Consider the following 71,863-nt stretch of genomic DNA (forward strand, 5'->3'; position numbering starts at 1 on the left):
AACTGTTATTTCTATCAGATTTAATTACATATATCAAAACTGAAAAGAAAAAAATGACTGGAATGTGTGTACTTTTATTATTGTGAAGGGTTTTGCAAAGTTATGCAGTTTGCAGGAGTAATTTGCCAACTGGTCTCCTTTCAGTTTTTGTTCCTACTCTTTTCAGTCAGTCTCAGGTTTTACATTAAGACAACTCATTTTAGAAACATAATTAATCACTTTTGAAGAATAAGAGGTATAAGAGGTATTTTTGCTACCTTTTCCTACATTTTGTTTCTGTTGATTCTCATTACAAATGTCCTAACTGTAGTTTCTGAACATCAGCTTTTATCAGCGCCATTGAATAATGTTGTGGGTCCCCCAGTCACAATTAAAACATGGTACAAATCTGGACCACCAGCTTAATCTTATGAAATAACAACTGCCTTTTTTTATTACATGTTTTGTTTTTATTTGAATTTCATAGAAAGTAGAACTTCCAAACATCCTGCAGCTTTTTTCTCCAAATAGTTTTGAATGAGCCTTTCACTAAACCTGGCTCTTAAACAAGCCTTTTTTGAAGAAAGACCTCCATACTGTTTTTGTTGGTGGTCTTAGCCTAAGCTTTTTTTTTTTATAGAGCAGCAAATAAAAGTCTTTAAAATAAGGCAAGCTTGAAATATTTCTTTTTATATAATTGAGATTTAAAATGATTTAATATTCCTTTTTCTGCTTATTACAATGTTGCATGTTTAATGTATGTTTGATCAGTTAAAAATGAAAAACTAGACAAATGTTTTGCATGTTAAGTGAGAAAGGAATAACATTTTTGTGACCCATGGGTACTTTCAACTGGGCAAATTTGCCTGTGTGACAAAACATTTGGATATTAAAGGCATTAACTAGGTTAAGAAAGCTACTTTAACTGTGACAATATGCCACCTGCAACATGCATAGCTTTATAATTTGTTATCCTAACCAATTAGGTCCTAACCACTGCTCATCCTGCAGTCATTGATGGTTCAACTGGTGACGTTTTATCCTCACAGGTATTTGTGGGGGAAAAATACCTGTGAGGGTATTTTGTGTGTGGGGGGGGAAAAAAGCCTGTTCCGTTGGTTGATAAACTGAGCTCTTTGCTTTCAATGTTGCAAAATGTAAAGGTTTGTGCTTTAGCTACACCCTCTGTAGCTCTGCTCCACAACAATAGCACAGAGAACAGAGTACCTACCATTACAAACAGAACCAATATAGTCTCTGTCACACAAGAAATTGCCTGGGAAAGGCTTTGTTCACTGGAAAAAGATACAACACATCCTGCAAACCAAATGTGCATGCTGTTCAGTTGGAAGCTGGCTAATTGTTGCTTTTGCTCATTGTGGCTTTGCAGCTGCATTCGTTGTGCAAAATCAACTGCACAGCAAAAATGCTAAATGGTTGCATATCAATTGTGGAACTACGAAAACCTCAGAAGACCTCAAGCCTCCAAAACTGAAAAAAAAGTAAACTAAGATATCTTTTTGCCAGTAATATAACCTTGCTAACCATACATTATAAATACCACTACATTTTTCTACATAGCTGCAAAACACCCTGACTGCAGTGATCTAGAATGTTTATGCTTTATTTCTGATTAACCTGTATTGTTCATGTTAGTGTCTAGAATTGGTTAAATTCATTCTGTTCTAGAAAATTAAATGCAATTAGTTTTATTAATTTTTTCCCTATGTCAGTCTTGGTTCAACGTAATGTAACAATGCTGGACTGACTGTAGGACTCTAAAAGGACAGCTGCAACTAAAATCAGAAAGCATTAAAAATCAACTTTTTGATTTTTTTCTTTCCCAGGTCTGGGTTTACCAAAAGGTCACATGGGAGCACCCATTCTTCCCATGGCAACCTGTCGCAGGGCTCCATCACTTCCTGTGACGTTTTGAGCGGAGACGACGTTGACCACTCTCTTCACCGGCCTTCAAAGATCAGTGAGCGGAGATCCAACAGCAGCACAGACATCCCAGGTATATGCATGTCAGCACATGTGAGTTTCAGGACGCTGATTTTCTTTTTTTTTTTTTTTTTCTTTATGAAATAGTTTTTGCTTCAGGAGGTTAAACAGCTCATGACACTCTATTGGTTCAGTTTGCTTCTGTCTTTATCAGCCCTAGAGGGGACTTACCCCGACTGCTGATTCATGGGAATGGTGTTTTTTTTTCCTTTTTTTTAAGTCTAAAGCAGTTGAGGTTGTGTGATGCTTACTCACTCATAAGTCTAAAATGTGAGTGTGACTGAAAAACCACCAAAACAAATGCTGTTTTGTTGAACCTTGCTGCTTTTCTTTTCTGCGTTTCTGAAGCGCTGAGGAGCCAGGCGCCGCTAAGAGCCTGGACCTCCAACAGCCAGGGCAGCCAGGGCGGGATGTGCAGCGACTCAGAGAGTGCTGGGGGCAGCAGCGAATCCAGATCCATGGACTCCCCCACCGCTAGCCCAGGCATGAAGATTTCACATTTATTCCCTTCTAAATTTATTTAAAAATGTATAGATATAGGTATATATATATCTATATATTTGTTTTCTTTTCATTAGAAGCTATTAAAAATGCATCGAGAATGACACATTATTTTGTAGATGTAATTGCATAAATTAAGATGAACACTTGACGGAGAGACAATTTGTGCAGGATTGTATCTGCAAACTATCAGAAGAATGATATAATTTCAATATTTTAGACAGTGCTTCTCTTTTTAGTAACGTGTTGACTTTATGCAGAGGATAAATAAACACACGTTCACTCCAAATTCACTTCCTTTATCTGCTAAAATTTTATGACACACTACTTAAGTTTTTCTTTTTTTTAAAGCTTAATGTACTCATGTGACCATCACAGTTTCTCTTTTGTTGTTGCTGATGGTAGCTTCTTTTAATCTTAGTCAGTGGTAGTACATCGTAACCTTGTTTTTAATGACTGAACAGGTGATTTCAAGCGGCGGCTGCCCAGAACTCCCTCCACTGGGACCATGTCTTCAGCTGACGATCTGGATGACAGGGAGCCTCTCTCTCCTTTTGACAACGGTAGGAAACATCTGTTTGTCCTCTTAAGTGTGTATTTCACTCGTTTGCTAATAACAGCCTGCATATTAGTTGACATAGGGAAATAAAAATGTCTTGAGGGGATTGCATAATCTTCTCTGGTGCATAGCAGATTGCCTCATTGCACTGATCGGATGTCAGTTTTGTTGCATGTAATATTTTCACTCCCTATGTTTTTTTTTTCTGTCTGCAGAGGATAATTGATTGGGGTTACATTAGTTTTTGTGCTAGGTTTGAACATCAGATAAAGGGAAGAATATCTGTACGGTTAGGTGACAGAAACAAAGCCCAGCAACTTCCCCAAAGTTAAGCTTCAGTTTTTTCCCCGGGAAGTTATGTTAGTTTTCTTATTGGGAAATGTTGAATAATATCACCTGTTTATGTGTTCGTTTTTTTTATTTTCACTTCTAGGTCTGGTAGAGATGGTGACAGAGACTTTAGGTTCTCCTGGTCCTTTCCGAAATACTCAGATGTCAAAAGCTGCTCAGACACATAAGCTAAGAAAACTACGAGCCCCATCCAAGTGCAGAGAGTGTGACAGCCTGGTTGTTTTTCATGGAGCCGAATGTGAAGAGGTACAAATCATATTACTTTCAACTAACTGTTAAAATGATGTGTCTTATTGTTGATACAGTTAAGCCGAAAATTATTCATAACACCAGTAGATTCAGGTGTAAAGTCATCTCATCATTTCTCCCAACATGTTTCTCCTGATTGGAAGTGTTGTTTTGATGGATTTGAATCAGTGGAAATAGCTAAGATTAAGGCAAACAGGCCTCTCAAACTCAAAGACACGGAGTTCAACAGCAAAGAGAAACAGACAAAATATCAGTGGAAACTATAGACACCAGTTAACTGGAGTGTCAGTCAGTTGTTTGATTGCTCCAAATCTATGTTTTAATAAACTGTAATCAAACAATTACATTGTTTCAGAATGTTTTGAGAAATATCTGTTTCATTTCCTTTCAAGAACAAACTTTATAGTTGAATAAACATGATTTAAAATCAAAAATTTGGAATATTGGAATATTTTGGGCGTAACTCCACAGACGGAGCAGGACACAAGTGCTAATAAATTAAAGTATTAATATTGTGTCACCTAATTGTAATTTATGCATCTTTTTGCCAGTGTTCCTTGGCATGCCATAAGAAATGCTTGGAGACACTCCCTATCCAGTGTGGTCACAAAAAGCTGCAGGGCAGGCTGCAGCTGTTCGGTATCGACTTTGCCCAAGCAGCGAAGAACTGTCCGGATGGAATCCCCTTTATAATCAAAAAATGCACCACTGAGATCGAAAGCAGAGCCCTCAACATCAAGGTACTTTCATGGCCTTTGTGCGTTTTATTGTTATCAGTTAACAATAATCTTTTAAACTGGTTTATGTATAACTATGAATCCCCCTGTTTGACCCCTGTAGGGCATTTATCGTGTGAATGGGGCCAAATCCAGAGTGGAGAAGCTCTGTCAGGCGTTTGAAAACGGGAAGGACTTGGTTGAACTGTCTGAACTGTCACCTCACGACATCAGCAACGTCCTCAAACTCTACCTAAGACAGGTTTTTATCAAATTCCTACTGAGTTTTTGAAATTAATGACTCATGTAGACGTCTGTAATTATGTTCAGTTAAATCTTCAGCTGCTGTACCAATCAGAAGTTCAGATACTGTCATGAGCATGAATGGCGTCATGATTTTGGGGTTTTATGATGCACGTGGGATGCATCATAAAACCATTTCTAGAGAGGAATGAATCTACAACTTTTATGGGGGGGGGGTTTAAGTCTGACTTTATTGTGAATTTCCTCTAATTCATGCTGGTCCCAAAATATACAGACATCCTCATTCGTACTTGGTAGGACGTACCACAGGAAGTTGCAGAGAAGCAGTTCCAACTGTGTAGATTTAGGGGGAATTTAAAGAAGTTTGACAGTCATTCTTTGCTCTGCATCAGTGGCACAACATCACACTCTCCCAGGTTTTTCGAAGGGCATTAAAAAGCATAAACCATGTCGCCACACATTTGTTTCGAGGTTGGTGTTAAACTTACTTCACCATGGATACTAGTCAGTTGATATTTAGTCATCTTTATAGATTTGGTTGAAGATGGACAGACTGTGATGTTCTAACGCGAAAGTTCTAAATATGCATTTGCATTTTAAATATGCTTTAACATTTCTCTCAACAAAAGTGGTACAATACCCTATCAGAGTTATGCAGTTTTAAATTAAAGTGGTTTTGAACAAACATTTCTGCCCTAAAATCAAATGCATCAACAGCCCCAAAATTAATGACATTCATCTCAATATTGATAGTTTCATTTGTTTTCATCGTTAAATCATTTTTTTTTTTTAAATCGGAAGCATAGAATTCATTGCAGTGTCATTTCCAACAGTTGCCAGAGCCACTGATCCAGTATCGGTTCTATAACAACCTTATTGGCTTGGCCAAAGAGTGTCAGCGAGCGATAGCAGAAGAAGCTGATAAACCTCCGAGTTCCCAGGCGGGGGAGAAAGGAGCACCAAGCGCCCAGATGAGCAGAGTCCTTTTGAAGATCAAAGATCTGCTGCGTCAGCTGCCCACAGCCAACTACAGGACTCTGCGTTACCTTGTCACGCATCTGAACAGGTACGATCTGGAACGAAGAGACAGTGCTTTGGTATGTCGCTCTGTTTGCAGTCACACTGACTCGCCAACTTCCTCATGACACACATGGGGAAACAGAGACTTCCCTAAAGCTTGGCAGGAACTGTTAGAAAATGACAGCATAAAACCTGTGGTTTATTCAGTATCACTGAACTGGTTTTCAAACATGCGCTGGCACCAGTGTGTCGTGTAGCACTATTGATAAGCATGGCGGATATTTTGTATTCTTTCTTAATCAACGTCATCATGCATTTCCAAGCTTTATTCTTGGCTCCATTGTGTATAATATCCATTTCACCACTGCACTGCTGACACTCTTAAAAAAAACTTTTCTTTCTTTATTTATTTTTTTTTCATTATTAAACAAAGTGTTTTTGAAGTCCCAAAGAAAATAAACTGACTAAAAGGAAATTACTTATCAATCTCATTGTTCCCCTTTGCATCCCCAGAGTGAGTAAACAGGCCGACGAGAACAAGATGAATGCAAGTAACCTGGGGATTATCTTCGGACCCACTCTGGTAAAACCAAGACAGATCGACGCAGAGGTGTCTCTCTCCTCTCTGGTGGATTATCCATGCCAGGCTCTGATGGTGGAGATGATGGTGAGACACTTTCACATGATCTTCGATGCACCTACTCCATCTGGCTCCGAAATCACCACCACCAGCAGCAGCAGTGCACAAGCGTCTCCCAGACTGACCCCACAGGAGAAGGTGCGCCAGCTAAGCAGACACTCTACCTCGCTAACGGACATCAAGGAGGTGAGGAGGAGTTAGACGGTCACCCTGTTGGTGCAGTGTGATTCACATCATTTAGATTTTTGACCTAACATTATTTTCAAAGTTGCACTGAAAGATGTAAACAGTTCATGGGATGTAAAACAACATTGTTAAAACTTACAAAAATTAGCTAAGAAAAATGTTAAAAAATAACTGATTTCATTTAAATCCCCCAATTGTAGAGGCCTCTTTAAATGGCTCTAAAATTGACATGTTTGACGTAAACATAAACTGTAGTATACTACTTTCATTAAAAGAGGGGAACTTACCTCCATTCTGTCACCTGGCTGATAGAATGGAGGTAGTGAAATGGAAAATTCCAGCGATGAACAAAGAAAACCAGTGAGTTTAAATATTGAGGCAGTTATGGAAAATGTCAACCAGGTGACCTAATAAGGGGAGATGAAAAACAACTGTGGTAGAATGCAAGCAGGGAAACTGAGGGAACACGACTGAATAACACAGAGAAGGTAAACTTAAAAACAACACTGATCTAAGAGATTATTCCTTTCAGTAGCAGGCCAACCCTCCGTCATAACAGTTTAGATTCTACCTACATGTCAACAGGTTGTTTGACAGCTATACCAGATGACTAAGCACTGTTGATTGGCAGGATAGACTCATACAGGTGCTAATGTCTTTGCCTGAAGTCATTTTATAATTTCTAAACTTGCAGGATTTTATTTTTTTAAGTCCAAGTTTGGACTTTTCTGATATGTTTAGTTTGAATTTATGCTGTTGCAATAAAATGTAAATGTTTTTTTTAAGGCTTTTTACTTACCTTAGCTAGCAGATAATAATAAATGTGACTGCTGCTTGTCCTTCCTTGTTCCTGTTCTTCCATCTGGCTGTTTTTGAGTTGTATGTTGTAAAATTTAGATGGGTAAATGTGATGACATTGTAATCCTCTTTGTCAAATTTGTGCCTTCAGAGTGCCAAAATATACAAGAGATACTCCTCGGTAATCCCAACATCCCACATCCTGGGTGAGGTGCAGGAGGTCCAGGCCGGGAAAGACCAATCGGATTCTTCAGCCACAGAGAAGCTCAACGGGTTGCACACGTCGAGCGGACGCGAGGTCCAGAGATCAACCTTGGCGCTTAACCGCCCCAGCTCCTCGCTCTCCTACCACACAAACACCTTGCCAACGAAGGTCCAGCTGCGTAACCAGGTCGGTCGGCCCGTTTCTCGACCGATCAGCATGCCGCTGGAACGCCTGCCGACACCGGCACAGATTCTGGAGAGGAATAACCGGAACAAAACGGATGTGGTCGATGGAAGCTCCGCTCAGAGGGACACAGAAACGATTCAGGAGATCCCGGAGCCCGAGAGGGCTCGACAGAGTGGCTCATCCAGAATAAGCACCTATTACATTACACCGTTTATCGACACTCAGACGATGCAGAGAAGGACATGGGATAAGAAGTACAAGCACTATGACATGACATCCAGAACTGCCATGATAGTCGCCAATCTGCCGCCCACCAGCTCCGGGTTGCAGCCGGTGAAGGCCACGCTGCCCATCACGGTTGGTGCTGGTGCAACCGCGGCCTCTGTGGTTACGGCCACTAGCACCGTGAGCACCGTGTTCTCCAGCAGCCCCAGCATGCTGTCAGTTAAGTCTGTGTGGAGCTCCAAAAGAGAAAAAGATGCAGAGTCCTCTGCCAGCAGCTCGCCAAACGTTTCACTAACACTCAGGGCTCCACGGACTCTACAGCCCCCACCGGGAACCTTCTACATCCCCCCGGTTTCCAGTAGCAGCAGATCCAGGACACTTTCCAGCTGGACTACAACCACAGCCACCAGCACGTCGCTCACTTCTACCAACACTTCCCCAGCAGCCTCCCCTTCCACAACCCCAGTAAAAACACTTCACCAGACTCAGGACTCCACAGACAGCGCCATTGACCCCGGGGTCTCGGCCTCCCCCACTCTTTCTCCCCCCCAGTCTCCCTCTCCAAGCAGCCCTGATGACCTCAGCCCCACCGGGACCAAACCCATCTACCAAAGACTCCGACTGCTGCAGGAGAACGAACACAGGGAGGCTCATTTTGTCTGAAAAAAGAAAAAAAAAAAAAAGAACCAAAATTTATATTTGTAAATATTAATATGTCTGTGGTGAATGGGAGAACATGTAGGCAAGTAAAAATAAACCATGAAAGTGTTCAAAGTACTAATATATTCCTCTTTACGTGTTAAAGACAGAACCAACAGCAGTTGGTCAAAGGAAGCAAAACAAATACTTAGACTTTGGTGCCAACAACGTTTACTGTCTGCTATATTTTTTAAACAGTATATTTGCCAAAAAGAAGTTATTTCCTGTTAGCTGTAAGTCAGTCGGTTTCCTTGTTCAGTGTTAATCTGTTACATAAATGACACTTTACATGTCGCACTTCCAGGCTTAAATGCTGATGTCTCTTTAATTTTTTAATTTAAATATGTACTGAATTTCACATTACAGGGAACAATTGGAATATTTTCAATGCAATTTTCTTAATATAATTGAAAATAATTCCCTTTTTTAACTGAATGTGTCCTGAGTGGCCTGTGATTGGTACATCTTCTCTCAGTATGTAAGCCTTACAGTACATATGTGTAAATGTTTATATATTCATGCAACAGTTCTTGCTGCAGATTAAAACAAAAGTTATTTTAAACTTATTTGTTTTTTTGTTTTTTTTGTTTTTTTTTGTTAAATGCATTTTTTTCAGTTAAATTTTTTTATTATATCTTGACTTAAATAATTTTTTTTTTTTGGAAAAATAGAAAAATAAAATAACTACTAAGCAGAAAAAAGTACAGGAATGAAGTTTATTTGTACCTATAGCACATCAGGATAGTTTCTCAAACATTTACAGTAGGTTTTTATTCAAAACTCAAAGTTGTCCTGCGTCTGGCCCTGCAGTTAACAAATAACTGCTGGAGATCGGCACCGGACCTGTCATGACTCAAATGGATGCATTTAAATTTTCAACCTTTATTTTTATGTATTTACTTAAAAAAACAAAACAAAGACATGGGCTTCAACCAACCATTTTTTGACATTGATAAATATGGTGAGATTTCAGATATTTAGACCCTGAATGAAATGTGGAAACTTACTCACAGCTTTAAATTTTTCATTTCAGCCATGCATCCAGTTGGATTGTTTTTCCTTTTTCCTTCTGCATTTGATGGATTTCAAATTTGCTCCAACTCAAATCGATTGTGGTTTCAGGATGTTTTGCGTCTGCTGGGGGCTCAGCTGGCTTTAATGTCCTACTTTGAAACCTTCACATTCTCCTCAGCTAATTACTCATGTCACCTGCGCCTTCTCCGCTCAGCCGCTCAGAGGAAACTCATTTCAGACACAAAAATTGAAACAAATGCTGCCGTCTCTTAGTCTCTCGCCTTTGCTCCTGTGTCCTATAAATCCAAACTCCTAATTTATTCTGTAGGTGTTTAGCTGTGGGATTACACGCTGGTGCGGTTTCATTTCTGCTCAGGTTATTTTCTTTGACAAATGTATTTGCTGCTGCTGTGATGAAGACCACCTCCCGCTTTTCTCTCCGCCAGGTTTCCCTGCTTTTCCTTCTCCTGCAGGTATCTGCCTAATTCTACCTCAAAATGGATGACTGTTGTCTCTTTTCTGCCTGCCCATGTTGAGCCGGGAGATTAGAGCAATCAGATTAGGAGTGCTGCTGACCTGCAGCACAGAGAGAGAGAGAGAGAAAGAGAGACAGGGTGGGCAGCTCGGAGTCATCTGAAGCACTTCTTCCACCCGGCTTATTGTTTTGCATTACTTCAGCTTATTTGTGAACCCGTTTTTCTTGATGTTGCTCGACTTTGTTGTGATCCGGTGAGAAGGTAAGCCTGAGAATCAAACTGATGAATCTGAAACGCCTTACAAGACCCGACAGGTGTGTGAATGTGTGTGTGAGTGTGCGCTTGTTATTGCTGACATAGTTGAAGTAATGTATCGCTTGTTGTTTAAGTTACTTTGATAGGTTGCGACATGCTTGTGGGGTAATTTCTCCCTGAATTCTGCAGAGCTGTGTGCAAAGCAATCCTGTTGTGTGTAATTTGTGTTTTGAGTAAGAAGATGCTTTCCGAGAACTCAGACATAATAACAGCTTTTAGCCTCCCCTGTTTTCTAGCTGCAATTCCCCTTTTGTTTTTCTCTTCACAAGTGTTGGTCTGCCCGTATTCTCCATCTGGTATGTCCAGTAATCTACTGGACATGTTCTTGCGCTATGTGACGCTCCATCTGTGAATAACTTGTGCATAGTGATTGATTTCTCCAAAATTAATTTGTTCCTTCTCGGGGGGCGGGCGGGGAGGGGGACTCATGACGGATCAGGTTTAAATTGTAGTTGTCATTCAGGTGGCATGTGAATGCAGACATGAAGTCATCCTTAAATTTCCTCAGCAACTGTGTTTTGGAGTAACAGTTGGATGAAACAATGGCTCAGTAAGGGTTAGGAGCCGTTTCTTAGGAACACCTCCAAAGGCTTTACTTAAAGTGGTTTAAAGGTGTGAGTCAAGACAATTCCAGCGTTAACAGTGAGGCCTATTACAATCAAGTTGGATCGAAAGTTGGGTCACATCCAAAACAAGGTCAAGGCTGGCGTGAAACAATGACTGCATGACTTTATTGCTCTGAGAGAGTAAAGCTAACAAGCCCTTCAGTTAGTTCTGTGTAAGCTAATAAAGGAAATGCTCTTTTTCTGTTTCAAGATTTGTGTCTCTTTCTTGCTCGTAACTTTTATGTTTCCAATTAAAAAGCTTCATTAGCAGAAGGCGTTTTACTTCACTGTGACTTGTTTTACTTTCTGCAGGTGCGTCCAAAAGTATTCATGCTTTAAAGGCTGAACTGTTCGTAAAATGTTCAGTTGAAGAGGGATGACAGGTGGTTATAGAGAAAATAAATTGATAACTGTTAGTGATCAGGACCACCACACACTGGAAATCTTTGGGCTTATCTCTCTTCTAATTTTACACATCCAGCTGCAATTTTTGCCGATACGTCTTTGCAAAACAGTTAAAATTTCATTCAGATTTGATTCAAAGAGTTTGTAAACATCAAGTTGATAGTTTTTTTCCCCCACATATTTTCTTTTATATTTACATCTGGACTTTGACTGGGCCATTCTAACAAACGATATATCAGTCCCTAATAGCTCTGTCTGCATGTTTAGGATTACATCTTTTTGCAGCCTCTCTACCAGGTTTGCCCCCCCCCCCCTTTTTTTTTTTACCTGCATCCACTTTGACCAGCTTCCCTTTGCAAGCTGAAAAAAGTATTCCCACAGCATGATGCTGTCACCACTATGGTGACAGCATCCAAGGCGGATAGACTCAAATGACCCACCATGCACTTACTTACATTACAGCCTGTACCATCACCCTCCAGTCAACATCAGAGGGAAGATGCAAGATAAAAGTCCCACAACTCACCAGTCAGAAACAGAAATGTTAAAGTAACATTTCTGTCTCCGATGTACTGAAATTCAGATCGAATGAAGCCGAATCAGAATCGCATTCAAGGAGATATTGCAAAATTTAACATTTACTCAATTAAACAGTGGCAAAGATATATGGCCACAATCAGATGGAACATTTTGAACAAGAACATAAACAAATTTGCACTACTTACGTTCTAGAGATGACCTCTTTGATCATCACCAGTTATTTCAGCTCCAGCAGCCACAGCAGGTACATCATGATTTTGGGTTTCTTGTACTCACTTTGGTTCACACACATAAATTTGAACTCATTAACAATCAGATGCTTCAGTTATTGTTTGTCCGGCATAATGTGAAATAAAAATGGGTGATGAGCTAATAAAAACTGATGATGAGCTAATTTCTTGAACCTTTTGTGCTCTCACTGATGCAAACATACAAAAAAGTAGTAGTACACTTTTTTTTTATTCAGTGCAATTTTTGAATCTTTTTATTTTGTGGAATCCTTTCATTATATTGTCAGCAAGTGCATTTATTAGTGAAAAATATGAAATCCCCCACTATATTTATTAAACACAGGTGATTATATTGGCGAGAATTTAATTACTTAACCTACTGTAATTGACCTGTTTTCTTCAATTCAGTTACTTTATAAATATAAAAAATAGAAATATATTTATATAAATACAAATAATATACTGTACAGCAGTTTAAACAGTAACGTACTTTAATCCTGAGGGGTGTATTTTAGAATATTTTAAAAGCTTTTTACCATTTCACTTCATCCTCTATCACATAAAATTCTCACAAAAGACATTCAAGCTTAGCAGGTTTAAATACTTTTGCAAGACACTGTAAATAATCCCTCGTTAATCCCGTGCGTCATGTCACGGTGTGACCATTTCAGACCCCTTCTCACTGATAGCTGCTCCGCTCGCCGCTAACGTTTTGTCTCTGCAGATTCTTCACAGTCTGATGACCCCGTCCAGGGGTTGAGCCGCAGAGCGATGAAGACGGGCTCCCAAATCCGCCTGTTACTATGGAAGAACTGGACTCTTCGCAAAAGGCAGAAGGTATAAACCTTGTACATGGGTTTTTGAAAAAGCCCATGCACTGAAACATCCCAAACAGAATTCTTCATGACGCAGCATCGTTTAAGCTTCCAGGGTTGTGTTTTATGTGGTTTTAGTGCTTCCCAGTAATGGACTGTTTCTCTTTAGATCCGCTTCCTGGTGGAGATCTTCTGGCCCGTCTTGTTATTCATTGGTCTGGTGTGGCTGAGGAAGGCCAATCCTCTCTACCAGCAGCATGAATGTGAGAAGGAACTTCTTGCTGAAATTCATCACCAGCAGCTTTCTCTGCTAACTCACCCTCATCTATGAAAACATATTGATATCTGCTGCAGTTCTTTACATGGAAAGAATAACACAGGGCAGCCCATTTGGAGAGTCTTTAATAATCAGATCCTGAGCTTTGACATTCCCTCTGAATGTCTGTTTCTTTAGGTCACTTCCCCAACAAGGCCTTGCCATCGGCAGGGATTCTCCCCTGGATTCAGGGAATCTTCTGCAACGCTAACAACCCCTGCTTCAGATACCCAACACAGGGAGAGTCACCGGGCGTCGTTTCCAACTATAACAACTCTGTGTAAGGTCAAAACAGCACTCTTAAATTCACTGTGAGCAAGCACTTATTTAAAGCTGTTTTGTTATTTTGGACAAACTTTAGACTGGCACGATTCTACGCTGACATCCAGGAGCTTCTGCTCAATGAGACAGAGGTCCGGCAGTATGGCAGGCTTTGGCGTGAGATGGCGTCCTTCTCAAACTTTATGGACACGTTGCGCAACAATCCGTACGCCGCTGCAGGTAAACAGAAAAACGAGGAATGCTTCAGTCAGGATAATAGCCAATCCTCTCCTGAAAATGATTGTTTATAACCAGGCCTAACGTTTTCCTGTGAATCATTTCCTTATCCAGTGTTGCTCTGGCCAATATTGTTCTGCGTGTGTCTGATCTTTCACTATCAATGTTAATGGTTTTCCTTTTAGGCCGTGGGCTGAAGATTGATGACATTCTGAAGGACGACGAGATCCTTACGGCCTTCCTGCTAAGAGACGCAGGCCTCTCGGAGTCTATTGTTTACCAGCTCGTCAATGCCCAGCTACGTCTGGAACAGGTAAAACTTTAACCTCTGTGTCAGGACGCTCTACGGAAAAACTTGAGATTTGGTTGGCAGGGGGTAAAAGGTCCAGGTAGGAACCCTCCCTGGTTACACTCTGCAGCTCATTCTGGAGGATCCTAAGATTTTGTCATAATAGAAGGACTATCTATTCCCTTGGGCTGGTTCTGGGTCTACCTTTGGGTAGTGCGAAACTCCCAGCATCTGCCACCTCTCAACCAATTGAGACCTGGTTCTTAATCGACTTACTTGGTTAAAAAGATAGAAGAAAATAACACAGACTGTCCAGTAAACCAAGACCTGTAGCTCAAAATGTTTTTCACCACGATAGACTGGAACATTTCCTGCACTTGAGCGGACAATCCCCAAATCGGTCTGTCCATTTCCTGCTCCATCCAGCCATTATTTGTGAATATAACACCAAGAAACTTGAAATCCTCTCTTTGGACAGAGAAGGGTCAGCGACCTGGAAGGTCAATTAAACTTTTTAAGTTAAGAGAGTTCAGCTTCCATCACCTAGAGGTCAAACCTTGTCTCCTGGCCTTAGGCCAAAGAGATAAAAGAAGCATTAGGTTTGGGTGCAATACTAGCTTTATGGTGGGCCTTTCTTTCTTTCGGAACAAGTCTGCTTAATGAAATCCTAAAAATGTGTTTTCTTTAAAATGCACACGTTTTGAGCAGGTTTTTCCCTTTCTTTTTGTGTTTCCCAGTTTGCTTTTGGTGTCCCAGACCTACAGTTGAAAGACATAGCGTGCAGCCAGGCCTTGCTGGAGCGCTTCATCATCTTCCCCAGTCGAATGGGACTCCACGGGGTGCGCAATGCCATGTGTGCCCTCAGTCAGCAAAGACTGCAGAGGATTGAAGACATCCTTTATGCAAATCTGGATTTCTTCAAGATCTTCAGACTGGTTAGTGGTTTACTTAAAAGTGAAATTTCTCAACAAAACAGTTCCTCCTATTAAACCCCCTGGCAATGTTTCTGCTGCAATGTATGCAGACAGTGTGAAGTCTCCCTTTTGGTTTATTTTCATGCAGACTGGCAAAAAAATATTTTTTCAAAGTCTTTTTTTTTCATGAATGCCTTCCTTTGCTGTTACCTTTATGATTCATCTGAATGGCAATTTAGGAGGAACTTTAAAAGGCATTTCACAGTTTCAGAGTCTGGAGGAGTGCAATCTCATGGCAGCAGGTGTAATTGTGGTTCCACACACTGCCATCATTTATCTTCCCACTCAAACTTAAGGCTACACATTCTTTCTAATGGTGTGAGGCGCTTTCATGCTGGAGTTTTTTAAAAAGGGAATGCATGCTTTTGCAAGAACAAGCATTGAGATCGAAGCTTGGTGAGTGCAGTTTGTGTGTTACGGCGCCTAGTTTGCAGAAAAACACACCACATTTTCTCAGCTTATAACCGTAAACCTAAATGAATTAATTTCATGTGCAGGAGACCATCACAAAGTGACCATAATTGTGAAATAAAAGCAAAATGATTTGTGATTGTTAACTTATTTTTTTTTTTTTTTTTACATATGAGCATCAAACTTTTCAGAATTTTTATTTTTGATGCCATCGATAAAATCCGTTTAAACTGATTTCCCTCAGGAGTCTCCTAATTAGAAGAACCATTTAATTTCAGTCTTTAAAAGTTTCTTTATGGTTTTTTGATGTAAAGCACTTTGAACTGCCTTTTTGCTGAAAATGTACCACACATATAAATATGAGGGACATTTGAAAAGAAACAGCTTCATGTAAACCCAGGCACAGAATTTTAAAGCAGTCTTAAGCTGATGTTAATTCTTTGCAATTTTTTTCATGTCCATTCAAAAATGGAATGGAAATGGCACAAGACAAGGTCATCCAACAAAACTGATTAAACAGATTAGAGATGACCAAAAAGATTCATAGTAACTGTAGAAGCTACAAAGAGCCAGAGGTCAGGTGGAAGGACTGGCCACCTGTTTGCTGTACATTCACGAGTCTGACCAAGGCCTATTTGCGCTTGATCTCACAGCAAATATTTAATGGAAGATCCTTTGGTTGCATTTCATCAACATTGAACTTTTTGGGCAACATGTGAGATGCTTTTCTGCAGCGGGGTCAGAGAAGCTGCTACAGGCTGGTAGAAAAAACGAAGGAATTTCGCCTTCCAGAACAGACGTGACCTGAAACCTGAGAATGGCCCAATCAAAGACCAGAACGCGGTTCAATTGAGAATCTACGTTCAGACTTGAAATATGGTGCCTAACGACACTCTCAGTCCAATCCGAAGGAGCTTAAGTGATTTTTGTTGGTTGTAGCGTAACAATGTGTGATAATGTACAAGATATAAGAAAACTACCTTACCAGAGAGTTTTTATTAGCAACTGAAAACAAATATATGTTAGATTACCAGCTAGTTTCCCAGCGCTGTCAGAAGTAATTGTTTTAGTAAATGAGTCAGTGCTGGTTTGTCCACAACATAGCGTGTCTCACTGCAAATGAAACCATGTATGATGTTTCCTTGTTAAGGTTTGCTATCATGTTTCGTGAATGTGAAACTGATCCAGCCACCTTTGTTCTACCTGGATTTATAGTTTCCTGGAATTTGAATGAGAGCTTTTATTTTATTTTGTTTTATTTTATTTCATCAAGTGCACATGATCAAAGAAAACAAATGTATTTCTGGTATTTTGAGGAAACTTGTAAATGAAAAGTAAAGATAAGGCAAAATCAAGCTACAAACTACAAAACTGATTGAACTGTCTTCTTTTTTTTATTTTTTTATTGTGATGACACCCTGTGGTTATTAGTATATGCAGGTATTCAGGTTCAGGCCAGGTGAGTCATCTGACTGGCTCAGGGAATTCATATGGCATTATCCGCATTGGCCTGTTTTGCTAATGGGCTTAGCTTGGACGTGCATACAACCTGTTGGGCATTCCATAAGAGAGCATGCTGCATCTGGTACTCCACCATCACGTGTCGCCTAACTAGTTCATTCAAGCTCACAGCACGCTTTGCTTTAAGGTTTGCAGAAAATCTAATGAAAAAAACAAAACAAAACAAAACAAACAAAAAACAGTTACCTAATTCCTGTACACTTTTCAGTTGCAATTGCAAAAATATTTAAATTGTTTTTACGTTTGGGAAACTTTATAGATGAGCACTTTTCCTTTTAGACTAGTTTAATTCTTGTTGTCTACCTGCAGTCTCTGTAGTGCAAAACAATCTAGAATATTTTTGCAAATACTTCATGAATTCATACAAACTTCTGCGCAGAAGCAGTTTACTGTACACAATTTCCAGCAACAGCCAAACCCAGAAGTAAAAAAGTGTTGCACATGTATGAAAATATTTCCTCTTGCTGCATACTTGATTTCTAGCTGCTTCTATGAGGATTGTTGATTGATTTCTGGAAAAATAAAAAATAAATACACAAGGAACTCTATCTGATTCAAGATGAGTGACACTTGGCTGACTTTCAGGTTGCACTTTGGTTTTCTTTAGAAATCCAACAGTGATGTTGGCAGGAAGCTTCAGATTATTATGTTGTAATATTCCTCTTCTTCCTGTTGGCTTCAGACAAAGACTAAACTAGTCAGTCTGCATTTATTTCAACAGGTATTAATGATTCCCTCTTCTGGAAACGTCCCTTTTCCCTCTTTACTCAAGCGGCTCCCCATTATCACACTCCTACCGCTGTGCTTCACCGCTGCATTTCACTGCATTATTGCTGGTTCTCTTTTCACCTTGTTGTGCTTCAGATATTAATCAGTTTAAAATGTATCCTTGCAGACTTGTGCTACTGTGAAACTAGGCTTTATTTGGAAACCATCCAAGAAAAACTAAGTTGTAAAACAGTTTACATTTATAATGAGACATTCCTTTCTTTTGTGTTGTTGAGACATGTTAGGGTGGATGAGCTGATTAAGAACCCTTGAACCCAGTAGAATTATAGCAAATTACAGCCTCTAACTTCCATGCTTTTTTTATTGCCATTTGTGTGATGCACCATCAAAAAGTGTTGTAAATAAAAAAATTATAAGTACAGAGTCGATTAGAATTGACATTCCCGTTAAACACCTTTTTAAAAAGCATAAGTTCAGTCAGATTGTATTGCAAGGGCTTGAGTATAAACTTTCTTGCCGCAGACTGTGACTGGATTTAAGTCCTGACTTTTTTTGACATGTAAAAGCTTAGCTCACCAGTCACATTGTAGCTCTGCTCATATGTTTGTTGTGTATTTAGTGGGACTGTCATGCTGGATGGAAAACCTCTATCTCAGTTTAATTTTTTCAGAAGCTGCTTGTAGAAGCTTCACTGTATTTGGCTTCAATTGGCTTTTCTCCCTGCTGTTACCTTCCCGCCCAGAACAGAGATCTCTGAATTCTAGTAGAAAGAACTTTGGCTGGTGTCAACGTTGGCTGGTTTTGCTGGTGACAGCCTCCTGTCTGGTCCCACCAAGCTGACAGAGCAATAGCATGGAAGAGGCGGCTGAACACTAGAACGGTTATTCTTCACAGGAAGGGAAAACAAGTACAGCTTGACTAGCAACTAGCAATTAACCTACCATTAGTCATGCTCTTCCCCAGAGGCTGTGTGTCACACACTCATCTGTTCTCCCACTTTCTTCTCTACATCAAAACATAAAACATTGCTCTCTACTGGCTCCCATGCCAAAAGGGGATTTAGTGGACTGTTGAAGTGAAATATTCCTTACAGTATGGTTCTGATACCACCACGTTTCTCTGTGTGGATGAAGTTTCTGGTAATACTGCTAATTTTCTGCATGTAACCCAGAAAGTGCTCTACTCTGACCCAGGCACCTTCGGAGCACACAGTTAAAGCACATCTAACACACGTGTCATTAATTGTTGTTGCAATTGAAACGTCTAAAATGTAACTTTGCTCAAGGGTGTAACGCTTCCTCCACTAGATTTATTTGAAATGCAAATATTTAAATCACACCCTTTTACTTTTATTCTAATGACCCCTGGCTTATCTTTTCCACCATCGTTACGCTCCTGACTCCCTTCTCCATCAGCCTATCTACTCCTCCCTTCCTATTCCCTTTGCTTTTTCTCTCCCCAGCCCTCGCCACGCTGCCTCACTCCTTCCTTCGTTCATTGAAATGCAGGCACGAGGAATGCAGGAGGAAGGATATCACATCTATGTGTTTGCCTTGGCACACAGGGCTTCCTTATACCCTCGGCAGTTAGCTCTGACCAGGCGATTTCTAACACCTTCTGCTAATGCTTTCCCATAAACACAAATCCTCTGAGGACGTTCTGTAGAGAGTAGAGCTGCTTTGATTTCATATCAAATGATTGATCTCCGTTTTAAGATTGGCTAAAAAAAATAGCTCAGGTCCTTTGTTTAGTAGATAAACGGTGCATTGGGATGAATTTGTTAGGTTGATTAGCCTTTGTTCCAGTAGGCTGCTAATTGCAATTCCTGTAAATGTACAAGGAAAGCATGCAAAAAAAAGTTTCTTTCCTTGGAATAAAAAACACTTCTTAGAAGTTTCCAGCATTTAAAAGTAGTTAATAAACTGTAATCTCCTGTCTAAACCTATCCCATGATGCAATATTAAACATGTGCGTATTGTTTTGACAAAGAAGAACAAAAGGACACTTGTGTTGACATCTCTAATTTTAACTCATTTTATTCCTGTTCTGCTGGTATTTTTTCCTCCCTCATGCATCTTGTGACTTTGTTTTCACAGATGCCTCAGGTTCTGGACAGCCAGGGGATCGATCTACATTACTGGGGTCTGGTTCTCAAAGGAGCGTCAGAGAAGATCCAAGTTGTAAGTAATCACAGCGTTTCTGCTTCTGCACTCTCGTCTGCTTGTCCTCTTCTTCTCATGAGTCATGCAGGGTTCAGAGGCATCAGTATTTTTAGTTCTGCAGGAAACTCGCCTTTTCCGCTTCTCTGTGGTTAAGACGTCGTTCCAGAGGGGCCTGAGGGATGGTCTCTATAATGCAGGGGGTTACATGTGCAGGTGACCAATCTATCTTAGTACTGTGTAATGTCATGGGAAGCAGAGGGGTACCTAAAGTCTTGTGAATGCATGCACACTATATGCATGTGGTTTTCAAATGCAGTTAAATAATACATGTGCACTGATAACCTCTCCACCCAGAGAAAATTGGAAATGAGCCAGGAAAATAAAATGATCAGCTCTTACAAAGAAATGATCGTTTCTAGAAAATCTAACTTAATGACCCCTCTAAAAATGAATGTAAAATAAGAGCATGTGATGCACCTTTTAATCTGTACCAGATTGCCACAGATGAAATTTACTTTGGGGTATTTTACCAAATATTAGTGAGAGCATGTATATGTTTGAGCCTGTATGTTTAACTTTGGCCTTGTCTAATTTACATTAAAGCCATAGTAAATTAAGAATAATCTTGTCTTAAAATAAATTAAAGTGGGTTCTTCATAAGATCATATCAAACTTGGAAAATGAAAGTTTTAAATTAAACTATTAAGAGCCTATTAATAATGCAAGATTAATGCCCATGTTTGCTAAATAGGCTTAGCACATCTAACAGGAACTGTAGTATATAAAAGCACTGCGTATACAACAGGGTTGAAATGTTGTCATGCATCCCACACCCCTTCTGTCTTAATTTTCTCCTTGGCATGCACACTCAAAATACTTTCATTCAGTTTCATGGAAATAAATTGGCCTCAGGAGCCTTCGCAGACACAACTGTTTGCAAATTCAACACAGTTGTTCATCCCCAGTTTTTGGCTGTTAAGCTTCTTTATTATAAATGCAAGAGTGACAGCACATTTTCATGTAACACTACAATATTCCAGGAAGAGAATAGTAACATAAAAACCTACTAATTCCAGTTGAATGAACGTTTTTGCATTGTGAAACCTTCCTAATGCTAGTCACAAGGGATGACCCAGTCCAAATGTTTTCAACAATACTGACCCAAATTTTTAAAGATGAGGCGTTTGCCTTGAACTGGGTGTAATACTTTATGAAAATTAATTAAAGTCCTTGCCATGTTTAAACTTGGAATAAACTAGTGCATTGTATAAATATTACACTTACTAATCACATCCAGGATGCCCCACAGGCATTTGTGGAGGTCACTCTAAATATGTACAGTATATGTTCAATTCAAATAAAAGAAGCAACTATAATGTTCTCACAGTATGTCACTGAAAATGTGCATATCTTTATATTTTGTTGGAGCTATCACATATCATGTATACCACACATGCTAGCCTTGTAAAAAAGGCAAAGACAACGTAGGTATTGCAGTAATATAACAGAGTGGAAAGAGCATTTATTGTCTAAAAATATGGAAATTCAGGTGTAATATCAGCATCAAGGTATTTAGGTTCACACAAAAGATCAACAAGTGTAAAAATATTTATATATGTACATAAACAAGTTAACAATAATATTAATGATAATATCCTGCACAAAATTATAACATAAAAAATACATCAGAATTATAAATGGCGTACTCACAATGGCCCAGTAGTAATATTGCTTAATATCCCCCTCTGCCCATGCTGTCTGTGGTGATAAAGAGTCACTCACATCGGCATACCAGACGCTTGACACTGAAAGTGTAACCGACAACTTGATTATTTTGAACTAATAATAATCAGTCATGATCATTTATTGAACACTGAAACTTTCTGTCAGTTTGACATAAAAGTAAAATATAAATAGAAAAAGTAACATTCTCCACAACCACTCAAAAAAAACAAAAAAAAAAAAAAAAACTCCCAATAATTAACTTGTTGATAGACATGTAATTTATTTTTCAATATGCCAGTATCGGCAACACCGTGACGAAAGCATTTTTGTGTTTTTTTTTTTATTAATTGGAACTAACATCATCTCAGAAGGAATGCAGGAGAACCTCAAACAACTAATAGGAATACTGTGTTTCTGGATGTTTGGTTGACCAGAATTTGCTATTGCCTCACTGATTTTCTGAAAACAGATACGGGAGAGAGATGCAAAACAACTCTGCTTTTCTGTCTAATTCTACTGTTTTCTGCCAATTCAAGATTGCGGAAGCTTCTAAAGGTTTTTTGAAAGCTCAAAAAGAAAAAATCCTAACCTCTAAAACACCTGGGATGAGATGTGTGCTCCGTCACGTTCTCTCTTTGTCCCAGGAAGGGAGTACATCCCAGAAACACTTCGGCAAGGGATGATAGAAAGAAAGAGACTGGTGGGAGGTGCATGTAGCCCGTAGAAAGAGAGGGGGGAAAGGGACATTCCTTCGAGGTGACACATCCTGTAGGTGGGACCTTTTGTGTCACCGCGGTGACGGAAAGGCGAGCCAGCTATTCTCATTACCCCATTACCTATGTGTGTTTTCAGCTCGGCGTGTGTGTGAGAAATAATAAATTTGAAAAAATGAAGGAAGAGGGAGTTAGCAAGGCCAAAATCAGGGGCGTGTCAGACCGTGTGTGAGAGTTTTCATGTGTGCATTTTTACAAGGTGCAGCTTTGAGGATGCTGTATGGAAAATGGCAATAAATCACTTTCGAGAATTTTGCTGACAAAATTGGGTTAATTGTAATTACCCTCAGGAGAAGTCTACCTCTCTGAATATTTGTTTTTGCATTAGATTGTTTAAAGGGTAAGTTTCCAATAGCAACGTGATGTCTGGAGGGAAAACTTTCTGTCCTCCAGCTTATAATGCTTTAGGGAGGAAACGATGCACATTGGGGAAAAGATTGTACTTGCATGAAGTTATTTTTGTCCTGTCAATAGGAGGATATTTGGCCCGTCCCCATGGCTATCCTCATCATGTGAGGAGAGGCGTCTGAGCAGCATGTTTGCTTATCTTTCAAACTATTGTTTTCATGTGATCGTTTATATAACGAAGCTCACAGGGCATGAATGAATATGAGCAACGTAAATATCCCTACCACGAATGTAATTACCTGTTAAAGGTCAGACGCCTCAGAAATAATTGTTTAGGTTCCCAAGGAGTGAAAAACATGTATTTATCCTGGTGAAGGCAGTGTAGGATGGAGGATATTTACTCTGACCTTCCAGCACTGGTGAGAAGACTAAATGTCTTCAAGGTCAGGTGAGCTCAGGTGACCTTACTTTGCTTTATTTTAGACAATAGCAAAATATATATTTTTTTTCCTCAGAAGAATTTTTAAGTAAATGTATCTCACATAATAATTTCACACCATAAAGATAAAAGTTTGAAAAAAAAAAATCCAACATTTTATTTGAAAACTTATATTGAGTGATTAAAATAATTCACCTCGATAAAATACATATTTTTTATACGCGATGTTGCATGTGCTACAATACATTTGTGCAAACCCCTTTAGTCAGTAGAATCATATTTTCCTGTCATTTGATAAGTTTGGAGCATACAAACAGAGATCTGATGACATTTGCTGCACTTGCTTACATGTGAGTGGACTTTTCCACATCTATAGAAACTACATGTGCTTTATGTTAGCCATTTTACAGTAGGAGGACAGCAGCAGGTGCAGACGGCTCTTAAGATAATCAAAATAAATTACATTACAGAGAATATCAGTGGTCTTTGCAGCGTCCTGATCGATACAATTCTGACCACTCAGAGAAAAATAACATTTTACAAGAAATATCCTATTTGTAGAGTATTCCTGATTTTAGGTTAGCAAACAAAAATGGAGATTTTCTCTGTCCAGGTAGCGCTGCTGCTTGAGGAATACGGTAAATAACAGAGCGAACACATGAAGGCTATTTGTCCTTTTTTGTGTCTTCCACAGCTGCTGAAACGAGAGAGCTCTCAGGATCTCCTCAGGGTGACCTCCTCTCTGTTCCAAGCTGGGGGTCCGTCCTCCTTCACCCAGCTGATGTCCGGGGTGTCCAGCCTGTTCTGCGGATACCCAGAGGGAGGGGGCTCCAGGGTGCTGTCCTTCAACTGGTACGAAGACAACAACTACAAGGTGTTCCTGGGGGTGAACGGCAGCAAAAATCACAACTATGTCTACGATGACGCCACTAGTAAGTAAAGAAGTCATGAACGATTTGTTTAGTTAAGCTCTTTTTGTCAACAGGCCGATCGCATCCATTGTGTTACTGTGTGAAAAGATCAGTTTTCAGGAAACTTTTCTGTGCTCTTTCTTCCATATAAAATGCTTTTATTTTCTCAAATTCGATTCGAGGAAACAAACAAGTTCAGTTCAAGGATATTTTAAGGCGTTTTATTACTCCAAGTCTGTTTCAAAGAAATGCACTTGCATATTTTTATAGTGCTGTAAGCACCCAGTTTAATTCTTGCGTATCAAAACTTGAAGATTAAACTGAAAGAGCATTCTTGGAAAAAGCCCACATTGCTCCATTTATTAGCCGGGTTTCTTTTCCTCTTTGGTTTCCATGTTTCAAAAGGTCATGCATGACAAGAAAGGGCTGCAACTAAACGGAGAGTTTGAAAAGCTCCTGTCACAAAGAAATGCATAGCAGCTTGTCCTTCTCTTAGCCAACGTGAACCGTCTCACTTCCTTCCATATAAAATGTAATGAAAAGCTCCTACTGAGAAGCCGCAAATACCATTGTGTTTAATGGGACTTCACGTCACAGAGGAACAGACATGCACAATATACATGATTGCAGAGGGGTACTTGCATCTGGCCCATTTTACATTAATACCCTTAAATAAAATCCAGTATACCCAATTGCCTCCAGAGGTCACCGACGAGGAAATAGTGTCCATTTATGCATAATTAAATCTTTATAAATTCAGCTCCTTTGCAAAGGACTCAAAGGATTATTTTGTTGTGTTTTTTTTTAGATAACATTTATGACAAAACACCATCCTGAAGAGTAAACGACACAACGTACAAGTCAGGGGGAATAAATATGAGATGACATCAGAAGAAACTCAGAGGTTGCAAAAGAAACTGTGGTGGAGATTCACCTTCCAGCAGGAAAATGACCCTAAACATGCAGTGAGATCTGCGACGCAATGGTTCATATGACAAAAAGAATTTGCAACAAAAAAATTAAAAAAAATTCTTGATTACAATCTGCATCAAATCTGATGGAGTCTTACCTGATTCACAAAGAAGAATGAGGAACAACTGCAGCCTCTGGAGGAGCAAAGCTGATAGAGACATACAGTAAATCACAGAAGGTCAAAGGTGGTTCAGGGTAGCTGAATACGTGTGCTAGGCACAAACTGTTTTCAAAATACATTTCTTTCACTTCATAATTATGAACTACTTTAAGTCCCAATACATTGAAGCTTGCAGTTTTACCCTGACAAAATGCAAAAAAGTTTAGCAAGTGAAAACATGATTATTTTGTGTCTGCATAGGACATTCAAATTGAGTTGAAGGAGTTCAGGGTTGCAGCAGAAGTGTCAATAATACTTTATTTTTTCTCACACTTTAACCAACTGTATTTTATTAGTAATTTTCTTCTAGGAATAAGTATTGCCCCCCCCCGCCCTCCAACATTCCTTCTTTTTTCTCTGCCCACAGCTCCGTTTTGTAATTCCCTGATGCAGACCCTGGAGTCCAACCCCGTCACAAAGATTGTGTGGAATTCAGTCAAGCCTCTGCTGATGGGAAAGATCCTGTACACGCCCGACTCCCCGGCCGTCCGACAGATATTAAAGAGCGTAAGAGAGTCCACCTTCAGCCTGACCCTTCGCCTCTTTTATTTCCTCTGCACACCCTTTCTCTCTTTTTTCAGTTTTTGTTTCCTCTCCAACACTCTTACTGTCTTCCTACTCGCTCAACCCCCAACTCAAACTGGCCTGAATCTGAATGTAAAGGATAGGTGGGGAAAGGCTACAGGGGGAGAGGAAAATCAGATTAATAAACTGAATGTGTGGGTGGAGGAGGTAAATAGATCTGTCTCTGCCATTGCTTTTTGCACAGAACACATCAATATCAAGCAACTGTTACAGGAAGTTAGTTTGTCTTCCTCGCTTAGTTCGCCAGTCATGTCTAAATTAAAACTGTTTTTTTTTTCTTTTTTAGATCCTTTCTAGGTTTTAATGGTTCCTTGTAATGTTATACACACAAATAAAAAAGGGCTTTAGTAGCAGAAATTTTGTGGATTATGGCTTTGCAGTTTGTCAAGACCAAGATTATAAAGTTTATATCAAATAAAGGCTATAGTTTACCTTGGTTTGGTTGTTTCTACAGCTTCTAAATTACTATAAAATGATTGTTTTATTGTCAGTGAAGATCATGTACAATTTTTGTTATTTTTTCCTGTTTTAATTGCAATTGTGACACACTTTGCAATCTCTATATATTGAAATGTGCTAAACAAAGAAATGCAATAAAGTTTTCTTACTTACTTGCTGACATATTAGCACAAACAGTTCTGTGATCCGTTGCCAGAAAACTCCCCTTGGGTTCACAAAAAGTTTCATAAAGTCGGTGTTAATGCGCTTCTCTGGCAACAAATTGAGTTTTTTAAACCAGCAAACCTCATGTTCTTATTATTTGTTACAAACACATCCAACTGCAGTCCTTTATTTAAATTCTGTGATGTATAAACAACTTGTAAAGCTTGAACCAGACAGCGTGACCTCGCCTGACATCCAGAGGTACAAACAAAACCTGTTTGCGTCAGTCAGATTATGTGGTTTTACTGCAACTGTTACTTATGCTACAGAGTCTCGCAAAAGAATTACACTCCACGAACTTGTTAACATTTTGTCATTTTAACATTTTGCACTAACTAGTGCTGGTCTTCACATTAAAGCCTGTTAACGTGACTGTATCAAGAAAACATAAATAATAATAAAAATAAAAGTTAAAGAAAAGCAAAGCTCTGTTGTTCCAAATCTGGAACTCATCTTGGTGTGTGTTTTTAACAAATGATAGACATGTTTTAGTTTTAGCTCTAATTTGACTTGTTTCTTTTTGGGACCAGGCTAACACAACATTTGAGGAGCTGGAGAGGCTCCAGAACATGGCCAAGGCCTGGGAGGAGGTGGGACCTCAGCTCTGGGCTTTCTTCAACAACAGCGTCCAGATGAACATGATCAGGGTACGGAGACAGTTGTTCTGATCACATCTTTTACTGGACATGTTAAACAATAAGTGCCAAAAGGTGAAGTAGAAGTAGAGGTCATTTGGTGGAAACATTTTTTGATATACACAGAATAAATCTTAAACTCTGGAAAGAATCCCTTAAAAGTTTCTTCAACCTGGCGCTACATGTGCTACATAAGCCCTATGTTTTAGAACTAATTAATGAGGCTCTATTATTCCGTTTCTTTCCTAGGATACCCTGAGGAACCCAACAGTGATGCACTTCATGGACGACAGTCTGGTGGAAAGCGCGTTTTCAACTAGAGACATTCTCAACTTTCTGCACAACGGACCAGAGGCGGACAGGGAGGAGGGGATGCCAAACTTGGACTGGCGGAATATTTTTAACGTTGCTGACCAAATCATACGCATGTTCAACCAATACGGAGAGGTAAGGAGCCCCGTTGCTGCAGCTGGGATTTGTGCAAATAACTCCTATTTGCCTGTACAAGCAGAAGTCGGTCAGAGCTGCTCCTTCAGGTTGCAGCAAGGCCTTTTCAGACAGATGGAGCCACTTATCACAGCTCTATAGGTTCTCTCCTGTCCGTCACCCTGAAAGGTGGAGAGAACAAGTGTGCTGTCGCCTCCTTCCGTCGCCTCCATTGTGGAGCCGGTGATAAAGTAGAGGGTAGGTGGGAATGAGTCACCCTCCTCAGGAGCTCAGACGTGGTTCAGCTCAGCATTGAAACCAACCCCTGTTCTTCTTCATAAAGTGAACAAATCACTCTATCCTCCTTTCCTCACTCAATCCATCCCTCTCTTGTGGGATTTAAAAGGAGCCGAGGGTTGTGGTTTTAGAAAGAGTCCTATCTTTGCAGGAATCTAAATCTGTCTTTTGTCGCAGCACTCAGAGCCAGGACCCTTCAGAGTCCTGCAAACAAACCAGGCAATTTAGCCAATTAGATACAGCTGTCAGCTAGCGCTGGTGCATTGGGCGGCTGTGGCAGCTAACGTCAAGTCCCCTCACTCTGTCAGGAGTGGATGTTTCTCACACTACAACTCCACTGGAACATGTGTATCACTGAGGGCCTTTCTCCTACATCTACCTTTGAGTGAGCATTGATGTACTCCCATAAAGATGAATAGAAACTCGGGTTAGTAATCCAGATGGAGACTTTAGACATTTCATATGCAGAAGATTCTGTATGAGCTGGAGACAAAATCTTCGTGTGACAAACATGCATGTTTTATGTTGTACCTTTGAAGGAACAGTGCATGAAGTGAAAGTTGCATACATATGTGCTGTAATGAATATGTCTGAGTTCAGTTTATTTATCTTCATATTTATCTTTGCATAATACGTACAGAATGCGTAACAAACGTCTTTAAAGAAAAAGTGTTTCTGAAATAAAAAAATGCCCTGTTACCAGGAGAACTCCCAGTAAAGTTCAAACAGTAAATACCTTCCCAACAGTTTTGTCACATTATATCTGCAAACAAATATGTACCTTAGCTGGATTTTTTTTGTGATATTACCACACAAACTTGTGCCTAATTGACAACTGGAAAGAAAATGATTCATGGTTTTCACTTTTATCTAAAAGATAAATGTGAAATGGTGTTTGGGCATTTGTATTCAGACCCCCTGACCTCATACTATTATTATTATTATTATTATTATTATTATTATTATTATTATTATTATTATTTTTAATTATGGGCTGAACAGTTCTTTGTGACACGTTCAAAGGCTGTGATATTATTTTATAACCTTAGCAATACTTTACATTTCAAACCTGGCCTGTTTGCTGTGTTTCCTTCCTCATAATGTGGGCTTATCTAATGCGATAAAAACACAAACACGTGGATCTATTTGATGAATAAGATAAAGACAGATCATTGCAACGGATATTATTTGTAAACCATGAATTATTTTCAGAATGGCCCTGTTTGCACTTTATACACACTCACACCGCACTTTTCAAATTTAAAGACCATGAATAATTTCTAATCCATTTCAGCTCCATAAGAAATATTGCTAGGCGTTGTTTTAGCCTTTGATTCTTGTATTTGGTGTTAAATTAATTAGAATTAAAAAGACACAATAAAAAAAAAAATCCATGGATCCTAAAGGTTTCCAAGATAAAAAAATCAAACCCACCATTGTGAAAAAATAATATTTTAGCACAACCAGGAAAGACACTAGATTTCATTGTCTTAGAAATACAAAACAAAACAAAACAAATATTCATCTTTAGGTGCAGCCAAGTCAAGAATGATCTCTATCAGACAACAATATAAAACTTCAAAGTCATCAAGTATGATGTTTTAATAAAGATAAATATCAAGAACGTAGATCAAAAACAGAAATACAAGCAAAAATAAACAAATAAGGAACACAATATTACCCAAAGGTTGAGAAAGATTCTTTGGAGAAAAAACCCCCCAAAACATTATGATAATTTGAGCCAGAATGTGTGGGGAAAAGGGCCAAGAAGATGAGGAAAGAAAAGTAAATCATGCCACTCATTTTGTCAAACACAGAATAGGTCGTGTACAACTGCCAGTAAAAGTAGGTCACTGGTGTTTATCGATGGGCTGACTGCTGGAAGAACAAGCAGGTTCAATTCTGCTCTGCATGTTAAATGCTACAAAACCTGTTTAATGTCAGTTAGTGTTTGACCTCAGGGGCAATAATCCTTTAGAAATGTCATATATGCGTGTTGTCTGATTTAATAAGCGAATGGAGATTTTCCTATGTAAAAAAAAACATTATTACCATGACTCTGCTAAGCAAATGGAACAAGGAACAAATTTTTATTGCAGCGTTTGGTACATTTCACTGGACAAAAAAACAAACAAAAAAACAAAGAAACAACAGCAAGAAGAAACAAAATGCTATATCTGAAAGACTTATTGCTGTCATCTGAAACAATAGCTTCCCACTTTGACAACACCAAATCCATCGTCGTCTTCCCAACTATGTGTGTCTCTGCAGTGTGTCAGCCTGGATAAGTTTGTGGCTTACACGGATGAGTCCCAGATGATTCATCAGGCTTTGCACCTGCTGGAGGAGAACAAGTTCTGGGCAGGTGTGGTTTTCATGGACGTGTATCCCTGGACCACAAGCGTTCCTCGACACGTCCAGTACAAGATCCGCATGGACATAGACGCAGTGGAGAGGACCAACAAGATTAAAGACAGGTCTGTAAAGCTTCATCTTCTTTCTTCTGTAGACATGGGGTACCTAAAATGTACAACTTCAGATTGTTGTGCATTTATTATTAAAATGAAATTATGATATAGCTTCTTTTATACTTACTTAAATGGTGAGGGAAATCCATATTTAGCAATGTACTTTGTGTAACCACCTTTTGCCAGATCTCTACAGAGTCTGGGATCCTCTTATTTACTCTCATCTCTTCCCTGAATTTCATGACAGACTTCATGATACCATAACATTGACCCACAGCATCACTGATCCTCCACCGCACCCTAACACTTAATCTTTTGGCTCACACTAGACGATGTGAAGACTTTTCGTTAAAGCACAAAAAACATTAGAAAATCAAGAAGTTTTCTGGTGGTGGGACATAAAAGTATTTTTCCTGCCTTGCCTCCCAGTGAGCCAGTAGGCTTGCAGATAACATCTAACTGGTTTCTATGGAGACTTAGTGACCCCAGGAGGTCATTTTTTGTAGAGTTTTCACTTTACTTATCCAACTCACTGCACATAGAGACAATAACAACTCAGCACAATTGCTTTAAGCATTTTAAAATTTCTTTATCTTTATGGCACATGGAGATCAACTAAACTTGGCTTTCTGGAAGGGCATGTTTGTTAGTCGTTCTTTTTCTGATGATTTTTCTTTCTTGTCTTTCCTTTCTCTTTGTCTGATTGTATTTTTGCTCCAGAGAAACAGGGAATTGTGAATTACTAAATAAAAATGTTCAGACACAAGATGAACTTAAACAAGTCAGGAATGAATAATAATAATAATAATAATAAAAAATCAGATACATTTGTTTGTAGGAATTTGAAGGTTGCCAGTATGTGTTGTACCTATGATTCTGCTAACAGCAAGATTTTCAGGGGTTTGTGGCTAGAAGTAATAGTTGGATTTTCTTGATTTTTTTATTTTATTTTTTTGCAATTTAGATCAATTTATTTTCAGGCTTCTTATAAATCTTTACCAGAGTTTTGTATAGATAAAGTGTCTTGTAAATCAGATTCATTGTTTTCCTAACTGACATAAGCATATCCAATGACTTTTGTGTGATTTTACTGATTTTCTTAAAAGTTATTTATATTGAGGTAAGTGATCCACAGAAAATCCAGATATTAAACAGCAGAATACTGATATGACTTTAGGTTCAGCCTTGCAGCATCAGACTCATCCAGTCCCTTGGCCTTTCGTTGCTTTTCCTACTGTTGCCACCACATCAATGAACCATTTCATATATACTTGTCACATTCTCGCTGAGAGGGAAAATCCTCTCCAGCTGCTTTTATTGCGTCTCACAAACTTTGTTGGTGGTTCACATAAACTCATTATGCGTCCTTTAATCCTCCTCACGTGCGGCACTTATACGCATTTCTGTTTTGTTTGAGCTCCCATTTATGGGCAGACAGTGTGCCAACATCCCCCATGAACAGGAGCGCAAGGCACTTTGAGCTGTTTACAGCTCACCAACGGGCCGTAATGGACCCAGTGGGAGTCTGGCCTCTATGCAATTGAGTAATCAGATTGTAACAGAGCTCTGTCTCACAGTTATCTGCTTATCAAGGGGATGCGCATGTGTCGTATGTGGCTCCAGAGGCTTTGGGATTTTCTTTTAGTTGCAAATATTTGAATGAAATCAATGCTTGGGATTTTTTGAATTAATCAAATATCCATCAGAAATCAAAGGAACCTTCTTAACCTCCTGTTTTAATTCAGTTGATTTAAAAATATGTGTCTTAGGTACTGGGATCCCGGCCCCAGAGCGGACCCCATCGAGGACCAGAGGTACCTGTGGGGTGGCTTTGCGTACCTGCAAGACATGATCGAACATGGGATCATCAAGCTTCACACCGGAAATGACTGGCCACTGGGGGTTTACGTTCAGCAGATGCCATATCCTTGCTACGTCGATGACCTGTGAGTTGACCTATCGGTGCTTTGGCTACTGTAATAAAGATATGCAAACGGGTTTCCTGAAGTACTGAGGATTAATTCCTTCACATAGATCATATCTAAGAGTTAATTACTTTGGATAAGACAGGTGAATTTTAAGCCATCTTCAGTGATACAGCTGATGTAGGCGACTGTGGCTCTGTGGGTAGAGTAGTTGTCTTGTGATCAAAAGGTTGTAGGTTCAATTCCTGCTTCCTCCTGCCCCATGTCGATGTGCCCTTGTGCAAGGTACTTAACCCCAAATTGCCTACCGATCAGTGTATAAATGTGTGAGTGCTAATGGGCGAATGTGACTCTAGTGTAAAGCGCTTTGAGTGGTCAAAATGATTGGAAAAAGTGCTAACTAAGTTCAGTCCATTTACCATTTAAATAAACTAGTTAAACGATTTTTTTTAAATGTCCTCACACGGATAAAAGTGTTTTCAAGTTTCCTTCTGATACTTCTTAACATCTAGATAAATAATCCCTTCTGCGGTTTTGTTTTCGGTAACCTTCTGTCACTTTTTGTCTTTTTCTATTCTGCTGTTTAGCAAATTCAGATAATTTTGTTAGTCCTAACTGACCTGAAATTGAAAAAGTTTAGTCAAATTCAATGTCGACAAATAAAAATAGGAGAAAAAAAAGTTATGTTTTAACACAGTGCATGTAAACACCTGGTTTATGCTGTATATTTTATTACGTATGCTGCATATTCCGATTATAAAATGTTTTCTGACCACAGTCCAGGTTGTTCTGTTATTCTTTTGTGCATCTAATTATAAATCTTTTTTAATTTCTTGTTTCATTAAACGCTTTAGTGTATTGAACAATTCCAGTGAACGTTTGTTTTCCTTAAGCGTTATAAGATGTTCTTTGTTGTGGAGAGACAAAATCATCTCAGATAGACGGATTTTGATATCAATTTTTCTGCTTCACTTGTTCCGCAGCTTCATGATCACATTGAACCGCTGCTTCCCCATGTTCATGGTCTTAGCCTGGATTTATTCAGTGTCCATGACTGTGAAGAGCATCGTCTTGGAGAAGGAGCTGCGTCTCAAAGAGACCCTCAAAGCCATGGGGGTCAACAACGGCGTCATTTGGTACACATGGTTCATCGACAGCCTCATCATCATGACTGCAAGCACGGCGCTGCTGACGGCCATCATAATGGTGAGAGGACGCTTGGTGAAAAGTGGAAATTTCATTCGTTTGTTTTGAGTTCTTTTCTTAAAGGGAGTAATGCTGCCCTCTTGTGGGCAGTATTAGAGTGAAATATGTTTTAAAATATGTTTTTTTTTTTTCTCTTGCAGGGCGGAAAGGTGCTGAATTATAGCGACCCACTCCTTGTTTTCTTCTTCTTGCTGATTTTCACTGTGACCACCATCATGCAGTGTTTCCTGATGAGCGTGTTTTTCAACAAAGCCAACCTGGCTGCTGCCTGCAGTGGAATCATCTACTTCACCCTCTACCTGCCTCACATCCTGTGTTTTGCGTGGCAGGACCGCATCACCAGGAACATGAAATTGGCGGCAGTATGTTTGGTTATTATTCTTGATACCGTTTTTTTTTTTTATTTAAGGTGTTTTGCAAACTCAAGAGAGCGTAGGAGGTATTTCTAAACCATTCAGTCTTTCCTTTGGCTGACTATGAACACACATCTCATGGCTAAAAGCTTTCAGAAACGCCTGCAAGAACAGAACTAAAGATAATTTATGCCGTTTGGTTTAAATGTGTCAAACCCATTCCTGTAGGATCAACAGACATTTTAGTGTCACTTCTGAATTAGTGTTGTTTGTGGATCCTGTTTGCTTTCCTAGAGCTTGCTCTCTCCAGTGGCTTTTGGCTTTGGGACAGAGTACCTTTCACGGTATGAAGAACAAGGTTTGGGTCTACAGTGGAACAACATTCAGACCAGCCCATTAGAGAAAGACACTTACTCCTTCCTCACCTCCATCCTCATGATGGTGTTTGATGCCGTCCTCTATGGAGTCCTGGCCTGGTATCTGGACAACGTCTTCCCAGGTCGGAGTCCTAATACTAAGCACTGCACCGTAACAAACTTATTTGGATTTTAGCAAATAATTTTTGCTTTACAGGACAGTACGGCATCGGTCGACCGTTCTACTTCCCTCTCCAACCCTCCTACTGGCAGAAACCTGCACCGTCGTATCAAGAAACGACCGATCAAGGTTGGTCTCCTGTGGAAAATCTGTTTGAGAGCTGTACTACTTTTCTTTAAAATGATGAAGGACCTATTATTTGATCTAGTAGATCATATTTATTTACATAGAGTTTAAGCCTTAAGGTCGTACCTCTTAGAAAAAAACCCTTAGAACTTGTTCCCATTCTGTCACATTTACATTTCAATGTATTTTCTTAGGATTTTATGTGGTAGAGCAACACAAAGTAGTGCAAGTTGAATAATAAGTGATTTATTTTTAATTTAAATTACTGCTGTAAATAATTTGAAGCAACTCCTTGCACATTTGGAGTTTAAAAGCTCCTACTGTTGCTTGGAATATATATATATATATATATATTTTTTTTTTTTTTTTACAAAGTAGTGTCTAATTATATCACATTTGCAAGGATGCACACATACAGAAATACATGGTGTTAGTCAAAAACAATTAATATAATTTATTATATAATGTAAATGCAAGTACAATGTTGTAGGACAAATCATCATATTTCCGAGCCAGGAATCCATTATTCAGGGACCTTTACTGGAGTTTATCTTACCCAACCAGATTCCAAGAAACCGGAAGCAGAGAACCAGGAGCTGGACGTTGAGAGCAGAGGCACGCCCGAGACTTATACCTGCAATGGCTCGGCCAGCAAGAAAACCTGCAAGCACCAAAGTAAGAGAGAGCGCCTGGAGAGAGAAAGGGAGCTGCTGAAACAACAACAGAAAAATCCAGTCCAGGAGGAGGAGGATCCGAATGCTGGGAGTGAAGGTGAGAAATAAAAACCCCAAAGAGGAATCAGACTTCTGTTGGAGAACTCTCTGAAGCCATCTAGTGGACAGAAAGGGGAACTGCACAACAGCATGAAGGTGAAATGAGACTTGCAAAGGAGTATAATTTAAATAATCTTTTATAATTACATTTTATTTCAGTGAAGATAAAGGTTCCTATTGTTCTAAGAAACTAAAATAAGGAAACTTCAGCTGATCTGAAACTGAATTTCTTCCCAAGAGATGAATCAAATCATGCTCTGATTATTTCCAATGCAGTTTTGTAAATACTTTCATCTTTTTCTTTCTCTTTTTCCTCCTTACAGGTCCGGTGTTCTTTGAGCAGGATCCCCTGGGCCTGGTGTTGGGCGTGCAGATCCAGGATCTGGTCAAGGTGTACGACGGCAGCTCTCGTCCAGCCGTGAACTGCCTCAGCATCTGTTTCTACGAAGGGCAGATCACATCCTTCCTGGGGCACAACGGGGCTGGAAAAACAACAACACTGTAAGCACATTTTTCAATCAGATATGAAAAACTAATACGTAGACTGATCAAAATATCATGAGAATTTATCAGACTTATAAAAATCCATCCTTTCTTCCTCTCTTATTCGGTTTTTAAGGAAGTTACCAACTCCCACCCACCTCTTTATAGGATTAATATGGAAATCTTTATTCTTCCCAGGTCCATTCTTACTGGCCTCTATCCTCCCACATCCGGCACAGCCTACGTCAACGGAAGAGACATTAAGACAGACATAGACATCATCCGTACATCTATGGGCATGTGCCCTCAATACAACATCCTCTTCAATCAGTGAGTTGGATCATTTGCATTTCATTGCAAAGATTATTCATACTCTGAACTTTTAATTTTTTTTTTTCCTGCAACAGATCTCCTGTATATTTTATGATTTTGTCTGATAGACCAACACAAATTAGGGCATTATTGTGAACTGGGAGGAATATGATGAATGATTATCAAGATTTGTTGCACATTGTTTATTCCACATGCATAAAGCTGCACAAGAAACTTCCCATCGTGATTGTTCTTTACAAACGACAAATAGTTCTTGAAGACTTGCCCAGGTTAAACCATTCCTGCAACACTTTATTCTATTCTTTTCTCAAAATGATGGATTCCTGCGCCATGTTGGTGTTCCAGTCTCACGGTGGAGGAGCACATCCTGTTCTACTCGCTGCTGAAGGGCCGGGCTCCAGAGGAGGCTCAGGCCGAGGTGGAGAACATGCTGTTGGACCTTGGCCTGCCTCACAAGCGAGACGAAGAGGCTCAGAACCTTTCAGGTCTGACACTTGTGTCTGTTTATGGGTCAGAAAAGGACAGAGAAGGTCAATTTATTTGATCCCTCTCGTTACTATGTGTTTCTGCACTTTACAGGCGGTATGCAAAGGAAGCTGTCTGTTGCCATGGCATTTGTTGGAGGATCCAAGGTTGTCATTCTGGACGAGCCCACCTCAGGAGTGGACCCGTACTCCAGAAGGTCCATTTGGGATCTCCTGCTGAAATATAGATCAGGTGAAAATTACTAATTTGAATTGCACTTTACAAATTTTGGTCACGATTTTACCACTCAAGACATTTTCTAAAGCTTAAGCTGAATTTAAAGAATGAAACAAACCTTTTTGGCATTTTACAAACACTCCCTAATTTGGTAGTGAACTTTCGAAACTGTAAAACTGTCATTCATAGCTGCTGAAGGAAAAGAAGAAAGTAGAATTAAAACAATTTATATTTATATTTCTGTTACGTTTTTAACAGAAATGTGTGTCACCTCAGTGAAAGTTTGGTCCTTGTGCAGGCCGCACCGTGATTCTGTCTACACATCACATGGATGAGGCCGACCTGCTGAGTGACCGAATCGCCATCATCTCCAAAGGACAGCTTTACTGCTGCGGGTCCCCCCTTTTCCTCAAAAACTGCTTTGGAGTCGGCTTTTATCTAACACTCGTACGCCGCATGAAGGACATCAGGAAGCGGGAGGTGTGCAGCGCCTGCAGACAAAGAACAGGGTTTCCTCCTCTTCTGTCAGCATATATGCATTTGTTGTTGAAAGCGCCCGTGTCTTTCCGTGTTTCTGTCAGAATGAATGCGACTGTGCTTCAGACTGCTCGTGTTCCTGCTCCATCTGCACCAAATACAAAGATCAGTCTCAGAATCAGCACCAGCAGCTAGACAGAGTTCTGGAGGGTAAGTGTTTGTGTTCTCTGTCAGCCTTTCATCTGCATGCTCGCAAGCAACACTTCCTGCAGAAGTTGCATTTGCAGTCAAGTCTGTCCTTATTTGTTGTAAAAGACATTATTGTGCTATTCTTTGCCTTTCCTTGTCTCTGCTGTTAGACAAAAGTTGTTTAGCAAAATAAGCTGAAGGCATTAATGTAACTGGAAATCACAATGGTTTTCTTTTTTAAATATATACATTGTTTTCAAAACTATTCACAGATAAACCCGTCCCAGGGTTCTTAGTGAGAGAAAGACTCAACCGCTTGTTCCTTCTGTATTTTCTGCCAAAAACAATAGATTTTGGGTGCAACAAAACTTTGTGTTTGTAAGAGCATTAGCTTTCAGTTGATTTTATAACATTAAAAGAAAAGGTGACAGGATTATTATGAAGCCTCAAGTTACCAATCGGGTCCCCACAAAGACTGCAGCCACTGAACCACACCTTGTGCAGGAGCTCACATTTACTTTGAGACGATGTTTTTGCTTGTTGTTCTATGCTTAAAAAAATCTAATACTAAATGTTTGTATCATAGTTGATATGCATATTTTCAATTAAAATACTATCTGAACTCCTGGAGAAGGATAAATGATGAGAAGTCTCAGGCAAAGTACATTACCGAGTTTCCCTTTTCTCAGGTCGGGGTGGGAGGCAACTACTAAACAAGCAGGGTTGCCAGCTTTAGAACAGAACTAACAGAAAAGTTCTAGTTTTTATCCGGAGCTCATGTGTCTGCCCTTTCTCATGCCGCCCTGGGCCACTGTCCATATGGCTCATATCCAAAATCACATCTGAACCAAACAGCTGACTTTAATTTCCATGGATAATAAACAGCCATCTTGGATTCTTGGAAAAAAAACTGATAAGTGCTACCTGTGATATTTAGTCCTCCACTAGAGGGCGGAATATCTCGGATGTGTGTCATTTGGTTTCATGATGCTACAACTAACCCACATTTGACCCCAGCAGTCGCCTTGAATTGTGCTCAAGAAATAATCTTAGATCCTTTAACAGTTTTGAACATGAAGACAGGTTAATAAAGGTACAATCAGACCTCTTGCATTTTTATGAAATTTTGCTGGTTTAATTCAGATTAATTTGTTTTCTGTATGGAGAGAAGTAGCACTATGAACCAATATATATTAAGAACCCCTTCTGTCCACAAAAAGGTGGTGTCTACTCAGGTAACAATGTCCTCTAATGTCTCTCTTGTACACTCTGAGGCACATAAAAAAAATGCTAACCCTTATTGAGATTGTCCTTTAAAAAAAAGTGGACATTAACACATTTTCCCCTTATTTTTCACTCCTATCAGGAGCAATTTGTGAGTAATGGTGCTAACAGGATCTTTTCATGATTTCCATCACTGCATCTCTCCTGTAAATCCTAAAACAGGCTGGAACAGCTCACATTATTTACAGACTTTAATAATTTAGTATCTATATTGACACAAGAGCCTTTTTGCTCCTCATCTGCCTAAGGAGATGCTGTTTAAGATGCTACACCACAGAGCTGCTCCAGCACAGGTTCTCTCTCTTGAATAATAGTGTTTGTTTTTTGTTGTGTTTTGCTTTCCAAGCAGTTTTTCTTCTTTTGTTCTTGTTTCAGCTTCTGCTGCTTCGGGAAAACTTTGCTAAAAGAAAAGTTCCCAAAACTGTAACTTTTCTGTCTCTTTCCCAGGGGACATCGACTGCATCACCAGTCTGATCCACCATCACGTTCCCGAGGCAAAGCTCATTGAGACCATCGGACAGGAGTTGACCTATTTGCTCCCTAATAAAGGGTTCAAACATCGAGCTTATGCCAGCCTGTTTAGAGAGCTGGAGGAAACTCTTGCTGACATGGGTCTGAGCAGCTTTGGCATCTCTGATACATCCTTAGAGGAGGTAGGGAAATTGGCAGTAGAGGGTTAATTGCATAAATAAATGTGAATGCTTGACATTTACCATAAAATCCAGACTACTGAGCGAACCTGGACTTCGCCTTAGCTCCAGTCCCCAGGTGTTCAACAAAGTTTGCCACCTTGTAGGCGACAAAATCCTTTCAAAGTGATGTCTCAGTGCAGCTGAGATGCCTGCTGATGCTTTTTTGAAACATACCAAAGATTGATTATGAAGCACATTAGTGCCATCTGGTGGCCAGCATGTGAACTACCTCCAGTTTTAATTTTACAGTATTCAACTGAATTTAACTTGCGTCATGGACCATTACATGTGCTGCATTCAAATGAAAAAAATCTCACATAAATTAGAATCCCTAAGCAGAAAAAACATCGTCATTTTACAAAATTGTCAATAGACTTAGGATGTAAGAAGTTAAGGTTTTGCCAAATTGTGCACCACCCCAATCCACCATCCATACACCTCCAGGTTATGGATGGTGGAATTAAAGGTTATAAATTCCTCAAAAATAAGGAATTTAGACAATCTCCAGCGTCCATCAAAAGTAAAGCCCAACCTTTTAAAAGGATTAAAAAAAAAAAACAACTTAAAGTTTCCCTCTTAATTTCCAGTACTACTAAATACTGTCACAAACTGGACCAGAATCACCAAGATTGGATTTAATGCTTGTAAACAAAACCTCTCTAGAGACTTGTCATCACTTCACTTGAAAATTCAAGGCAGCAGGCAACCCAAGCCTCCAGAAAGCTTACACAACCCTCACACTGCCAACTAGCTGACTGGCAGCAAAACCAGCCCCCTTCCCAGCTTTATACTTTGCTCTTCAAGGTCAGAGGAGAATCATTTGTTTCCCCCCATCTGCACAAATCTAACACCATCAAAAAGAAAAAAGCAAAACTATGGGAGAAAGAATCTCTGACAAATCTTGCTGGACTTAACAGTTTATTTTTTGTGTGTAAATTGTGCCGAATTTATCTCATTAAAAGAGGAAACATTTTTTAAATGGTCTAATTTGTTCAGGTTCTTAAATGAAAGAAACTTGTCCTTTCAAGTTTCACCATAGCTATAAATTTGACAGCAGTTTGGGTGAATTTGTCTAAATTTGGTTTTTGTGATTATAATTCAACTCAACTCATTTTATTAGACGACACCTTGAACTTATTTCCAGGGACTTGCTCATATGACCACCTCTTAGAAACCTTAAACAAATATCTTAGACTCTACTTTAGTTTCGCCACGAATTTCCTGCTTATCCACCTAAAGTAGCAGGAATGTTGGCAAAATTTTTACATATCATTGTAGCATTTATATTTAAATACTTAATAAAATAACTGCCTGGAATGTTTTGAGAGTTAAAGGATGATCTTTTTCCCTTTCCAGATATTTCTAAAGGTCACAGCAGATGGAGAAGCAGCAAATAATGCCACCACTGCTGGTAAATGCCACCACTGATATTCTGCTTGACCTTTTCCTGGAATTAAATTCCTGACCCATTTGTCTGTTACTCCAACATGTTCTTAATCCTTCCACCACACCTGCATGCGTAATCGTGATGTAAACATGCAAACTGTGCAGGTGTGATCTAAACAGCAGCCACATCACTTTTGTAAAACGTGCGTCTGTTATGTTTTCTAACCCTGTAGTTTGTGTTTGTTTGCCCCACCTCTAGAACAGTGGATGTTGCAGGGAAGACAAAATGGCAGCAAAGTTGGCGTAGGCCAAGAGGAAGGTCAGAGAAAGAGGAGCATTTGGACAGAGCTTCAATAAAAATGCAGTTACTCCCCTCTTCCTCCCGTAGAACCTGCTGGACCTGGGTTATGTAAATGCCATGTTTTATTATTGGTACAATCTTGCATTTCTAATTTGAGGGAATTCCTAAATAGGACTTCCATTAAATGGAGTAATTTTAAAAACAAATTTTCCACAAAACAACCCAGTTCTAAGGGGTTCAGTTAGCAGCTGCTGTTCATTACATGCTCTTTCTTTTCCTGCTGCATAAGCTTTCAAAACTTAGCAAAGCATTTTATTCTATAGATGAAGAAATAAAGATCAGAATTTAAGCTGACCTGGTGTCAAAAGTTGCCTGACTGAAAACGTGTTTTTTTTTTTTTTTGTTATACTAATACTCATCTTTTGTTTTCTTGTTTATAATAGAGAATAACGGTGTAAATGGGATTACCTCTGACAACAGTGCAGGGAAGGGATCCAGACAGGTGAAGGGCTTTTCACTGATCCTGAAGCATTTCCACGCGTTGCTGGTGAAGAGATTCCATCACGCTATGAGAAGCAGAAAAGACTTCCTGGCACAGGTACTGCTGGGCGAAGCGAACACGGAGATCCACTGATAAAAATGGCTGTTGCTTTTCTGAGTTTCAAATTATTTTAGCATACATAATCTGCATCCAGAAGGAGGGGAAAAACCTTGGGGAAGACATTGATATCTCTAATTACTAATGCCCAATAGATTCTGATCCTTATTTAAACATGTAACTGTGCTTTCAGATTGTGCTTCCCGCCACTTTCGTCCTCATTTCTCTGATCTTCACGCTGATTGTCCCTCCATTTGGAGAATATCCCAGCCTAACTCTGACGCCCTGGATGTACGGACAGCAGTTCACCTTCTTCAGGTCAGACAATAACGCAAAAATATTGTGAAGTGTTTTACCAAAGTATTCATTCGCTTGTAACTTTTTTTCTTTTTTTTCTTTTACATTTTGTCAAGTTACAACCATAAACTTCAGTTCCAGGCTTTTAGGATTTTATTTGGTAAACCGACACTGGGCAGTGAATCGTTCTGACGTGAAAGGATAACAATACATGATTTTCAAAATCATTTACGAATAAAAATCTGGAAGTATAGCCTGCATTTACATCCAACATCCCTGTGTCAATACTTAGAAGAATCTAATTTAGCAGTTGCAATTACATCTGCAAGTCATTTTGGGACGTGTCTCTATGAGGTTTGGACTTTGTGGTTTTTGTTCTCCAGGAGGACCAAAGGTTCAGTTTTGGTGTCATTTTATTAAAGCATCTTCTTCCAGATGTTATCTGTGTTCCTTACATAACTTGTAACAGATTGCAAACAGGATTTCTGATGGCTTTGACTTTTCTTGTTCCCAGTATTCTGTACAGGCTGCTTATGATGTGCAATAATAATAATAATAATAATGGTTGTGGATCCCTGCAGCTTTTCTAGAGCTACCTTTGGCTTCTTGGATTCCTCCCTAAAAGATTGAAACCCATGCATAATTTTCCCCCATATTTCACAGTTATGCACCACTTTATGTTCCTTTATGACAAAAAAAAAAAATATCCAAATTAAACACTGTGAAGTTTTGAGCAGTGTGACAATGTGAAGAAGTAGAAGAGTATAACTACTATTCAAAGCCACTGGATCATCCGAATCTCATTAACAGTAATCTTATCTTTTTTTCTTTAATGTTTCCCTCTGTTTTTAGCAACGAGCGTCCGTTTGACCCCAGAATGAAGCACTTCACAGATCGCTTGTTAAGCATGCCGGGCCTTGGCACACGATGCATGCAAAGAGAGCTGTCAGAGTGAGTATCAAGACAATGTCCAGAATGAAAAATACCCTGCTTGTTTCACCACTAACTCTATCCTTTTATACGTATTTCAGTGTCAAATAATCTTCTGTTTGTATTAAAAATGTATGCAGAAATAACAATTCTACACTTGCCTTCAATAAGTCTGGGAGGCTGTGCCAAATGCCATGAGAAATATTCTAAATCATAAACTCAATTAACATTAGCACAAATGTAGCACAGATCATTATGTGTCATCCCTGTCTCTGTTTTATCAAGGACGATGTGCAACACCAGTGCCTCAGACTGGGAGCAACCTGGCGTCTCCCCTGTGGTCCACAACATATTACAGAGTCCTGAGTGGAACCAGCGCAACCCGTCGCCTTCCTGCCAGTGCAGCACCAGCAAGAAGCTGACCATGATGCCCATCTGCCCTGCTGGGGCGGGAGGCTTGCCCCCTCGGCAGCGGGTGGAGGCCACGGGAGACATCATGCTGGATCTGACCGACCGGAACATCTCTGACTATCTGGTGAAAACCTACCCCAGTCTCATCAGAACCAGGCAGGTTGGACTGGAACAGCAGAGAATTATCCTAAAAAAAAATAATAATAATGCAAAGGAGTCGTTTTACCTCTCTCTCTCTTTTTCTCTCTCTCTCTTTTTTTTTTTTTACCTTTACTAATAACGTTTTTTCTTATCATTATTTTGCAGCTTAAAGAGCAAATACTGGGTGAATGAACAAAGGTACCTGCATTTCTAGTCTCACTCTGTATCTAGAAGTCGACGTTTCTCTCTTTTAATTCCAGGTTTGAATCTTTTTCAGGTATGGAGGCCTCTCTGTAGGAGGGCAACTTCCCGTCCTAGACGTGGATCCTAGAGATATCCAGAACGTTTTCCGCCAGCTGGGACAGATGCTCAACATAACGGGGGTAATGCTCTGATTGCTTTCACCTCTACATTAGACAGTAATCCATCCAGTCGGCTCATTCTGAGCTCCCCTGTTCACAGGGTCATTACTCCAGACTTGCCCTGAGGGAGATCGGTACGTTCTTACACTTCATGGAGAGCGAGTTTAATGTAAAGGTAAGTTTTATGAAGAAAGCTTGCTTGCACTCGGCGTATGAATATTTCTGTTTGGATGTGTTGTATTGCCTCTACCATCCTCTGTCAGGTGTGGTATAATAACAAAGGCTGGCACGCCATGGTGGCCTTCATGAATGTGGCCAACAACGCCATTCTGCGAGCCTTCCTCCCTTCGTTCGCCAAACCTGTCGAGTATGGGATCACCGCCATCAATCACCCTCTGAATCTAACCAAGGAGCAGCTTTCTGAAGTCACTGTGTGAGCAAAGCTGCACCTTTTGTGTTTTTTTTTGTTTTGAAGGATTAGAAATGCTAAGTCTAAAACACTGTGTTTGGTTTTTGTATCTGCTTTGTAGCAAGTTTTTAATCATAGTTTCTCAAAAGCAGTCTGAATACGCTGTGGGATCAAAAATTACCAGCGTTAGTAAAGATGCGTAAAAAGTGTTAATGTAAACAGATTTGAATTGCCATGGAATAATCCAACACTGAAAACGATGAAGAATCTGGTTGCATTTATTCAGTCACTGCATTCCAGCATCTAATAAAAACAAAAATCCAACCCAGACCAGAGCTGTGATTTCATTCTCCTCCTTTCTTCCTGCAGGTTGACCACTTCTGTGGACGCTGTTGTGGCGATCTGTGTCATTTTCGCCATGTCCTTCATCCCTGCCAGCTTCGTCCTCTACCTCATCCAGGAGCGAGTGACCAAAGCCAAACACCTGCAGTTTGTCAGTGGAGTGAGTCCTTGTGTGTACTGGGTGGCCAACTTCTTCTGGGACATGGTGAGTAAGATCCGGCTCCGTAAATGAAACTGCTTACAAATGTGTGTGTGGTTTATGAATACCGTTTTAATTAGAGAGTTCCAGATTGAAAAAGAAGTTCTTAAAATATATTGTGATAGTATGAGTTTTATATAATCTTTAATTTGTTGTTTTTTTGTTGCAGATTTTGCTTTATAATCTCATCGTTTATTTCTCTCTCAGATGAACTACTTTCTCAGCACTGCAATGGTGGTTGGCATTTTCATGGCATTTGATAAAAAGTGCTACACGTCACCAACCAACCTCCCAGCATTAATAGCTCTTCTTCTTCTTTATGGGTAAACTGCTGATTTTTTTTTTTAAATGTAGTTTAATTAAATATAAAGTAAATGTGTAAAGCATTTTGAAGTAAAGTGCAAATTGTGTTTCTGGGAGAGATATTATGGAGAAATCCAGCCTGTCTCATCCGAATGTCTATATTTATAAAGGAAATTAAACGCCCAAGAGATTAAAAACAATTAATTTCAACATATTTTTTTCCTTTTCAAATGTGTTTAAATGTGTTGCCCATCACAGTAATGGAAAAAAAATTAAACAGTGTGGCAGGAAAAACAATGCAAACACAAGTCAGCCAAAAAGGCAGACAAGATAAAAATGATCTATCTACCCAAAGTTGATCTCAGATAAAAGTAGTAATAATAAAGTCTCTATCTCAAAATTGACTTTATAAAGGGAAGATTTATACAAAATATATTTGGCAGGGAAATGAAAGTCAGGAGAAATGTTTTCTGAGGGCAGGAGTTAAGAGACCTAAAAAACACCCAATACGGAGGAATTCAAAAGAGCAAAGTCTGTAATTCAAGAAAGTCAAAGTTAAAGATGCAGGAGGATCATTTGCATAGAGAAGTCATTGATATAGAATAGAAAACTTTATTTATCTGACACCAAAGGTTAACAGGATCTGTAAACATCAACATATTCTACTGACAGATTACACATGAAATAAAAAATGTGATGTAAAAAAAAGTTGTTCTTACCTAAAAGATGATTATGCTCACAAACACCAGGTGTGGTGGTGGCTTTCATCTGGTTGTTTGGGTTTTGTTCAAACTATTAACAGTTGCCATGGCATGAATTGTGCTTTGTGCTAACCTCTGAGGTGTGAGCTGTTCCTTTTCTTTAATCCAGGATTCCCGTTGCTTCATGGGGCAAATTGGTGTTTCTCACAGAGAGAAACACCAATTTGAAGAGGAGAAATCTGCCCTCTTTGCCTGTTTACGTCAATGCAGCTCACCCACATTTCCTGCATAGATGATCATTGTAGCTGATATTGTGTGTTCTCACATCTGTTGAGCATTTTATGGCTCTAAAACGTGACATTTGCCTTTTAAACATGCTATTTTCATAATTCTCAGCCTCTCCTTTCAGGTGGTCAGTGACACCCATGATGTACCCCATGTCCTACGTATTTAGTGTCCCAAGCACTGCGTACGTGTCTCTGTCCTGCATCAATCTGTTTATCGGCATCAACAGCAGCGCCATCACTTTCATCCTGGAACTCTTTGAAAACAATCGGGTAAGGACACACGATAACCGAAATATGAGCAAAAGGAAAAGCTTGTTAATGGTTTGACCTGAATTATTCCTAAAGTACTGATCATTTTAAGGTGAGTGAGAAAGATTTACTGTAACAAAGTAAAATTTGCTGCTTCTTCATTAAAGTTAAGGACTTAATGTGGGTAAGAAATAAAGTTAATGAGTAAAAGTGGCATACTTAGTAACAAGTAGTGGAAGAGATGTACAATTTAACTTGGAGCAGAACTCTAAAAACTTAATGTAATCAGTTATTACATGAAGAAGCCAGAAACTATGGAACAAAAACCCACAGCTAGACCTGCAATGATGCAGATCAGGTCACATCCCAGTTAACTGTGTAAGTGTTTGTTAGTTTTTAAGTAAGTTTTAAAAAGACGAGTTGTAATTGTTTAACGCTCCTACTTTCCATATTTACCCAGAGGTGTCAATTTACTGTGGGCAAATATATCTACCACAAACAATTTGATTCTTGAGTGAGTTTTTCAATTATTACCAAACCACATGAGACTCATCCCACAGAGCAATTTACTGCTTTATTCAAGTACAGAAATGAAAACTGTCATGTTGAGGTCTGTTTCTTTAGTGTATTATTTCACACAATAATATTAAGAGACCGTTTTGCGTGTGATTGTGTATAATAAATAGATTATGCTATTATAAGGGGAACAATTATAGATCAGTATCTGTCATATCATCGCTGGGGAAAAAAGAAAAAATTGACCTGCAGCTGAAGAACTCATTCATGCAAATTCCTCCTGTTTCTGTTTCGTACTGTTGCCCGCGGCTGTAAGAGGTGAATTATTTCTCAAAACAAGCCATGTTTTCTGAACGTCTGGATCCCCTCAGTTGCAAGTAACATAAATTGATTAATGCAGATGTGGACTAAAGTCTGCTGTGAGGCCTCGAGGGCAGACGAGTGTCTGACAAACCAGAAAGGAAAAAAAAATACCAAGAGGGGACAAGGAGATGCTAATTAAGATCGGACTCAAACTTGTTTTAGCGTGCGTCAAAGAGGAAATGGTAGATTTCGGTGAATAATGTGGAAAACATTTTAATGAGGCCTAAACATTCAAGGTTGAGTGTGGAAGACAATATTTGGTCTGAAGACTCTGTCCGGACAAATATGTATGCAAACTTTATGTGTTTAAAAAGAAAAAAAAGGGGGGGGCAGTAGGGTAAAACCAAAGCTGGGTAAAGTTTGGAGAATGCACTCTCATTGTAATCTACTATGATAAAAACATAGAGCCCGTTCTCCAGCAGATGGTTGTCTCCTCTGAACATCTGCGCTCCATTTTTCTCACCGCAGATGAGTCATGAGAGATGCTCTCCAGGTGGACTGAGTCATATTAATGTGTGTTGATATTTCTCAAAAAGTATTCATAAAATTGTGCATTATAAAATTGCCATCATTCTTGCCAAGTTTGAAAAATTAGCTTCATTAAAAGAACTTCTTTTTCCATACAGAAAAAAAAACAAAAAACAAAGCCAAAATGAGGACATTATTCAAAATGGGCACACACAACACAAATGCTTACTTGAGATTGTTTTTGTCTGTTTACAGATAAAGTTTTACACCGAGTCCCAAGCATGGCACCATCATGTTGTGTTTTGCAAACAGTTTACAAATGGAACATAAATATTAGCCTGTATTTGTCGCAGAGCTCTGGTTTCTATGCCATCAGATGTGTTTTCATATCGTCGCTGCTGCGACGTGTTCCTGTGTTTTCAGGCTCTGCTGACGTTTAACGAGTGGCTGAAGAAATTGCTGCTGGTGTTTCCTCACTTCTGCCTGGGGCGAGGACTGATAGACATGGCCATGAATCAGGCTGTAACTGATGTCTACGCCAGGTTTGGTAAGCGCCGCGTGGTGTTTCACTCGTTAAAAGTGTTGACAAAGAATGTGCAAGAACATATTAAAAAGTTTAAAACTCGGTTTCCCCGTCACTCTTAAAGAAGAGCGTCCTCACAGATTGATTCCGTCACCACCATGGTATTCTCAGGGAGATGCGCTGTAGTAGTTTTCACCTTTGTCCTGCAGGTCATCCTACCCGATAACTTTCTACTAAATGTTTTTCTGTGTCCTCTACATGGCTCCTTCCCTACTTCAAACATTACTTCTTGCGGTTTCTGTTTTCTGTTTGCTATGTACGATGTTCGAAGCTTAGGATCTGTATCTGCTTCAAGCTTCTCCACAACTTTTACCCCTGATCTGTCTGCTTTGTTCCTTGGTTTTCATGATGCTGTATGTTCTCCAACAAAACTCTGAGTGTCTCACAGAACAGCTGGATTTTCACAGAGGTTACGAACTCTGTATGCTCATTATGGGAGTCTGGAAAGTGCTTATTTTCTAAAAAAACAACTTTATACTGCTTTTTATTGTGATGTAAATGTTGAAATTGATCTATCGTCTTACATAATTGAGAATTATGCACTGCTTTGTCTTGATGTACCACAAAAATTGCATTTAACTGCACTCAAGTTTGTTGTTTTAATGGGAGAAAATAAGAAGAAAAAAATGAGAATAGGAATTCTTGACAAAATGTTAAATTGTTTGTAAAGCTTTGATTTTTGTGTGTGTGTGTGTGTGTGTGTTTCATATCACAAGTCAAAATATTGTGGTATGTCTTTCTTTTTTCTCTTCTAAAGGTGAAGAATACAAGATGGATCCTTTCCGGTGGGACTTTGTGGGAAAAAACATCTTTTTTATGCTAGTGGAAGGCTTTGTGTACTTTGGTCTCAACCTTTTGATCCAGTATCGGTTCTTCTTGGATCACTGGTAAGAGCTTGCAATTGACACACACAAGCAACATTTAATGCACTGAATGGAAATATATTAAAACCGAATAGCTTGAATTATCTAATTCAGCAATTAGCTTGAATTAGCTGTTCAAGCTAGCTTTTGAAAAGGCATTTCTCTGGTCTTGTCGATTCCTCCTTAGAGGACTTTGTTCTTTATTTCTCAGGTTACCAGACTGTAAACAGACTGTAGTGAAAGATGAGGATGAGGATGTTGCAGAGGAAAGGCGGAGGATATATGAGGGAGGAAGCAAGAAGGACATCCTGCAGATCAGGGACCTCTCAAAGGTAAAAAATCTTTACATCAAACTTTTCCGCATCTTTTCTAAGATTCTTAGAAAGTATTCTTACTACTTAGTGTATTGAATACTAGGTGTTTGCTCACATAAATCACATGAATTAAACAGTCACCAAACAGTAATATTTTTATGATAATATGAAGCTATTTTCCTTCCGGCATTACATTATCTTGATAAATATAATAATCTACCATCTGACAATGGCTGCATAAACTAACAACAGTCCCTGATAGCTGCAGCCTCCATCAGCACCACAAAGCTGCTAAATACAACACTTAACTGTTCAGGAACGATCTGAGGAGTGCAGATCAGATCTCATTTAAAGGAACAGTATGACCAAAAACGTTAGCAGTTTTGAAACCGTAACTTGATCTTGTTCTTTGTCCATGCCTAACTACAGCAGCCATGTTTGACAATAAAAGGATGATCAAATAAAATACTTGGTGCATTTGTGAACATATGAAATGTATACATACCAATATTAAATAAAACACACACAAAATAAATAAATGAAGTTTTATCTAATATAAAAGATGGTAATTTGGAAATTTCTTTTTGTTGCATTGGACTGTATCATGTTTCATTTTTTTCTATATAACAGAATAAGATATTTTATTAGATCAATTCTGGAGGAAATAATTGTCACTGCCCAAGTTGCTTAAACTTTATAATTTTTTTCTTTTACATATAAAAAGGAGGAACATAAAGTGGACACTAAAGAAATATCTTCAGAATTACATAAAATTGTCCTTAACTCCTTTGTCCACAAACTGCATTTCACTCCACCAAACAAACAAATAATCTTAATTTACCAGACTAAGATATATGAAATTATAAAATTCAGAAGTCAGGACACTGCACATGATTCACCAGTTAGGTGTGTTTTAAAATATATTTGTGGTCGCTACATTTGCTTTGGTACTGCTCCAATAAAATGAGATATTATCGTTTCTCTGTACAGACGTATGTGGGCAGAAAGAGGGCAGCTGTGGACCGGATTTGTGTGGGAGTCCCTGCAGGCGAGGTGAAGTCACCGAGTTCATCCATGCTGAGATCTATTTCTATCTTTTCTTTTTGCCACAAATTGTGTCTGTTTGTCTGTGAATAAATAAAGGCTAATAGTTAAAATTCACAACTTTAAATTTATTTTGTTTTCATGAAAACAGTTGAAATAGATATTTATACACAATATAAAATGTCATTCAAATCAGTTTGTCTGTGACGGCGGTTAATGATAAATCTCAAAGCACTTGAAAAAACAAACAGATCTGATCTATATGTAAAGTATAAAGTCAAATCAATCCAGTCATACTGTCAGATTAATATTCCATGTAATCCTGCTTAGAATACAATGCTACGCTGATTGGAAAAACATTTTCCATCTAACCAGTGACAGCAAATTGCATTGATTCATTGACTTTACAGCAATGCCCTGACCTGAGAAAGCACAGATTAGTGACTGAAACCATAAGAGAGGAAACATTTGAGCTTCTTGATGATATTCATTCTTTATAATAGTGCCACAGTTTTCTGTGCTTCTGGTATTAATGGCGTCCTTTTGTTGTTGTTAGTGTTTCGGCCTTCTGGGAGTTAATGGAGCTGGGAAGACAACAACTTTCAAAATGTTGACAGGTGACACTGATGCCAGCTCTGGAGAGGCTACTGTGGCTGGGTACAGGTAGGTGGAGCTCATTTATTGAATAATAAAGGCATTCCTGTCCCTGCTTAAAAAAAAAAAAAAAAAAAAAAAATTAAGACACAGTACCTTGCAAATGTAGTTATACCAACTGACCCATAAACTTACATACATTTCAAATTAATTTTATAAGATTGACCAATAAAAAGTAGTGGATAATTGTTAAATTAGATTTTCAACATTTTCAACACACAAAAATCTACAGAATGCATTGGGCTCCTTTTACTCTGACCCTAATGAACACAATTGTAAAAAAAATTGTACAAAACTTAGCAATTTTGCAATGCACATCCATAAGACATTTTAAAAGTTAGTGAAACTTTTAAAATGCAAGATAAAATGTCATGCCTATTAGACCTGACACATCTTGAAATTAAACTAGTACTTGCAGCCAAATGATTTTCAGTTGAAAACCATGTTATTTTCCTTTTATGTCATAGCTTTCACCACGTTGTTTCTGTGTACTGCACTCAACCTCCCCCTCTCCCCCCCCCCAAGAAAATACATAAAAATTTGAGGAGTATGAATATTTTTTCAGTGCTCTATGTAATGACAAAAGTTTGTTGCTCCTGGCTCATCCTGCATGTAGTTCCAGCTGGGTGAATCCTAAAACAGCTCTGAGAATTAGACCGTTTGGACACCATCTGATAATGAAACTGACCCGCGTCTCTAAACACAAGTGAACATGTGCTAATCAGGAGAGAGAGAATCAGACTTTTGACACCCCGAATCTGATGTTGTTTTGACAAATTTCTAAATGTAGACATTTGCATCATGTCTCCATACAGCTAACGCCATCTAAAAATGTTCCATATCCTTTGAGCTCCTGCAGTATCTCAAGTAACATATTGTGTTTATATCGGCAGCATCCTGACAGAGATACTAGACGTGCACCAGAACATGGGCTACTGCCCCCAGTTTGATGCCATTGATGAGCTTCTTACCGGCAGGGAGCATCTCTACCTCTACGCCCGACTCAGAGGGGTGCCCGAATCAGAGATCCCCAGAGTAAGTGGGACTCCAGCTGCTTCACATATTGAAGCACCGTAGGATGTTCTACTCTGCTACACATATGGCAAAGACCTCCATCTTCTCTTCACGTTTTGTTTACTCCATCCCCATTTTTCCCATCTGTTTTTTTCCTTTTTTTTGGCGTATTCTTTTATGAAGGAATCCGCCAGTGATGCATTGAAGTGGCCTCTGAACTTAGATTCTGTTTCTTCTGCAGGTGGCAGAGTGGGGCATCCAGAAGCTGGGCCTGACAGAATACGCTGGCTGCAGCGCAGGAACTTACAGCGGAGGCAACAAGCGTAAACTGTCCACAGCCATCGCAATGATTGGCTGCCCTGCGCTGGTCCTGCTGGTAGGGGAGCCAACGACGACAAGCTACAGAGCCCTTTGCTTGTGTTTTTTAGATTTTATGCAAGAATTTATCAATGAAATAGTCTATGGATCCAGATGGTAAGCCATATGGGTTCAGTCAGGCCTGGCCTGGAATGTTTTATATGTTGGCACGAAAACGACGCAGTTCAGTTCAAACTGGCATAAATCTGTGATTTGTTGCCATATGCTGATAGAGATAAGGACTTGGTCTCTGTTCGTGTGGTGCTATGTGCTCAGAGAGACAAGTTTGTTGTTTGTTCTGTAGCTGTTTTCCTTTTTTTTTTTTTTTTAGGATGAGCCGACGACTGGGATGGATCCGCACTCTCGCCGCTTTCTGTGGAACGCCATCATGAGTGTGATTCAGGACGGCAGGGCCGTGGTGCTAACGTCACACAGGTTCGAAACCTTGTGATGAAATAAAATCTTGGCCCACAAACATGTGTCAGCAGCTAACCAAGCACAGTTAGCCTGTTTCCAAAGGCATAAAAACCCCAAAAAACATTCCGATATTATTGTTTGTGGAAGGAAATTTCTACATATAATTAACATTTTAACAAAAATAAAAGTCCCATAAAAATCCCCTTATTTTTTCGAGTGCAACCAGCTGGCTCCAAAACTCACCTAAGTAGGAAATTCAATCCATTTGTGAGTCATTTATTTTCAATGTACATGTACATTTCCTTAAAATGGGATATTTGTTCCTTTGATCCTTGCTACCTTTCCAAATAAACACCTTAAAGCCTGTATTAAACAAACTGTTCATTAGGTTCACATTTCTTTATTAAAATGTTTTCTTTAATTGGTCTGATTTAATCTAATTTTCTGAGCAACTAAATATGTTCTCATTACTTGTAAGCTGAAAATGATCTGTTTATGTAATTACTGTATATTATATTTCACATAATGAATTGAGTTACAGAAATAAATGAACTTGTCAATAATAATTAAATTTATTGAAATACAAATGAACAAATAACATTTTAGAGATCATACAATACAGCAGAAAGGTCGGGGATAAAGTTGGGGTTGGTTATAGAACATTATCATTTTGAACCACAAACCTACCAAGGTTAAGCTGTCTATCTAAACTGACAGGCTGGAAAAGGACATCATTATTTAGAGTAATAGCCAAGAGACCCAATTTGCACTTTTCAGCAGAACAAGAAATCCAAGAAGTCTGCAAAGCATTATTCATCTGCTACAAAGGCCCAGTCAAAGTGCAAACCTAAATCCAATTGAGATTTTGTGGTATGACTTTAAAACCAATGTATACTAAAGATTTTCCTTCCACTTCATATAAACGCACTACTTTGTGTTCATCCTTTACATAAAGCTCTAATAAGAAGTATTAAAGTTTGTGGTCTGACAAGGCGACAAAGGTCACAGACATGAATAACGATGGATTGCTGTTGTTTTCCACCAGCATGGAGGAGTGTGAAGCTCTATGCACCCGACTGGCCATCATGGTTAACGGGACCTTCAAGTGTCTTGGTACCATCCAGCACCTCAAATACAAGTAAGAGTTTGTTTCTTACTTACCCAATAACTGTGGTTCCAATCTGTGACTGTAAGTCTGAGGCTAGCATTAATATATATATATATATACCGTGATGGTATATACATATATACCATCACGTTATAGATGACAGAAGCATTAATGTTCAGAGCTGTAGCCACCAAAGAAAGCAGTATGCAGTGTTTCTGTGCCTTGCTTCCTCGAACCCAGATTTGGCGACGGCTACGTTGTGACAATGAAAATCAGGGGAGCCAAAGCAGGCTTGTGTCCAGAACTGGAGCCTGTGGAGAGCTTTATGGAGAACTCCTTCCCCGGCTGTGTTCAGCGGGAGAAACACTACAACACGCTGCAGTATGAAATTGCCTCATCCTCCCTGGCGAGGATTTTCCAGCTGGTGGTGGCCAATAAAGACAGGCTCAGCATCGAGGACTACTCTGTTTCCCAGACAACACTGGACCAGGTAACGCTGAGATGTGACAATCACAACAAAAACAATTACACTTTATTTTTAAAAAGAAAAAGATTGCAATGTGTTAAAAATTCATAAGAGCTGCTGTCAGATGCTTGCTAACAAAACGTAATCGAGCATCGGATACCCAATTACAGAATGTTCTCGTAAACCTAATTCGTAATTGTGTTGGGAAAACTAGTTCACTTGATCACTTTCAATTCTGGCTTTCGGGAACAATTTAGACTCAGAAAAGCTCAAAATTAATTCTTGTGATGCATCACTGGGAAAAAATAGAAAAAGGAAGCAAAAATAGTCATTTAGAGACTGCAAGGTCGACGCCATTTACAGGCAAAACATTACAGTTAGGCAAGACTTGGTGTCTTCATATGGCTTGTAGGAGCACCTCCTTCTTCCTCCTATGTTTAAGAGATGGGTGCTCCATTAATGCATAGAGGGAAATTACTGAGCTAGAAAGACATCTAACGACAAATAATAAAAAATAACTATTTTCTACTAATGTGTAGTATGGAAATATGGATAATATAAGCTTTAAAACAGATCACTTACAGTATTCATAACACTGCGTTGTACATTCATACTAGATTACAAATGCCAAAAAGAAAACCTGCCAGGAATTAACCACTTAGTCCTACTAGAACAATGAACTTAATTGTGCAAACTGGCTTTCAAATTGTGCCTGTAAACTTTGAAATTCATTAAAGAGTACCATTTTTTTTTTGTCTTCAAAGGTTCCTTTGAAACCAGAGTTTGTCTATGTAAACCAACACTTTATTTCCATGCTGTACACCTGTTCTCATAGACACACATGACATATTATTTTTTTTAACTTGTTACTCCAGTTTGTCCAAAGTGTTTGATTCAGGATGATGCATTTGCCTGTTGATGTCATTGCCATATTTGAACACTTTATTTATTTATCTCTTTTGTTCTGGTGTTTTCAAGGTTGTAAAAGTGGCTGAAGTCTGAATGAAGTTCTTGAATGTGCAAGAAACTAAAACTGAAGTGGGTTAGACGAGCATTTTGACAAGAAAGTGTGTAAGAACTTTAGTTTTGCATTGCGGAGAGTGGATATGAGGCCAAAGGACGCTGGTATTAAAACATGAAAGATTGTATTATTATTCATCTTGTTCGTTTTTTTCACTTCTGTTGCAAGCTGCACAAGCCTTCAGGGATACGCTGTTATAGACAATGGATGTCATTGCAAGATGACTTTAATAGTTAACTATGTGAGAGCTAATCTTATACCTCCTAATGCTTTTTTTCTGTTTGGAATTGCATACGATTCCAATCCAGTCAATGGCGGGAATGCTATATTAATGCCTGCGATGAGGAACTGGTGCAAAGTCAATGAGCCAGAATGCCTCTGATCACATTCTGAATGAATTTCTCTTTTGTTCAGGTGTTTGTCAACTTTGCCAAGCAACAGACGGGAGAAGACGACGACGTGACGCTGCACAGACGAACAGCAAGAAAGGACATGAAGATCTCGCCCGTGAAGAAGAAATAATGGGCAGCCACTTCTGAATACTCAGACGAAAACAGAAGGGTTTCCCTGCATAGCAGTGAATATGATGCACATTCCATAACCCAGCAGCCTCGTCTCTTCTGCTAACCAAGGTGTTCATGAGTTAGTGAGGCCCTTCACCTGCCAAGTTGGTTCCTGCAGCCACAGCCAAACTACAAATGCCTTTGGCTCCTGATGGGGATTAACTTGACCTGATATACCAAGCATGTGTGACTCATGATTATGACTTACAGTGTCTGTTAGCCCACAGAGACTGATGTAGAAACAGAGAAAACAGCTCATCAGACTGATGGGTTATTTAAATATGTACATACTGTATAAGTTATGAATTATTAAGCTTCCTAGACTTTGTTTTGTCTATATTAAAAACACAAATCTATTTTATTAGGCATATGTACATGAAATATTTATTTGTCCTCAGACTGACTGAATGCAAAATATGTTTACCACTGCTTTTGTTCTGTTTGGTCATTTGCTAAGCATTAAAGTATTTCTTTATCTGCTGTGTTTTATACATTGCGCATCATGTCGTCTCCCTGTGCGAGAAGAAAATCTCCCCATATCTCTGGCATTTGTTTAACCTCAGCCGTCCAGTCGAGTTGCGACAATTAAACCGTCATTACAAACAGTCAACAGTTTATAACGGATACACAAAGCCCTGCGCTCACCTTCTGTGTCGCAGTCATTGCAGAGGACTCGCCAAGCGTCTTGTCACAGTTTCCACTTCTTTGACAAACAGTCCAATTACTTTTCTGCTGCTGCAAGTTGTGGCGTCATTGCCGGAGGATGCCCACAAGCCCGAACCTCACTGGCCACCTCAAGTAGATAGAAGGATGTTGCCAATGTACAAGTCGGGGCTGCTAATGAATTCTCTGGAGGAGATCTCATGCCACTGTCTCCCCCATATGGTCATCTGAATGGGGCTGATGAGCACGAATAGAGACGCAATGGGGGAGAAGGTGAGTCTTGCTGTGGCAGGCTGTGAAATGTATTTCTATGGTGCTGCTGACCGCAACAAAAGACAACTTGCCATTTATTCATATTTGAAAAAAGAATAATCGTAGTATGGGGGCTTAACACTGACTCGGTTTAAAGAAAAATTACTTGCCCACCAGGGCTGAACCAACAAAGCATAATGAAATTATCTGCTTATTAGTGTTATTTTTTCTTGTTGTATTTACATTTGTTCTTTTTGATCAACTGCAAGGCTTACAACTACATAAAATCCAAAATTCTGATTCTTATTAAAAAATATATATATTTACAACCAATGTTTTTTTTGGTTTTTTTTAATTACATAAATTGTTGGAAGACTGATGACTTGACAGATGTCTTCCAAAATAACTCTGCCAAACAAGATGATGTTTCACATAGTGTTGTATGCAAGCAAGTTATTGGAAAGTTGGGTAGAAGAAAAAACTGATTAAACACAAGAAATAAGAATAATCACAGACTTGTGAGGATTTTAAGACAAACCCATTCAATATTTTGCTTTATGTAAAAAAGGAATCTGCTTTTATTTACATTATATATAAAAAAAAACACGTGTCAGAAATATTTCTGTTCTTTTCAATAACACCCTTACGATGTTTCTTGAGATATTTTTTTGTATGTGTCCACTGGTTTTTTATTTTATTTTATAATTTACCTTCTATTTATTTATACTAAATATAAACACATAAACTTGTGATCAAAAATACAATACTCAATTTAATAGAAAACGCTCAATGCGTTCGGATGACGTCACTACGTCATCACGTGACTCCCTCCCGGCGCGCCACAATCCGGAAACGGCCCTGCTTGAAAGTAGAACCGGGAAAATGTTTGAAGCTGAAAATAAGTTAGGATGGATATGATAAATGAAGCGGGAACACCGTGTGTACACCACGATGAACCGCGTCAGTTTAAGCTGCAACAAAAAGTAAGTTAGCGGCTGCGCATGTTTGTGTGTATGTGTGTGCGGGCGTGTTGACAAGCTCCAGCTCGAGATGGCTCCTCCCTCACACTTAATGTCTGACAGAATGGCATGAGATCAAAAGCAAAAGTTTAATTCAATTCAAAATTTTATATTCCATATTTTTTTATATATACCTAATTAAGTTTCAAATGATCTGTCCTATTTTTATTTATTTATTTATTTATTTTTTTGGTTAATTTTCATTTGAAGAACTTACCACTGAAAATTTTCAGTGGTAAAATACATGCAAGATAAGGTTGAATGTGGCCTTTAAATGTTGTACTTTCCAGTGTAGGATAATTGATTTGTAATTTACAGTAACCATTTTAGAGCTAACCTGTTTCACTTATAAACAAAAAAAGTGAAATTCATTCAGGTTTTAAGTGACTCAAATCACCCTTTCTGTTAGACGGGAAGAAAATTGTATAAATGGGAAACGAAAAGGGCTAAAAAGCAGTAAAATATTTGTTCATGTTCTACTCCTGTGCATTTAGTCATATTTGGAAATACCATAATAGGTGTTTTTTTTTCTTTCCCTGTTGATGGCAGATAATCAGTGTGTAGAACAAAAAAAAATGGTGAGGATGTGTTACTTGCTGTTATATACAAGCTCTCTTGGGCTTTATTTTGCCACGGCAGTATTAGCTTGTGTATTTTGCAAGTTGAAGTTTCATTGTTCTGTTTGTAAAAAGGAATAAGAACCTCTTTGACTTCCATTTACGTTGTCGTGCGAGATAAACATCCATAGAAATGATTAAATAAGTAATTAAAATAAGTCAAATTGAGATTTGATTTGCCTTTAATGCGATAAAAGTTAATCTTATTTATCCACATACTTATATGCTGCATAGCAGCCAGTTTTAACGATCTGGAGACAAAGGCAGATGTTATTTTTTCCCCCAAGAAACTACAAACTAAAACACTGCAGAATGCACTGAATAAAATGTTTGTAAATTTGTGGACTCTTCCTTCAGCCTCCTATGAAAAACTGAATGCTTCGTGGAATAGCTTAAGAAGAATTTCAATCTGCTGATTTGACTTCCAGAGTCCCTATATCTCAGTACGATCAAGTAACTACAGGATGTTTGAGACAAAAAAACAAAAAACAGAAAACAGCCTGATCTCAGGAAACTCCATGTCTAAATAAACAGGAATTGATCTGGCCTCGTACTGCAGGAGGCCATCAGAGCTCATTAAAAGTTGATGCTTTGAGAAATAAGATGTTTACCTGCATCAAGACTATTTGCAACCTTCATTTACAGATTTGTAATTTGCAAAATGATTTCAAAAAAGCGTGTTTACCTTCTGCAACAGAAGAAAAAGAAAAAAAAACAACTTGTGTTTTAATTGTGAGGATAAGATTCAATTTTGTTAGCCTGCGACCCAGTGCAGTGGATATGTTGGTTTGCAAGTTTAATAGATGGTATAGTCTGGGAACAGAGTCAGCAAAGGTTGCTGTGTTCAGAATGGGAAACAATTCTAACTTCCAGCTGGAGACAGAAGTTTTCTTTTCAACTGCATCGGTTTTTATTACAGTAAAACATGTTATAAAACAATAAGAAAGAAAGTGACTTGGAAAGTGATGCGTTTGACGTTCAGTGACCATGAGCTTTCATTTCATCCATCTCTGTTCATAAACAACTGCAGTCTAATTTCTTAACATTTATCACCTTGGTGATGTGGTCCACTGGAACAAAGACGATCTGAGACACAGAAAAGGTATGGAAAGAAAGATATTGTGTCATCAGTGAGACATTTTAAGAAACTACAAGGTGTATTCTTTCAGTTCAGTTCAGTGTTTTTGGCAAATGTGGACAAGCCTTTGTGTTCTTTTTTTGGTCAGCAGTGTTTTTGTCTTGTAACTCTCCCAGAGACACTCTTTTCTTATTGCTGAATCAAAAACACTGGCCTCAACTGACATATGTGAGGCCTGCAGAGCTTTAGATGTTTTGCTCTTTGTTGTGACCTCGTGGTCGAGTGGTCGATGCACAGAACTTATTTCGATAGGCAGGCCACTCCTGGGAAGCTTGACCACTGTTCCATGTTTTCTCACTTTGTGGATAATGGATCTCACTGTTTGCTTGTTTTTTTCTCTCTGGAGTCTCAAAGCATAGGAAATGGCTTTATAACCCTCCTTAGACTGATAGGTGTCAGTGGTTGGTTTTCATGAGATTCATTTTTTTTCTTCAAATTTATAGCTTGTTTAGAAAAAAGGAAGGGAACTTAATTATTCTTTGTATTTAAAAAAATGCTTAAAAAATCCAAAAAGCGTTCTTTTTGCTAATGATGTATTCTGTTTTGTTACAATTCAAGTCAGCAAAAAAAAAAAAAAGATTTAATGTCAAAAAACATAACCTGACTAATCGTAAAATGCAGATTTTAAATGATTCCATTTGTCGATGTCAGTCTAACTGTGGATAACAGCATAAAACCCAAGACACATCGAACATTTACCTTGCTTTAGTCTTTGATATATATGTGTAGACAGAGATAAACATTTCCAATGAACAGTCTGCAATTTGTACAAGCATCGCTGGAGAATTAGACAAATGAGAGATGGACATGCCCATCGATAAAGTCTGTTCAAAGCAAAAGCTCAGCTGTTTTTTTATTTTATTTTATTTTTTTAATTGGCCTGATTATGCCGTTTTCCCTGAGAGAGCACAACTCGTTAGTCATTTCTCTGCAATCAATTGTTTTGTATACTGGCTGAATTAAAAAGTCCATCAGTGAGGATGCGGTGTCATGTGTCTCCAGCTCACCTTTGATCCAGGATCAACCGCACGAGGGCAATCACTTTATGAAAATATCGCATGTCTCGTGTTACAGTAAACAATCTCTGCCGAGGCGTCTCCGTGTTTGTTATCGACTGCGTTTCTTGCCCCGAACCTTCAGGAGGCGTCCTTTGAAGTGCGAGGGATGTGTGGGCTCACAGAGGGAATTGCTGATCAAGTGCGCTTTTAAAGTGCATCAGAACCACGCAGCCGGGCGGCACCTTCCGGCTTTGACACGCGGTTTTGCGGGAGCTGCGAGAGCTGCCCCGCAAAACCGCTGCCCCGGAGAATTCTGCAACAAATGCGTCTCTCTCTCTCCTTTTTTTATTTTTTTTCTTGTGCAAACAGAAATTATGTTTATGAACGCCAAAAAAGCATAAGAAAGTATGCTCAAACGTCCACCATTCCACCTGAAGCTTCAACACTCCCACCAACGCCTCTTGGTGATGTACAGTAATCACAAAAATTACAGTGGATACTTTGCCCATCTAATTAATCTCAATTAATTTTTCTTTTTACATCTATCTTTCTGGTCATAATCAGTTTATTACAACTTAGTGAGTTAATTGTTAATGGAGGATTTCTAGTGCGTCGCTGATGAGGTCAGGCTTGTAAGGGGTTAGCTTTGTCTCTTATGTTTCTTTAGTTATTTTAGTTTATTTCTGTATGCGCCAAAACCCAGGACACTCAGATATTTGCATTTAGAGTGCAAACTGAAGATAAAGAAATATCTTTTCAAAACCAACCCACCTGGGATGAATGGAAAACAATGACATTTTGATGATTAGATCAGCCATGAAAAAAAGGGAACTAAGAAAAGTTCTTGAGCTCTTGAAACTTTAAAGCAAGTGATCCTCAAAGGGTGTAGAGCATACAAACTCATTAGATTTAAACTGTTGATTCACTTTAAGCAAGGATGTCGCACAAGAGCATGCACCTCAAAGGAAAATATGCATTATGTCAGATTCTAGCCCTCGAATTTCCATCTGCATTCCCTTATTCTCCAGTTGCAATCTTAAAATTGGACACAAACTTTTTGAGAGGCAGATGTATCCTGTCGATACATGTCATGTTTGTTTTGATTATGAACATTAAAACATATATATTGTATAACTTTAAATATTAATGTTTCAAACTTTGAATGGACTCCTGTCTTTTTTTCAGTAGAATGACTCCATGTTTAAAAATCTGTATGTGAAAACTGCTGCAGTTTATGAAAAATATCTGATGTCTCGTGAAAGAGTATTTTGACCAATTTAGTCTTTCTCTAATTTAAAGTTTTGATTAAAAAAAGTAATAGAATCCTATTTGATATGGATGAACTAACATGACATAGCTCTTATGCTAAGCTGTCTCTAAAATGTCAATATTACACACAGTGAGAGAAAACATGTCGGTAGAGTTTAAACAATTACTTTTAACCCAAATCTGCAAGCAGTATGAATAATTTTGAGCTTTCCTGTGCTTCATACTTGCCATCTTTAGAACAACAAATGTTTAGGGAACGTATTATACTTAAATGTCATGTGTAATCCAGTAAATTTCTTTTTACATCTATCTTTCTGGTCATAATCAGTTTATTACAACTTAGTGAGTTAATTGTTAATGGAGGATTTCTAGTGCGTCGCTGATGAGGTCAGGCTTGATTCCAGTGTGTTTCTTAGGATTGAGTTTATTCAAATTGTGTAAATGTAAAATAATATTAAATGTGTTTTTACCCACTCTATCATGTAACTTTGATCATTTATTTTTCACAACTTGCTCTTTTCACACTGGAAACATTTTTTTTTAACCAAAAGCAATAAGCCTCATGCCTCACTTATTACTAGTTTGACATTTTTGCCCTATTGCTGATGACAGTATCTGTTTCTAAACTTTGCATGTTAGGCTATAATTTATAGCAAGACTCTTCTAACTTTTTCAATTATTTTTGCTCGGGAATTACTTCAGTGGCAGTTATTTAATGCTTTTCTAAGAAATCTCATCAGCACTGTTCGGTACGCAGACGCTCAACAAACCTACGCCACAATTGCTTCTCTGCAGTCAGAATTACCATAAATCTCAAACCAAGGTGCCGTGGTGACATAGTGAGGCATTACAGATATGACAAATACATTTATTAGCTTCCCCGCAGCGCCTCGGCTCCAAGCTGTAATTCCCTAAAGGAGGGTGAATATCGTTGTTGTTGCCTCTGAAGTGGCATCAACTTTAGGGGTTAAGGAGAAAATCATGATTGGGAAAGATTGACAGCCTTGGCTCTGCTTCGACTGTCGTTCTAAGCCTGCTGATTATGAAGAACGTCACAACGTTGAGAGGTTGTTTTAGTTTTGCCGGCAAGCCAGGAGAAATGGAGACTGAATAAGTGTGAAGCCTTGTGCAGACTGCATGTGAAGTATGTCACAGTTTGAGCTTGGGATATATTCAAATGTAACATTTAAATTAGAGACTGAAGAGAATAATAATAATAAAAAAATGATCAGTGTGCAAAGTTGTCTCCACGATTTTGGCATGCTCTTCAGAGATTAGGAGCTTCGCTGCTGATGTATTTATAGCACATTTACTAAAGATACTGTGACATTTCAGTCAGATCTCGTGGGAAGGCAAAGCATTCAAACATTAAGATGGAAGGCAGACTGAGCTTGGAAAAGTAAATGATTACAATTATGTTGTGTTAAAAGAGATGGCATGCATTTTAAAATACTTAGAAAATATTTGCTGACTAAAGAGGAACCAAAAAAAGAATTGTGTGAGGACCAAGTCTTGTCAGTTCTTTCTCAAATAAATGTAAAAATTACCACTCCTGGTCAAACTTAAAGCCAGTGAGGAAGTGCTGCAATGCCACATTTCTGCTAAGACAGATAAGAATCGTGTTCAATAACTGTGCAAGACACATGAAGTATATATTTTTTTCTCATTTCTAACAGTTAGTTTACATTTTGATCTTTACATTTTTATTATCGTTAAAACAACAGGAGCACAATCGAAAAAGTTTATCAGTACAAACCAGCATAAACGGAGCACACTTAACCTTTGATGACCTCTGGAGACTTACTAATATCTTTACAATGACAGAAGCACAGACATGGCACAGCTGATTGATACTAATTTTACTGGATTTGAGGACGGTAGCAAGACAACTATGTAGTACTTTTTGTCTTGCTTATGCATTTTATATATACAGCAGCCTTTGAATTTCTCATGTAGACAAGAAAAAAAGTAAACAAAAATGTTTAAACAATAAATAACATCACACCCAATTTGCGCAGCAACTGTGTTACAGCTTTGATGTGATGCTTTACGCACAGTATTTTTAAAATCAAATGTTTCCTGATTTAATTGTAAATGTTGAAACGATGCGAACTGATGAAGTGAAATATCATGAAGCATAAAGACTGCAGCTGTCGAGGAAGTGATTTAACAACCATTAACAATAATGAGGGGCACAATCCAAGTATGAAACTATGTAGGCTGAATCACAATATGTCCCAATACAATCTAAAAGTATAAAGGCACATTTTGTGATGACGATGTAAAGATAATGTGTGAAATGAATCCATTTTTTGCAGTGAGAAACTCATGGAAATTGGAGTTCTGTCCACTGGGGAGCTGAGTGTTATCGCCACATCCAGTACTGTATAATCCTATTTAAATTTTACAGGACAGTAATTAGATCAGCTTTGCAGATTGTGCGTTCACCTGACACCACATGAAATGTTCTGATTTTCTAAGCTCCATTAGATAATTTGGCAAGTGCAAAATAGATTAGCTGAATCACTGAAGTAATTGAAGAAAAATGATAAGACAAGGTCCCATTTAAAAGGTCTTTCACGCCTCATTTACAGAACATAATTAAATCATTTGCCAAAGCAATGAATGTGACTCTAATGAATTTCTAATTGATTTAATTCAAGACAATTATAAGAGAAGGAATCAGAAATTCAGATGAAGTTGAGTTTGGCTAAAATTTACCCCGGAAACTGAGATGTGCATGTCCAGGAAATGACACATGCTGATGCTGTTTTAAGGCAAATCTAAAACAAAATCCTGCTGATAATTGCAAATTGCACGTAATGCCGGGCTCAAAGTTTATCTGCTCCTTGGTTCAGTTACTCCAAGTCATATTTTGTGTCAGCACTTTGCTGTTTCCGGTCCATTCTGTTTATGGAAATCATCTTAACTCGCCACTTTCCTGCTGCCTTGCCCCTCTACTTGGGTCCCCAACAACAAAACATGACAATACAAATAAATTGGTGTGACGTCCATCAGTTATTGTGTTTTGTCCTGAGGCGGAGCAGAAGGGGCGGGACCAGGATTCGCCAGGCCCAGCGCATCCTCGGGATATAAGCAGCCTGCTTCAGCGCGTATAGTATGGTTTTAGCAAATTCACGTGGCACAACTGCGTGGTTTTTCTGCGCTCAGGCGTTGCAATGAGGTAGTTCTGATCAGAGAGCCGCTTTANTATCGTTAAAACAACAGGAGCACAATCGAAAAAGTTTATCAGTACAAACCAGCATAAACGGAGCACACTTAACCTTTGATGACCTCTGGAGACTTACTAATATCTTTACAATGACAGAAGCACAGACATGGCACAGCTGATTGATACTAATTTTACTGGATTTGAGGACGGTAGCAAGACAACTATGTAGTACTTTTTGTCTTGCTTATGCATTTTATATATACAGCAGCCTTTGAATTTCTCATGTAGACAAGAAAAAAAGTAAACAAAAATGTTTAAACAATAAATAACATCACACCCAATTTGCGCAGCAACTGTGTTACAGCTTTGATGTGATGCTTTACGCACAGTATTTTTAAAATCAAATGTTTCCTGATTTAATTGTAAATGTTGAAACGATGCGAACTGATGAAGTGAAATATCATGAAGCATAAAGACTGCAGCTGTCGAGGAAGTGATTTAACAACCATTAACAATAATGAGGGGCACAATCCAAGTATGAAACTATGTAGGCTGAATCACAATATGTCCCAATACAATCTAAAACTATAAAGGCACATTTTGTGATGACGATGTAAAGATAATGTGTGAAATGAATCCATTTTTTGCAGTGAGAAACTCATGGAAATTGGAGTTCTGTCCACTGGGGAGCTGAGTGTTATCGCCACATCCAGTACTGTATAATCCTATTTAAATTTTACAGGACAGTAATTAGATCAGCTTTGCAGATTGTGCGTTCACCTGACACCACATGAAATGTTCTGATTTTCTAAGCTCCATTAGATAATTTGGCAAGTGCAAAATAGATTAGCTGAATCACTGAAGTAATTGAAGAAAAATGATAAGACAAGGTCCCATTTAAAAGGTCTTTCACGCCTCATTTACAGAACATAATTAAATCATTTGCCAAAGCAATGAATGTGACTCTAATGAATTTCTAATTGATTTAATTCAAGACAATTATAAGAGAAGGAATCAGAAATTCAGATGAAGTTGAGTTTGGCTAAAATTTACCCCGGAAACTGAGATGTGCATGTCCAGGAAATGACACATGCTGATGCTGTTTTAAGGCAAATCTAAAACAAAATCCTGCTGATAATTGCAAATTGCACGTAATGCCGGGCTCAAAGTTTATCTGCTCCTTGGTTCAGTTACTCCAAGTCATATTTTGTGTCAGCACTTTGCTGTTTCCGGTCCATTCTGTTTATGGAAATCATCTCGACTCGCCACTTTCCTGCTGCCTTGCCCCTCTACTTGGGTCCCCAACAACAAAACATGACAATACAAATAAATTGGTCTCACAAAATGATTAAAGCTGTAGCTGATATGCTCTCTATAAGGCAACATGTTTCTTACAATGCACACATATATAAGTGACTTTATATATGTGTGCATTGTTGATTATTGGTGTTTGTCTTTATGATAGGAGGATTTTTTCCCCTTTCCTTCTATCAATTGCAGTTGCTCCATTTGTAACCTAAGTCAAGATTATGCCAGCATAATTAAGAAACAAAAAATTACACCATAAAAGCAACTCTTGTTCTTTTCTGCAAGGTCTGAGATTTATATCTGGTGGAATACGTAACAATTAGTGCAGCAGATTTTTTTTATTATATTTAATATTAGGAGAGCTTATAACAAATTACTCTAAGTGATTTCTGTTGGAATAGAGATTGTGTTTGTGTCTGTTTCACTCTGCTGTGTTACTGTGCTGCTGTAGCTGGATGTAACAGCAGTGATGCCATTAGCCCCTTAATGTCAAAGGCAATAGATGTCTGCAGCTGCTCTCACAACAGGTCACACAACATTACCAGGAACCTTTTTAAATAATGTGCTTAACCTACATCCTTCCAAATAAAAAAAAGTTATCTTTTTATTCCTTATTTTACCTTTGTTTATCCCTGAGCGAAAAATTATTTCCCAGAACAGAGAAAACATTGAACAGTGGTGAACGAATGGCAGGCTAACAATAAATAACAGTTATTTAAAAAAAAAAAACAAAAACAAAGAAAAAACAAAACTACTCCAGATCACTGCAATAACTGTGCCTTGTTTGGAGTCTGGACAATTGTCTGTTCTCCTCCTGAAATGCTGTGATAGTTTTATACCAGATGCAAAGAGACATACACCTTCTAAAAAGTTCCATATCTGTTGTCAGTCCAATATTTTCTCAAACATCTTGAGAATCTTCGCAGTGTTTTTTTTTTGACATGTGAGACAGCTCTTTGTGTTCTTTTCCAGCAGCAGTGTTTTTTTTTTTTTGTGTGTGACAACACTCTCGTGGACATCACTTTATCCCAGTTTATTACTTATTTTGAATCTTGAAAGCAAACATTACAGCCAGTGATGTCTGTAGTGCTCTCGGTGTTGTTCTGGCATGTATTGTGACTTCTGAAGGGTCGTCGATGCGCTGTTGGAGTAATTTTAGCAGCCTGGCCACTGCTGTGAAACTTCACTAGGATTCATGAAGAAGTAATAGATAATTCTTCCGCGTATTTGAATATAGATTTCACATTGAAATTATTTTTAAATGCATTAAAAAGAGAATGAATCAGCAGAAATGTGAAGGTACTTTGTGAGGATCCACTGCAACTTAAGGGCCAAAGCCCAGCCCCCATAAGAAGAAATGCTGTTTCTGGGTTGTGGGTTGGGTGGGTATTGAGTTTAGGTCAGGGGTGGGGTTGGTGTTAAGGTTGGGCTACAGAAAAGAAAGGGAAATGAATAGGAATCAATTCAAAGTGTATATGTTCGGTGTGTGTGTGCATGTATTCAAACGGAGCCTACACACCTTTAGGAAATAATTTATAAAAGTATTATCCGTCCCCTCTTCCTCTCTTTCTCTCTCCCTCTCTCTCTGTGTCTTTTCTAATCATTGTCTTTCCCCCAAAACCGTGAGAGTCTTTTTTTTCCTCGAAAGAATAGATCCAATTTATTTTTACAATCTTCCCACCAAGGTCTTGGCAGGCTGTAGCATAGATCAATCTTTGAGGCTTGAGACTGAAAAAGTCAATCTGGAAGAGCGGCCTGGTCTTCTGTGCCTCGACATGCTTGGCTGCCACTCAAAGATCTCAAAGCAACTGTCCTGATAAATGGAGGCGCTAACATCCCAAACAGCCCCCCAAGGACCCATCGACCACCATCGTCCTATCACTCGTCAGCCCCATTAGCGTTGCTCTGAAAAATTGAAATTTGACAAAGTGCCCTGTGTGCTGCTAATGTGCTGTTAAATTAACGCTTAGATTTGTTGTCTGTAGCTAGTGCACAACCTGAAGTGTAGATGCAGACTAATGTTTGGACTCTGGATAGGATCTACCCATTGATTTTTCTTTTAAATGAACAACCCTAAGAGAAGAGAAGACACACAATCAGATGATGATGTGAAACCTACACAATTTATGTGATATGAAAGCATTTAACCAGTTGTAGCAGAATTTGTAGCTGCAGTTTTTATAATGCCTGCACTCTCCTGCAGCCTTTTACACCTTAAATTTGTGTAGCACATCTCAAAGTATTCATGATCAATGCAACAACAAATCAAAGTCCAAACGTTTGGTTTAGACATGCCGCACTTTTAGGTGGATGAGTTTATTTACACTAAAGACAGGCTATTCAAACCTTAGAATCTGTTTGACAATATTAACCAGGCTAACGATATCCAAAAATGGTCTTGATTCTTATTAAGACGTTTTGACATGGCCTTAAATTGACCATGTGCAAAAACCTTCCAATGTGGCAGAAATGAAACAATTAGGCAAAGAAAAGTGAGAAAACAAATCCTCCACAAAGATAAAAGACTTGCTACCAGTTATCAGTGATTGCATTTGTTGCTGGCGAGGGCGGCACAACCAGTTTATCAAGTTATGGAGACAATTACTTCTCACATGCTGCTTTGGATAACCTTTTTCTTTTAATAATGAGTTTTTCTTAATTCAATAAATCACTATTTGAAAACTGCTTTGGTGTTTACTCAAGTTATCTGTGTTTGTGGTCAAAACGTCTGATTATCCGGACCAATTAAGTGTGACCAAAAAACAAAAACAAGAAGAACAAAATCTGAATGGTGATGACTATTTATATAGAAATTACAGAATGAATTTCTGCAAATTTCCTTTTTCTTTGGTACATATGATACAGGTTAAATCAGCTCAGAGGTACAACAATTATTTAAGGTGACATTGTGTTTTATTGGGTTTCGTCATGTGTGGGTAAAGCAAAGCCAAATGGAAGCTAATAAAAAGGATTGATCCCTATAACCTGAGTCAATACAAAGTCAAGTAGTCTGAGCTGTGACAGGTTTATTGAGCTCATTCATTCAGAGAGACAAATCCTCTGCTCCTGTGCCCACAGATAAGGAATGAGGGCACAAATGCAAACTAGCAATGTTTAAAACAAGTAGCTCTAGTGTCAGACGAGGATGTGAATCTGTGCAGGAGCTAAAAACCCACTAACTTAAGCAGCACAGCCTTATTATCCCCCTACTGCGAAATATCTCTGGCTTAGATGGTGGTTTCTGTTTGTGCTTGCAGGAGCTCCCTTTAGTGAACCTGCAGACCAGGTTTTGATCTACAAAGCCAGTTTGAACAGATGTGACAGCAGCTCTGCACATTAGCATTTTTGTTGGTACTTACTGAAAAATGAATTAGGGAGCCACACTCTGAATAAAGTAGAAAAGGTGCTGACAGCTTAAAATGTTTTTTTTTTTTTTTCCTTATTCTTCTAATTTTTAAAAAGTGTTTTTCTTGTACTCCATGTGTTTAACCAAAGAAGTGAGCATCTTTTCGGTCCAGCATGTCTTTGCCTCCAGCTGTTATTCCATTGACAGAAGAACTGTTATGAACTTGGCGAGGACATTTCAGCTCATCATTGTTTATGTGATGCAAATTGGCTGAATGTGCAGATACAGAAATTAATTTTCTAATTAATTTTCAATTGGATTTCAGTGAGCTTGTATCAAAAAAAAAAAAAAAATCCATCCCGAATTAATATCAGGGTTTAATTTAGTAAAGAGAGATTACGAGAATTAAAACACAATGAACAGACAACAGTGCAGAAGCCCATTAACCTTAAAGCTAAACTGTAGAACCTTTTCCTAAACAGCAATATTGTTTTATCTCAAATAACTACAAATGTATGACAACTAAAGCGAAGTAGCGTTCCAGGTTCATATCTCTGAGCTCAGGACACTCGCCGTCTTTGGTCATTCACTTTATCATCAAAAAACAGGATTGTTTTTCTTACACCACGTGGATGAAGGCTGTAACGTGTTAGCAGATAGAATTGTTTATTTAATGTCTGTCTTATCTTTCCAAATGAACTTATTTAATATTGTTATTTATTTTGACAACTATATTTATGATCTCTATTTCCCCAGCTGCTTTTTTTTTTTTTTGTCTATATGTTGTGGTTATTGTGCTTGTCTAATTTTATGGTGTTCATAACGCCCCAAAAAGTAAACAATAATTCTTTAATCTTGTGTTCTTGTTTTATCAATCTCAGATTTTCAAAAATCTCCTCTCAGTTTAGGATTAGTATTTGCTTTTTCAAACTAACCATTAGGTTCAGTATCTTTGACAAACTACTGAGTACTTAGATGTTAGGACAGTTATCTACAGCAGATATAATATTACACCTGAACTTCACTTCAGATTTTTTCTTTTAAGTATTTAACATTCATCCTCTCATTTTTGATGGTTTTCTCCACCAACTTCCTTCCATTGATATTGATCTTGCTGTCTATTAAATTCTGCTGAGTGTCTCAACACTCAAGGGGTTTTTATAGTTAATGAAGGCAGCTTGTCAAAATAAAATGATTTATCGAAAGGTTGGGGCAAACTTTCTACAACTTGAGGAATTGAAAATAAATGGGGTATGTCGTTTGCATATTGGAAGTAAACATAATTTAGTAAAAAAAAAGATGATGGTTCAAAAGGTTCCTCCGTTATTTTGATTTCAGATTAAATGTGTTTGGAATCTGAAACCTTGCCCCAAGTTACTCTTAATTCATGAGCACAGTTTACAACAGAAAAAAAAAAAAGCAATTTTTGCTTTGGGCGGGCCGATGATGCAATAGGAGAGAGAGGGGTGGGGATGGAATCAAAGCTTATAGGGAGGCTGATGGTGTACTTCAAAGCTTTGGCAACAAAAACACAAGACTGCAAAAACGAAAGGGCTTAAAATCTTTAACCAAGCTTAGAAAAAGCAGGGACAAAAAAATGGCTAATAAATAGAGATAATAATAAGGTATAAATATATTAAAAAATAATCAAATTTATTACAGGGTTAGGAGATAACAGAAAAAAAAACAAGCTGACAAAAGTAAAACTGAAATTATATCAGTTGAGTTAATAAACAGTTTCAATTCAATTTAATTATAAAAAGATGCTGCACATAAAAATCTTAAATATAAATGAACAAAACATCATCTAAGAGAAACTACAGCTGATTGTATTGAACCCTTGCTTGAATGCACCNTGATTTCTTGGTTAATGTCAAGTTGTCATAACAAAGACATTTTGAATAATGTCAACTTTGTATTAAAAGTGTCATAATTTACCGAATGACGCTTTATGACAACAGTCATAAATATTCATGAAGGCTTATTGATGTTCATGACATGTTTATGACAGTGTCATGTCAGTCTTATTCAACCCCCTTCAAATAAAGTG

At 38.6% G+C, this 71,863-nt stretch overlaps 2 protein-coding genes and 1 long non-coding RNA gene across 7 annotated transcripts in view; 2 read left to right on the top strand and 1 right to left on the bottom strand.

Annotated features, from left to right (window-relative positions):
• LOC103146341 (rho GTPase-activating protein 29-like) overlaps nt 1–9,148 on the top strand; it is a 34,484-nt gene extending 25,336 nt beyond the window's left edge. For both annotated transcript variants that reach the window (XM_007564209.2, XM_016677477.1), the window contains 9 exons: nt 1,827–1,996; nt 2,332–2,466; nt 2,949–3,047; nt 3,477–3,640; nt 4,195–4,383; nt 4,484–4,621; nt 5,457–5,689; nt 6,157–6,469; nt 7,419–9,148. In XM_007564209.2, the coding sequence (XP_007564271.1) occupies nt 1,827–1,996; nt 2,332–2,466; nt 2,949–3,047; nt 3,477–3,640; nt 4,195–4,383; nt 4,484–4,621; nt 5,457–5,689; nt 6,157–6,469; nt 7,419–8,546 (2,569 nt within the window). In that variant the 3' untranslated portion in view covers nt 8,547–9,148. The remainder of the gene's footprint in view (nt 1–1,826; nt 1,997–2,331; nt 2,467–2,948; nt 3,048–3,476; nt 3,641–4,194; nt 4,384–4,483; nt 4,622–5,456; nt 5,690–6,156; nt 6,470–7,418) is intronic.
• Nucleotides 9,149–10,134: 986 nt separating this feature from the next.
• Nucleotides 10,135–56,446, top strand: abca4b (ATP-binding cassette, sub-family A (ABC1), member 4b). 4 transcript variants are annotated; one of them, XM_016677476.1, is made up of 50 exons: nt 10,135–10,333; nt 12,892–13,004; nt 13,152–13,245; nt 13,437–13,578; nt 13,660–13,799; nt 13,982–14,109; nt 14,823–15,020; nt 19,817–19,900; nt 23,862–24,099; nt 25,578–25,717; nt 26,989–27,105; nt 27,343–27,540; nt 30,088–30,293; nt 32,054–32,230; nt 33,193–33,415; nt 33,556–33,777; nt 34,063–34,126; nt 34,420–34,434; nt 34,996–35,202; nt 35,528–35,705; nt 35,886–36,017; nt 36,366–36,505; nt 36,600–36,737; nt 37,021–37,202; nt 37,304–37,409; nt 39,120–39,325; nt 40,721–40,775; nt 41,010–41,069; nt 41,495–41,649; nt 41,843–41,967; nt 42,799–42,897; nt 43,162–43,443; nt 43,594–43,626; nt 43,706–43,811; nt 43,891–43,965; nt 44,054–44,223; nt 44,569–44,746; nt 44,948–45,063; nt 46,154–46,301; nt 48,051–48,174; nt 48,968–49,097; nt 49,285–49,405; nt 50,378–50,440; nt 50,988–51,094; nt 51,979–52,120; nt 52,341–52,475; nt 52,788–52,891; nt 53,919–54,011; nt 54,222–54,471; nt 55,883–56,446. In XM_016677476.1, the coding sequence occupies exons 2-50, from the start codon at nt 12,939–12,941 to the stop codon at nt 55,988–55,990; spliced, it is 6,720 nt and encodes a 2,239-aa protein (XP_016532962.1). In that variant the 5' UTR covers nt 10,135–10,333; nt 12,892–12,938; the 3' UTR covers nt 55,991–56,446. The 4 variants fall into 4 exon arrangements, with proteins under 4 accessions (XP_016532962.1, XP_016532960.1, XP_007564272.1 ...); XM_016677474.1 differs by having other exon boundaries at nt 10,150–10,333; nt 12,839–13,004; nt 34,063–34,267; nt 34,342–34,434; XM_007564210.2 differs by having other exon boundaries at nt 10,150–10,333; nt 34,063–34,267; nt 34,342–34,434.
• LOC103146342 (uncharacterized) lies at nt 36,630–37,083 on the bottom strand. Its single transcript, XR_477120.1, has 3 exons — nt 36,994–37,083; nt 36,841–36,911; nt 36,630–36,721 (listed from the first exon to the last, which is right to left on the bottom strand). It is a non-coding gene; the product is annotated as an uncharacterized LOC103146342 (long non-coding RNA).
• Nucleotides 56,447–71,863: the final 15,417 nt, after the last annotated feature.

Source organism: Poecilia formosa, unplaced genomic scaffold (genome assembly GCF_000485575.1).
Source record: "Poecilia formosa unplaced genomic scaffold, Poecilia_formosa-5.1.2 Scaffold156, whole genome shotgun sequence".
Classification (NCBI taxonomy): domain Eukaryota; kingdom Metazoa; phylum Chordata; class Actinopteri; order Cyprinodontiformes; family Poeciliidae; genus Poecilia; species Poecilia formosa.

What these genes read in the sequence shown, in the direction of transcription:
- abca4b (XM_016677474.1), top strand. Translation starts at nt 12,939, where the DNA reads ATGAAGACGGGCTCCCAAATCCGCCTGTTACTATGGAAGAACTGGACT. An exon ending in TCCAACTATAACAACTCTGT is followed by an intron (nt 13,579 to 13,659) that starts GTAAGGTCAAAA and finishes GACAAACTTTAG; the next exon opens with ACTGGCACGATTCTACGCTG. An exon ending in TGGCGTAGGCCAAGAGGAAG is followed by an intron (nt 41,070 to 41,494) that starts GTCAGAGAAAGA and finishes TGTTTATAATAG; the next exon opens with AGAATAACGGTGTAAATGGG.